The sequence below is a fragment of the Dreissena polymorpha genome, chromosome 3 (genome assembly GCF_020536995.1).
Source record: "Dreissena polymorpha isolate Duluth1 chromosome 3, UMN_Dpol_1.0, whole genome shotgun sequence".
Classification (NCBI taxonomy): domain Eukaryota; kingdom Metazoa; phylum Mollusca; class Bivalvia; order Myida; family Dreissenidae; genus Dreissena; species Dreissena polymorpha.
In genome coordinates this window covers 122,231,321-122,303,409 of record NC_068357.1, presented here as the reverse complement: position 1 = coordinate 122,303,409, position 72,089 = coordinate 122,231,321, and the positions used below count along the sequence as shown (strand labels likewise).

Below are 72,089 nucleotides of genomic sequence, written 5' to 3'. Positions count from 1 at the left end.
ATAAGATGCATGTTACTAGTAATTATTTATTTTAGCAGATTGTTTGTACCATAGATAGCAAACAAGATGTGTTTGTAAAACCATAGTTATGCCCCTCGCCGCTTTTTGACAATAAACATAGGACAATAAATTTAAAATTAACATAAGGCATTGTTACATGAAATAGTTTCAAAGATCTAAATGGTTAATAAATTATATCAGATCTTTTTTTAACAAATGGTAATGATTCTGATTTGCATTCAGTAGAGTGAGTTAACCATGACTTCATTTAAAAGGGCTCATCACAAAGAACATGTAATCAAACACATTCCGCCGCTTAATAAACACCATAACTTTCATATCAATTGGAAGAAATAGAATGTAAACTATTAGATCACCGTTATTGTATAGACTGCTATACCGAGGAGATCTGAATGAACCGATCATAACGTAATGACAACCCAACATAATGTCAACTGAACCCAACATAATTAACAAAAAGCAACAAAACAGAATTAAATCGACTTGACCATGTATTTAAGACGTACGCGAAAGTTATATGAAAAATAATTAATCTTGGTGCACATATCGTTCTATAAATTTTGGTAGTTTGTCTGAGCTGTCTTTTTCTGATATAAAAATGTAAAACAAAATCAAGAGTCACCTGTTTTATTAATTTGTTATTGTGCCTTAAACAATATTATCGTTTGGGTAACCTCACAAATATGTCATAAAGAATGCAATTGTGTGGGACAACTGTTGAATGAACCTCATTTTCATTTAATATTTATAAGTATTATTATCATTAAATTTCATATCCCAAAAGGCAAGTATATATCAACAAGTGGTTAGTATTTGGGTCGATGTGTTTTTGTTCTGCTGTTCCCAAAAATGTAAAACATTCCATATAAAAGATTATGTTATTATTTGTTACTCTCACACACATATACTTCATCCAAACAAACTCATATGATTCGACGATTTTTCTTTGTACTTTCTTCCCGAACAAACAAACCATACACAACTCCCGATCCTAAACTGAGCAGTTTTAAGCATATTCAACATATTTTGTTATATATTCAATTGATACACAAATGTCAGATCATATCGGAATTGAAATGATTTGAAAAGCATTGCTTTTTAATTGGCAAATCAACAGTTCTAATGGTGAAATGCAAATCTTTGTTCATTTGTCTATAAACAACGTCCCATCAAACATTATATATCAATGCTTGCTATACACAAAATATAGCAGTAGTGTAAAGAGACTCACTCAAAGGACCACAAACAAAATGGCAGGTATTTATGGATTCACGTCCTTGATCTTAACGTCCTTAAAGGGCTGAAATGAATGACAAAATGTTAAAAAAGAAATATGAAAAGGCCTTATAAATTATGCATAATGCTTTTATGTGATAACAATTGAATGATTGAGACGGTTCTTTTTATAGCAACGTTTTATTATCGACGGGGATACAACTTTTCTGCCACACAAGAAAGGACGTGGTGGGTTGTATGTCGTTTATGAGGCACAGTAGCAACGTGAAGTCTCACAACTTTTTTGTCAAGGAGAATGAATACACACAGCATGATAATCGCGTTTTGAACATCTTAAGAACTTTGAATGCTACGGATAAAAGACTACGGGTCAACAAGTAATAGACCCAAGTACTGAACCATGTTTGTCTTCCCAGTTGTAAACTTCACTCACATAATGTGGGGCATTGATCGCGTGGGAATTGAACATGCTATACGACAAATTTAACTAGTAATTTAAACCCTCATACAATAATAAAATACGTTGTTTGTTTCCATGTTATGTTATATGTTTTGGAGCGAACTTGTTACATTTAGAGCAATTAACATGAAACGTAAACTATGTAATTACCATGAAGTGTAGATGAGCTCCATATCACCACAGGGAGACATTTTGGCGAATATTGAGTCATAAATAAATCCTTTTATGAAATCGAAATACCAGATAACCATGCATTAAATCATCTATCGTATATCGTTCTTGCGTTCCGGTTCCGGATTTCTTTCTAAAGGATTGCAGATATTAATATGATTTTTTTGTATGTTAGTCTTCTGAACTGGTTTACAGATACAAATAGAGTTTCGCCCCGGTCCATGGCTTCCGATGTTGTTACGTACCTTGACATACGGGCAAGGGTGCATTTATATTTCCACTTACCACCGTTAATAGACTGAGATAACGGCGCAAAGCCCTATCTTTGTCACTATCATATATATTCATCAGGGATAAGTATGCACTCAAATTATTTTAGATGAAAAAGTGTCATTTGAAAAATCCTTCTATTATGTGTTAGTAATTCATATAGACTAACACAACACATATCTGGTCAATGTCTGCAAGCGTTCTGAAAAAGGTCAGAAAACCTTTATTTTAGAAAAATATTTTGTCTAAGGCCTGTTTCTTTTTCAAAGATCAATAGACCCTAAACTCGTCATGATATTTTGGGGGATAAAACTGATGTGCGGCTTTAAAGGTAAGAAAGGGGCATTGTGTTTCACAAACACAACTCTTTGTGTAATCTTGATATCAATATTAACCCATTTATGCCTAGCGTCTAGAAATTAGGCCGTGGCAAACAGCGTAGACCCAGATGAGACGCCCCATGATGCGGCGTCTCATCTGGGTTGGCGCTGTTTGCTTAAAGGAATTTCTGTAAGACATTTTCTAAATATAGAAATACATATACTAGACATCCCTAGTTTTGGAAATAAATTGATCCAGTTTTGAAGGATGGGAGAGTCCGCTAGCATAAATGGGTTAATATAGTTATAGTTAAACTCTTCGATGAACGCTTTTGTTTGATTTGTGCATGAAATGCTTGTGAATGACATGTACTAGCCAAGTCATCCATCTTACTCTTAAATATGCTACCAAATCAGCGGAATAAAACTATTGATGAACACCTTAAATGCGTTTTTAGACATTTGTCGAAAGTCAAAAGGTTTCAGTTGTGAAATATATTCAATGATCGGTCTTGAAGGGACTACACTGTTTAAATAACGGACCAATCTGAGCCACCCGATATTTATTTTTTACGTGCGCATATAAAAATAGTAACCATGCTTTATTTGATGTGAACACGGTACGTGGCATTATTCTTGTCATCAGGAAATTTAAATTGATTGTAAAAAAAGAGCGAACACTTATTTTAATAAAATGCAAACATATTCCAAAAACATCAAAGTTTGTTTTGTTTCTATATTTAACTCTCTTGAAATGATTGCTTTAAGAAAATACAAAACGATAACACAATTAATTTTCGACCGGATAAATCCCTACGAACGTCCGGTAAAAATGGCGCGTTAAGGCTTGACCGAAAATCGAAGCATGTTTACGTGCGTCATGAAGTGCTTCGTTACAAGGTGATGTTTTGTAAGCAGTGTACGTTTGTTCAATAACTTGCACGCATGCGCACTAAAGAATTTACGCATGCGCAACTAAGGAATCAGGCTTCATATACCGGTACGTTACCAGCCGGTTGTCATTTGATAGACTTGTATAAAAAAAAAACATGGTTGGAGCGAAAACCTTCGTGTCGGCATGCAACGTATTTAGCCTATATAGCCGTTAAAGTACATAGGTTTATGCATATATCATTTTTAGACAATTTAGCCTATTAGGCTGAAATATAAAGTTTAGTAAGCCTATTTAGCAGGTTTGGTACATACTTTCAGAATATATTACACACAATGAATATGATTGTGAATTATTCCAATGGCGAGTGGGTATGCACCTTTCAGGGCCCATTTCGGACAAACAAGAGTTTTCCCCCGGAAAAGACCTAGTGCACGCTGAACTCCCGTCGGCTGCCTGTCGGGCTGATCTAGCTTCGGCCAGGGGTTTTAATTTGGTTCGGCGTAACGTACAGCCTATTTAGCGTATTATGCTCTATTGTCATAAAGAGTGGGTATGCACCTTTAAGGGCACATTTCGGACAAACAAGAGTTATCCCCCGGTAGCGACCTAGTGCACGCTGAACTCCCGTCGGCTGCCTGTCGGGCTGATCTAGCTTCGGCCAGGGGTTTTAATTTGAGTAGGCGTCACGAACAGCCTATTTAGCGTATTATGCTCTATTGTCATATAGAGTGGGTATGCACCTTTAAGGGCACATTTCGGACTAACAAGAGTTATCCCACGGAAGCGACCTAGTGCACGCTAAACTCCCGTCGGCTGCCTGTCGGGCTGATCTAGTTTCGGCCAGGGTTTTTAATTTGGTTCGGCGTCACGTACAGCCTATTTAGCGTATTATGCTCAATTGTCATATAGAGTGGGTATGCACCTTTAAGGGCCCATTTCGGACAAACAAGAGTTATCCCCGGAAGCGACCTAGTGCACGCTGAACTCCCGTCGGCTGCCTGTCGGGCTGATCTAGCTTCGGCCCGGGGTTTTAATAAGGGGAGGCGTCACGCACAGCCTATTTATCGCATTATGCTATATTGTCATAGAGAGAGGGTATGCACTTTTAAGGGCACATCTCGGACTAACAAGAGTTATCCCCCGGAAGCGACCTAGTGCACGCTGAACTTCCGTCGGCTGCCTGTCAGGATGATCTAGTTACGGCCCGGAGTTTTTAATTTGGGTCGGCGTCACGTACAGCCTATTTAGCGCATTATGCTTTATTGTCATATAGAGTGGATATGCACCTTTAAGGGGACATTTCGGACAAAAAAGAGTTATCCCCCGGTAGCGACCTAGTGCACGCTGAACTCCCGTCGGCTGCCTGTCGGGCTAATCTAGTTTCGGCCCGGGGTTTAATTTGGGTCGGCGTCATGTACAGCCTATTTAGCGTTTTATGCTCTATTGTCATATAGAGTGGGTATGCACCTTTAAGGGCCCAATTCGGACAAACAAGAATTATCCCCCGGAGAGGACATAGTGCACGCTGAACTCCCGTCGGCGATCTGTCGGGCTGATCTAGTTTCGGCCCGGAGTTTTAATTAGGGTAGGCGTCACGTACAGTCTATTTAGCGTATTATGCTCTATTGTCATATAGAGTGGGTATGCGCCTTTCAGGGACCATTTCGGACAAACAAGAGTTATCCCCCGGAAACGACCTAGTGCACACTGAACTCCCATCGGCTGCCTGTCGGGCTGTTTTTGTTTCGGCCCGGGGTTTTAATTTGGGTCAGCGTCATTTACAGCCTATTTAGCGTATTATGCTCTATTGTAATATAGAGTGGGTATGCACCTTTAAGGGCCCATTTCGGACAAACAAGAGTTATCCCCCGGAAGCGACCAAGTGCACTCTAAACACCCGTCGGCTGCCTTTCGGGCTGATCTAGTTTTGGCCCGGGGTTTTAATTTGGGTCGGCGTCACTTAAAACCTATTAAACGTATTATGCTCTTTTGTCATATAGTGTGGGTATGCACCTTTCAGGGCCCATTTCGGACAAACAAGAGCTATCCCACGGAAACGACATAGTGCACGCTGATCTCTCGTCGGCTGCCTGTCGGGTTGATCTAGTTTCGGCCAGGGGTTTTAATTAGGGAAGGCGTCACGTACAGCCTATTTAGCGTATTATGTTTAATTGTCATAATGATAGGTATGCACTTTTAAGGGCCCATTTCGGACAAACAAGAGTTATCCCCCGGAAGCGACCTAGTGCACGCTGAACTCCCGTCAGCTGCCTGTCGGGCTGATTTAGTTTCAGCCATGGGTTTTAATTAGGGTAGGCGTCACGTACAGCCTATTTAGCGTATTATGCTCTATTGTCATATAGATAGGTATGCACTTTTAAGGGCCGAATTCGGACAAACAAGAGTTATCCCCCGAAGCGACCTAGTGCACGCTGAACTCCCGTCGGCTGCCTGTCGGGCTGATCTAGTTTCGGCCCGGGGTTTTAATTTGGTTCGGCGTCACGTACAGCCTATTTAGCGTATTATGCTCTATTGTCATATAGAGTGGGTATGCACCTTTAAGGGCCCATTTCGGACAAACAAGAGTTATACCCGGAAGCGACCTAGTGCACGCTAAACTCTCGTTGACTGCCTGTCGGGCTGATCTAGCTTCGGCCCAGGTTTTTAATAAGGGGAGGCGTCACGTACAGCCTATATAGCGTATTTTGCTAAATTGTCATATAGAGTGGGTATGCAATTTTAAGGGCACATCTCGGACTAACAAGAGTTATCCCCCGGAAACGACCTAGTGCACGCTGAACTCCCGTCGGCTGCCTGTTGGGCTGATCTAGTTTCGGCCCGGGGTTTTAATTTGGGTCAGCGTCATGTACAGCCTATTTAGCGTATTATGCTCTATTGTAATATAGAGTGGGTATGCACCTTTCAGGGCCCATTTCGCACAAACAAGAGTTATCCCCCGGAAGCGACCTAGTGCACTCTAAACACCTGTCGGCTGCCTGTCGGGCTGATCTAGTTTCTGCCCGGGATTTTAATTTGGGTCGGCGTCACGTAAAACCTATTAAGCGTAGTATGCTCTTTTGTCATATAGAGTGGGTATGCACCTTTCAGGGCCCATTTCGGACAAACAAGAGCTATCTCCCGGAAGCGACCTAGTGCACGCTGAACTCCCGTCGGCTGCCTGTCGGGCTGATCTAGTTTCGGCCCGGGGTTTTAATTTGGGTCGGCATCACGTGCAGCCTATTTAGCGTATTATGCGCTATTGGCATATAGAGTGGGTATGCACCTTTCAGGGCCCATCTCGGATAAACAAGAGTTATCCCCGGGAGCGACCTAGTGCACACTGAAATCCCGTCGTCTGCCTGTCGGGCTGATCTAGATTCGGCCCGGGTTTGTATTAGGGTCAGCGTCACCTACAGCCTATTAAGCGTATGTATTATGCTCTATTAAATGGCGAGTGGGAATGCATCTTTAAGGGCCCTTTTCGGACGAACAAGAGTTATCCCCCGGAAGCGACGTAGTGGAAACCAAACTGCCGTAGGCTGCCTGTCGGGCTCATCTAGATTTAGCACGGGGTTTTAATGAGGGTCTGCGTAACCTTCAGCCTATTTCGCGAATTAGGCTCTATGTACATGGCGAGTGTGTATTCACCTTAAAGGGTCCTTTTTGGACAAACAAGAGTTATCCCCCGGAAGCGACCTAGCGCAAGCTGAACTCCCGTTGGCTTTCTGTCGGGCTGATGTAGTTTCGGCCCGGTGTTTTATTTTGGGTCTGCGTCATCTACAGCCTATTAAGCGAAGGAGGCTTTATTTACATGGCAAGTTGGTATGCATCTTTAAGGGCCCTTTTCGGACAAACAAGAGATATCCCCAGAAGCGACCTAGTTCAAGCTTAACTCCCGTCTTCGGAGCCTTTCAATATACGAAGATTTACAATCCTTTCAATTTCAGTTAAAAATACCCAACATTTTATAATTATGTGACATGTTTGGCTTACTTTATCTGAATATTGCAGATTGTGTATTCATTTGTATTGGTAATTTACAGGACAGAACAAAGGGTTATCATCCTTATATGTTTATGTAAAACAAGTGACCTCCAGCGTTAGGCAAGTTTTGACATCAAGGGCATAATGTTAAATAGTTCGGTAGATTTTTTTATATTCTATATACTAAATGTGTAAGTCATGTGCATTGCGGTTTATCAGTTTAAGTTAAATTAATAAGCCCATGGGTCTAGGGGTTAAAAGTTTTACTTAAATCAGTTTAATTCAGTTAGGGAGAAACCCGGTTTTAATATGTCTTCTATGGCAAAAAAACAACATTGAACATATTTCCAAACATTGTAACAAGGCACAAAAGCAAGAGTATAAAGCGAGAGCTAAGAATAATTAATATATATGGCGTTCTCCCCAAATTACTGTCATACACGGCATGTGCTCGAGTTCTGTAATAACAGATATTGTTTTGCAATTTTGTGTTAAAGTTGTTTAAAAAGCGACGAGTGTTTCATTTCATTTAAATTTAATGATCAAATGTACCAAAGTATTTCTATTGGACCTATTATGTGCTTTTTATCAACCACTCAATATTGACAGTGAATGAAGAAGACTACACATGGAATTGCCCTCAGAATCATAACCAAATAAAGCTTTTAATCGTTCTTATTGACAAACGATCTGCATATAGTATTATTTTACGACTGCAATAGCCTTGCAAAATAACTTTTTTGAGATTCATCGCCTCTTCAAATAAAGACCAAAACGTTTGTCATGATTGCACGAAGTCTTTAGAATTACGAATATTTGAAACGGTATTGAATTCTATCTTTTGCATTCATAACCCTGAACAAACGTGTCATATTTATTCGCACTATGTATGCGATCTAATCTTTCATCTCCGTTGCTTTTCATTGCTTTTAATTGCTTGCAATACTCAAGATTCAATCCCTAAAGGTATTATACATACAGCACACAATCCAAACACGGTGCATGCCTCAACTAAAAAAAATCAAAAACTAATTAACGAGATATCACGCAACAAAACATTTAAACCTTAATATACTCCGGGTACAGAAAATATACTTACACGTACCCAGCCAATTTAGACTTTAACCGAGTTTTATTCCCGCCCAAAATCCGATGACGAAAAACGCGCTACGGAAAACAAAACAAAATTCTCTTTGAACAAAGCCTGCTTCATCATGCTTTTTTAAGTGAGAGTTGCGATAATATAGCGGCAATTTTACAGAATATTGACATAAATATAAACATAGTTAATTTGAAAATAATTCGCCGACAACGGCCAATTTCGCGTTAAAGTTTCCGGGTTACTTTCAGTATATTTTTCGTACCAGAGATACATTTAAGTTTATTTAAGAGTACCTGGGGTACATTTAAGTAGTACCCGAGCCGACAATAACAAATCGAGCATCAGTAAGTTACTCTTAACATAGGTAACCAAATACCACAAGTGGCACCAATTATAATGATAACAGTCAATTAAATTTTAAAAAGTCTTTCATGAATAAGGTGTTGTCATGATTAATAAGAATAATCATGACCACATTTATCTGTTACTTATTTTCGATAGTTTTTTATCCTCTTCATTATTTACACTGCTTTGTTTTCCATTCCATTCAAAAGTGTGACACGCGTTCGGACTATTGTCAAAATGTTAATATGCTAACTAGTCCCGCACTCTGGATCAGCAGACGATTTATTGCTTAAATCTCACGGTGGATTCTGGAGATAGTTGATGTATCATGATTGCTAGTCCCTTTAGATAAAATAAAATCTTGTTAGTCCTAAAGCGGCCCTTTAAGGTGCATACCAACTCGAAATGTAAATAGCGCATTATACGCTAAATAGGCTGTAGGTGACGCGGACCATAATTAAAACCCCGGGCCGAAACTAGATCAGCCCGGAAGGCAGCCGTAGGGATTTCAGTGTGCACTAGGTCGCTTCCTCGGGATAACTCTTGTTTGTCCGAAAGCGCCACTTAAAAGTGCATACCCATTCGAGATGTAAATAGAGCATACTATGCGAAGTAGGCTTATGTGAAGAAGAGACAACTTCAAACCCCGGGCCGAAACCAGATCACCCGACAGGCAGCCGACGGGAGTTCAGCGTGCACTATGTCGCTTCCGGATGAAACTCTTTTAAGTCCGAAAGCGGCCCTAAATATCGTAATGTAAATAGCGACTATTACGCTAAATAGGCTGTTTGTGACTCACACCATAATTAAAATCTCGGATCGAAACTAGGTCATCCCGACAGGCAGCCGACATAAGTTCAGCGTGCACTACATTAGGTCGCTTCAGGGGAATAAGTCTTTTTTGTCCGAAAGGGGCCCTTAAAGGTGCATACCCAATTGCTGACTATTACAGGAAGGCCTATTATAGTCAAATGTGGACATTGTCGAGTCCGTTTCCTGGGAAGAACCAGTACTCAGTTCTGTGGAGGAGATAATGAGATTGCTCCCCGAGTAGGGAGCGAACCCACGGACTCCCGATCGCTAGGCGGACACCTCATCCACTACACCACCGCGACCTTATACGCTAAAAGGCTGCAGATGAGGCCGTCCCTAATTAAAATCCCGGGCCGAAACTAGATCAGCCCGACAGGCAGCCGGCGGGAGTTTAGCGAGCACTAGGTCGCTTTCGGGAAATAACTCTTGTTTGTCCGAACGGGGCTATTATAGTTGCATACCCACTCACCATGTAAATAGCGCCTAATTCACTAAATAGGCTGAAAGTGACGCAGACCCTAACTGAAACCTCGGGCTGCAACTAGATCAGCCACATAGACAGCCGACGGGAGTTCAGCGTGCACAAGGTCGCTTCCGGGGGATAACTTTTGTTTGGCGAAAAGGAACCATTATATTTAGAGCGTAATACATACGCTTAACTGGCCACAGGTGACGCCTAATTTAAACCCCGGGCCGAAACTAGATCAGCCCGACAGAAAGCCAACAGGAGTTCAGCGTGCACTAGGTCGCTTCCGGTTAATAAATCTTATTTGAACGAAAGGGGCCCTTAAAGATGCATACACGCTCGCCATGTAAATAGAGCATTATACATACGCTTAATAGGCTGGAGATGGCGCCGACCCTAATTAAAACACCGGGCCGAAACTAGATCAGCCCGACAGAAAGCCGACAGGAGTTCAGCGTGCAATAGGTCGCGTCCGTGGAATAACTTTTTTTCCGAAAGGGGCCCTTAAAAATGCACACTCGCCATGTAACTAGTGCATAATGCGCTAAATAGGCTGTAGGTGACGCCGACCGTAATTAAAACCACGGGCCGAAGCTAGATCAGTACGAAAGGTAGCCGACGGGAGTTCAACGTGCACTATGTCGCTTCCGGGGGAAAACTCTTGTTTGTCCGAAAGTGGCCCTTAAAGGTGCATACCCACTCGCCATGTAAATAATGCATAATACGCGAAATAGGCTGTAGTTAACGCCAACCCTAATTAAAAGAGCCGAAACTAGATCAGCCCGACATGCAGCCGACGGGAGTTCAGCTTGCGGTCGCTTGCGGGTGATAACTCTTATTTGTCCGAATGCGACCCTAAAAGGTCCATACCCACTCGCCATGTAAATAGTTCATAATGCGCTATTTTGGCTTAAGGTGACTTCGACCCTAATTAAAACACAGTGCGAAAACTAGATCAGCCCGACAGGCAGCTAACGGGAGTTCAGTGTGCATAAGGTAGCTTCCGGGGGATAACTCCTGTTTGTCCGAAAGGCGCCCTAAAATGTGCATACCCGCTCGCCATGTGAATAGAGCATAATACGCTTAATAGGCTGTAGGTGACGCCGACCCTAATTAAAACCCCGGGCCAAAACTAGATCAGCCCGACAGGCAGCCATCGAGAGTGAAGCTTGCACTAGGTCGCTTTCGGGGAATAACACGAGAGTAAAGCTTGCACTAGGTCGCTTCCGGGGGATAACAGCCGAAACTAGATCAGACCGACTTACAGCCGTCGGGAGTTCAGCCATCACTAGGTCGGATCCGAGGTATAACTCTTGTTTGTCCGAAAGCTGCCGTTATAGGTGCATATACACTCATGTAAATGTAAATGTAAATAGCTCATTATACACATACTAGGCTGTATGTGACGCCGACCCTTATTAGAACCTCGGGCCGCAATTAGTTTATCCCGATAGGCTGCCGACGTGAGTTCAGCGTGCACTAGTTCGCTTCCGTGGGAAAACTCTTGTTTGTCCGCAAGGGGCCCTTAAATGAACATGCCCACTCTTAATATAAATAGCGCTTAATACGCTTAATAGTCTATATGTGACACCGACCCTTATTAAAACACCGGGCCGAAATTAGATCAGTCCGAAAGGAAGCCGACGGGAGGTCAGCTTTAACAAGGTCGCTTTCGGTGTATAACTCTTGGTTTTCTTAAAGGGGCTCTTAAAGTTGCATACAAACTCGTTTTGGAAATGACTTGTCAATAGCCTGCTAAACAGGCTGTATATTTTATCCTATTTAAATTTTGCTAAAAATGCAAAATAGTTTGAGCATTTAGTATGATGATATTTAGCCTGAAAAGGCTTACTCTTATATATGTTTCAACCTATTTAATAAACTTTCGAAAAAGGCGTATTAAGGCGAATAGGCTTCTTATAAGGCTAAATAATTATGTTTCAACGTATTTAATTATTTAAAGTCTCTATAACGCTCAAAATCAACGAAAATTTCGTTAAGTATTTCGTAAAATAAAGTTAACACCTTAACAATCAGTGTTCCTTATAGCAATAGCCAAAATTTCAACGCTGGATGTGGCATGATTACATAGATTTTTGTAGATACAAAATGCTCGTTTTTATTTATTTGTGGCCACAATTAATTCCCGCGAATATATCTATTCATACGACACACGAACAGTGTTCATGTGTCGTATGAATAGATATGCAAAACAATAATAAAAACGAGCATTTTGTATCTACAAACATCTATTTTACCAGACCACATCAGGCGTTGAAATTTCGGCAATTGCCATAAGAAATACTGATTTTTAATTGGTTAAGTTTATTTTACGAACAATTGTACGAAATGTTCATTGATTTTGAGTAGTAATAATACTTTAATTTAATCGCTAGGTAGACTGAATAGGCTGCTCAATAGGCTTAAAGTGAATAATAGGATGTTTGTCTCAACCTATTTTATAAGAGTTCTTTAAAGCTTAATAGACTGAATAGGTTTTCTAATAGCCTAAATATGAGGTATGTTTCGACCTATTTCATATAATTGTTAAATATACTAAATTAGCAGGAATGGCTGATTAATAGGTTTAAGAGGCTCAGAAGGATGTATGTTTAAATACATGTACTTAACTTGCAATATTGGCTTTATAGGCGGAACAAACTGCTAAATATGCTAATAAGAACGTATTTTTCAGCATATGTACAATACTTGCTAAATAGGCTAAATAGGCTGAAAAGGCTGCTTAATGTGCTAAATATGCTTAGTATGATGTATTTTCCAACCTATGTACTGAACTTGTTAAATAGGCTATATAGGCTGAAAACGCCTCTAAATTGGCTATATAGACTAAATAGGATGCATGTTTCAACCTATGTACTAGACTTGTTTAATAGGCAAAAAGGCTGAAAATGGTGTTAAATAGGCTAAAAAGGCTAAATAGGATTCATGTTTCAACCTATGTAATAAACTTGTTAAATAGGCTAAATAGGCTGAAGAGGGTGCCAAATAAGCTAAATAGGCTCATTATGATGCATGTGTCAACCTTTGTACTTAACTTGCTAAATAGACTAAATATGCTGAAAAGGGCACTAAATAGGCTAAATAGGATGCATGTTCCAACCTACCGGTATGTACTTAACTGGTTAAATAGGCTAAATAGGCTGAAAAGGATGCCAAATCAGCTAAATAGGCTCAATAGGGTGCATGTGTCAACCTTTTTTTGCACTTAACTTGCTAAATAGGCTATATAGGCCGAAAAGGGTACTAAATAGGTTAAATAGGATGCCTGTGTCAAGCTATGTACTAGTTTTGATAAAAATGCTAAATAGGCGGAAAATGGTGCTAAATAGGCTAAACAGGCTACATAGGATGCATGTTTTAAATGTGATAGACTTATAAAAGGGCTAAATAGGAAGAACAGGCTGCTAAATATGCTAAAAAAGCCTAAATAGGATGCATATGTAAATCTATGTACTAAACTTTTTAAATAGGCTAAATAGGCTGAAAAGGGTGCTTAATACGCTAGATAGGCTAAATAAGATGCATGTGTCAACCTATGTACTAAACTTGTTAAATATGTTAAATAGACAGAAAAGGGTGCAAAATAGGCTAAACAGGATGCATGTGTCATCCTATGTACTTAACTTGTTAAATAGGCTAAATAGGCTGAAAAGGGTGTTAAATAGGCTATGTAGGCTAAATAGGATGCATAGTTCAATCCATGTTTTAAACTTGCAAATAGGCTAAATAGGCTGGAGAGGGTGTTAAATAGGACAAATAGGCTAAATATGATGCATGTGTAAACCTATTTACTTAACTTGTTAATAGGCTATATATGCTGAAAAGGTGCTTAATAAACTAAATAGGCTAAATAGAATGTATGTTTTAACCTATGTACTAAACTTGCTAAATAGGCTTAATTGGCTAAATAGGGTGCTAAATAGGCTAAATATGCTAAATAGGATGCATGCGTCAACCTATGTACTTAACTTGTTAAATGGGCTAAATAGGCTGAAAAGGGTCCTAAATAAGCTAAATAGGATGCATGTTTCAACACATGTACTAAACTTGCTAAATATGCTGAAGAGGGTGCTAAATAGACTAAATAGGATTCATGTGTCAACCTATGTACTTAATTTGCTAAATAGGCTAAATAGGCTGAACAGGGTGCTAAATAGGCTTAATAGGCTTAATATGATGTATGTTATAACATATGTACTAACCTTGCTAAATAGGCTAAATAGGTTGCATGTGTCAACGTATGTACTTAACTTGTAATTAGTCCATAAAGGCTGAAAAGGGTGTTAAATAGGCTAAATAGGATGGAAGTTTTAACCTATGAACTGAAATTGATAAATAGGCTAAATAGGCTTAGCTCACACACGTTTCAGCCCGATAGGCAGTCGACGGCTGGTCAGCGTGCACTAGGTCGCTTCCGGGGGCATGTTCGTCCGAAAGGGGCCCTTAAAGAGGCATTCCCACTCACAGGCAAAATATCGCGTTATACGCTAAATAGGCTGCACCTGACTCCGATCCTAATTAAAAGGTCCGGCCGAAACTAGTTGAGCGCGATAGGCAGTCGACGGCTGGTCAGCGTGCACTAGGTCGCATCCGGGGGATAACTCTTGTTCGTCCGAAAGGGGCCCTTAAAGGGGCATGGCCACTCACAGGCAAAATGTCGTGTGATACGCTAAATAGGCTGCACCTGACTCCGATCCTAATTAAAAGTCCCGGCCGAAACTAGTTCAGCCCGATAGGCAGTCGACGGCTGGTCAGCGTGCACTAAGTCTCTTCCGGGGGATAACTCTTGTTCGTCCGAAAGGGGCCCTTAAAGGGGCATGCCCACTCACAGGCAAAATGTCGCGTAATACGCTAAATAGGCTGCACCTGACTCCGATCCTAATTAAAAGTCCCGGCCGAAACTAGTTCAGCTCGATATGCAGTCGACGGCTGGTCAGCGTGCACAAGGTCGCTTCCGGGGCATAACTCTTGTTCGTCCGAAAGGGGCCCTTAAAGGGGCATGCCCACTCAGAGCCAAAATGTCGCGTTATACGCTAAATAGGCTGCACCTGAATCCGATCCTAATTTAAAGTCCCGGCCGAAACTAGTTCAGCCCGATAGGCAGTCGACGGCTGGTCAGCGTGCACTAGGTCGCTTCCGGGGGATAACTCTTGTTCGTCCGAAAGGGGCCCTTAAAGGGGCATGCCCACTCACAGGCAAGATGTCGCGTAAAACGCTAAATAGGCTGCAGCTGACTCCGATCCTAATTAAATGTCCCGGCCGAAACTAGTTCAGCCCGATAGGCAGTCGACGGCTGGTAAGCGTGCACTAGGTCGCTTCCGGGGGATAACTCTTGTTCGTCCGAAAGGGGCCCTTGAAGGGGCATGCCCACTCACAGGCAAAATGTCGCGTAATACGCTTAATAGGCTGCACCTGACTCCGATCCTAATTAAAAGTCCCGGTCGAATCTATTTCAGCCCGATATGCAGTCGACGGCTGGTCAGCGTGCACTAGGTCGATTCCGGGTGATAACTCTTGTTTGTCCGAAAAGGGCACTTAAAGGGGCATGCCCGTTCACTGGGAAATGACGCATACGAGAAATAGCTAAATAGGCTGCACTACGTCGCTTCCAGGGGATAAATAGGCTAAATAGGATGTGTATGTCTACGTTTGTACTAAACATGCTAAATAGGCTAAAAAGGCTGTTAAATAGGCTAAATAGGCTAAATAGGATGTATGTTTTGACCTATGTACTAAAATTTCTAAATATGCTAAAAAGGCTGAAGAGGCTGTTGAATAGGCTAAATAGGCTAAATAGGATGTATATTTCAACCTATGTACTAAATAGGCTAAATAGGCTAAATGGGCTAAATAGGCTAACTTCACACACGTCCATTATTGGTGCTTCTTCCTGTATTAACGCGATGATGATCTGAAATATTAACTTCATGACGCTATATTCTTAAATCTTTTACTATAAAGAAAGCATGTAGTTGACACTTGTTCGTTGTATTTATTTCATCGTTCCTCAAAAAGTTGTAACTCTGTTGCTCTGGTATCTTTCCTACCATTGAGTAATCATATGGAAATTAAATTGAATGCGTTTTAATTCCCTTTTATTATTGTTTAATTTGAGTTACAATGCTATGAGGTTAAATTTGATTTACACTTAAATGTATCATGAATATTGCTGGGCCAAGTGTGAGATTGAGCGCCGGTTGAAACCGGTTTAAACTCCCAATGCTTTGAATTGACCGTTCCAAGGCGGTGACCCCAGCTTTATTCTTATATGTTTTTATGTTGTTTTGTATTGTGCTGTTATGTGCTTTTTTGTGCTGTTTTGTACTGTTTGGGCAATCGGTCACGTGCCTTAAATAAAGGACCAACTAATTGTTTATAATAGGAATTCAATACTGCTCCAGCAGCTGGAGTCTCACTTATTTACATTAAAGTTCTCATTTTTCAATAAAATTTTCCAAAACAGTTTTACATTAACTGTAGAGTAAAATATCTTGTTGTGATAAAAACAACAACAATAAATTTGTTAACGAACATCTTTTGCCAGATTGTCACTTTTAAAATTTTTGCAGGTGGATGTGGTCCATAAAGAGTAAACACGTTTTTTAATAGTTTAATAAGTTTTCTTAACCGTATCATTATATCGTGCATTTATTATGATTACAAATATAATTAGGGAAAGTGAAATACAATTATGTTTAATCTTTATACACGATATTAATAATAACATTAAAGAAATAATCGTCTTTTTGCTGACGACACATCCCTTTACATCAGTAAATACTATGATTCAAATGCAATATTATCAAACGTTATCAACGTCTTATTTAATCCATCTAAATCTAAAACAAAAACATTCTCCAGAAAGAAACAACCAAATAAAACAACTTTACAATGCTCGCTGCACAAATACGTGAATTAGTTCAATAAACATCTTGGAGTCATCCTGTCGAACGATTGAAAATGGCACATACATCTTCAATATATAACTGATAAAGCATAGGGTCAAATTAATAATATGCGCAAACTTTAATTTAAGCTAGATTGCAAATCGCAAGAAATCATGTAAACATAATGTTTTCGCCAGCCAAATGAGTATTCCGATGCTTTATGGGACAATTAATTGCAAACAAGCAGACACATACGTACGAATTTCAAAACGAAGCAGTGCGAATTGCTTATGGAGAATCCAGATAAGTATCGTTTAATGAATTATAAAATAAAATAAACTGGGAACCGCTGCAAGATCGACGCGATAATCAATACTACTATTTTATGAAATGCAAATATCACTTAGCCTTCAGTACTTGTCCGATCTGGTACCCCTACATGTAGGATCTATTTCTAAGTATAATCTTCCAAATGTTAAAGGCTTACGCACCACCGAATGTAGATCAACCATTGTTTTAAGTTCTTTTCTTTCAGCAGTTATCCGAAAATCAAACATTTTACCAGACGATGTTAAAAATAGTGATTCGCTGAACATCTTCAAATCTAAACTGAACAGAAGCTTAGTTACCACTCCAAATTATTATACATTTAAACGTGTTTTTAATTGACTCACACGCAGCTTAGAACCAAATCAAGTGCGCTTAATGAACACCTGTTTGCGAACAATATCATATGTCCTTTTTATAATGTGATTCGCTCTGAATTAATTAACAACATTGCTAGTTTAATTCATGCCATGGAGCTCGATACACTTCTTTTTGGAAGTAGGCATCTCGACGAAAATGAAAATCCTCAAATATTTTTACATGTCCAAGAATAAATTAACAACTCCAGGCGCTTCAGTTTAACACTCTGTTACTAACTCAGTCACTACTTGCTTCTGGCTTTTGCTCTAGTCCTTGCATGAACAGTCATTTTACATCATCAAATGTCTCTTTCTACATTTTTTCATATGTATTATGTATAGTTCTTATTTCTGGAGAGAAACTATATAAGAATAATTTATATCGTTCCAATCCTTTTCGTAAAATGATTATATTGTGCATGATTGATTTACACTGTATTTAACGAAATATATAAATATGTTTTAACTAATAGGGGAAATCACTCCAAGAAGACACCCTTATGAATTAGCAAAGCACGTCACTGGATAGTAATGAACATATTGAAAATCTAATAATATTAAACATATTGTCCTCTGACCCTGCCTTTTGCACTACAGAGGAGATTTGTCTTCCTAGAAACGAATTAATATGTAAAGTATATTGCAACTACACAACGAATACATTTAACAATATTGAACCAAATGGAAGTTTGCAACGGAACTCAGGCACATTACGTGTCAGTTCAGGGAAGACATCGTCATAAGGCAGGAACAAGATTCTTCTTTCTAAAAAAAGAAATTATGGTTAGAAAGGAATTAATATACTCAATTGTTATTTTCGTTTTATCATCATAAAAGCCTTTTTTATCTAAATTATACAGGTTACTATATAACTAGAACATATGTTTAATTATATTTTGTTTAAACAAGTATATTAGAATTGGTAAAAAAGCCAACATCAAAGAAACTTAAGAGTACCGAGAAAAAAAGATGAAATCTCAGTTATAAATCCAAAGAAGTACTATATTTTTGCAATTTTTATCGACAAATTATTGCTGGAAAAAACGTTGTAAATGTTAAATATGTTATCAAAAATGCATCTAATCTGCCTGTGGAGTAAGCTTTATATTCAGAAAGTGATCTTAATATCACTACTATAAATAAACATAAATAGGTATTCTTGGTATTTAAGTAACAAGCGAATTTGTTTTCGTTCGCGCGGTCTTTAAGTCACTGATATAAATTGTATGTACACATCAAGTCTTGTTATTAATTGACGAGTGAGTTTGTCTCCTTTCAGCGCGAGATTTACATCACTTAAAATGTTTTCTAACAATGATTGGTTGTTTTTAATTGACGATTGGGTTGGTATTATTCAAGCACTTCAACTTTACTGATACAAATTTACTCACTGTTTTGTATTCTTGATATTTAAGTCAGACAGACAGACATAGTTTATTCAGACTTATACAATAGTGCATCGTCTTCATACTGAAAATACACATCATATTCTGTCACGTGAATGCGAATAATAACATAACATTATATAACATAAAGTCAATACAAATAAACATAATATATGATAAGAAATCATAAGTTCTATCGAGGGATGGTGAAATCTATTCAACGGTATTATTTAGGATTGTATTTCGTACAACTAGAGCTTCTTGCAAAAGAGCTCTGAAGCTCTTTAAGCTTCAAGAGCTTAAGTAACGAGTGATTTTTTTCTTCCACCATAATCTAAACATCACTTCGGTATATGCATATCAATAGGTAGTCACGGTTTTTAAGTGAGTAGTGATTTGTAATCATTTTACTACGATCTTAACATTTTAGTAACATAAGACAGAATAGTCATTTCCATGATAATCTCAAATGCTTAATGCAATATCATTGACATTAACAATGAAGACCGACCTAACTGTGCAGTAAACATGAACATGTAAAATACAACTATTCAGTATAGGCATGGGACAGTTTACCTAGTTATGTAGCACACCATTTCTTGGGTTCAATTGCATCAGTCACGCCACCAACGATTCTAACTGTAAGAAATATCTTTCTTTCGTTACATTGATCTGTTAAGATTGATGAGCAACCCATTCGTGGTTTTCACATTATTTGGTACGGATGCAGATGTTGAAGTTTAAATCTTCACTTTCATCCGAGTAATAAAAGACCTGTCATAACATCGATTGATTTTTTTTGTAACAGTATATATAACATTTAATGATTTTTTTATCGTTATAGTCATAATGTGGCCAGAACATTCGTGTCTGGTCATGTTACAACCTAGGGAGAAACCACATCGAAAAGTTTGAGTAACGTTACGTGTTTGCTGGAATGCTCCAATCTATTATTATATAATATAATCATAATTGTGTTACATGTTGACAGCCATAAAATAATTACCATTTCTTGTGACATGATGTTACCGATATCTCATTACAAAATTATGTGTACAAAATATTTCATAATAAAACACTACGGTGTTAAGCTTTTTGATGGGTCAGTCTGAGTCGTGTTACTATTGATCATATCATCTATTTAAAAAACTTTAAAAGCATTGGATAGGGTTATTATCATTACATGCTCATAAATACAGTTTACTTTCTACTGTTTTTCATACTGTGACATTTTATTATATTTTTGTTAACTTGTTTTTACACACTTATATTGACTGTTAGACGTGTCGCCTTGAAGAGTCAATGTAAAGCCTTTCGATAGAGGTCGGTGGAGAAACACAGTAACAATACTGTACAAGTCCGTGTATTAATAATATAAATGTAAAGGAATATACTATATATTATAACATTATTTGCATCGTGTGTTTTTTGATGTAATATATCGTTGTTCCTTTAGGTAGACATTAACATGCACTATTATTATAAAATGGGTGATCTCAAATAAGGATAAGGAAAATATAGCATAAAGACAACGTTGACTTTAGTATCAAGCAATAGTATGATACATATAGATAACTTTACAAGCCACACATGTAATACATATGTGCCAATTAAACAAAAGTATATTTGAGGTATTGATACCTGTCGCGAAATATATGCTAGTTATTTTACTAAATGCAATCATTAATCACCAACAATTGCATCCGTGAATTTAATATTTTAAAATCAGTAACATATTCTGAAATGTGATGTTATAGAAACAATAACATTTCGTACTTGACAGTTCCCGGTCATAGCTATAGATGTGGGCATAATCGTAAGAAAACGTGTTTTTATTGTGATATCACTGAAAATCCGGTTGATATCGGTTGAAAACAAACAATAAAGCGATTTTTATTTTGGGGTCGAGTACGGTTAAGTACGAAAACGACCTAATTTATATTCATGATTCGACACGTTAATTAAAACCTAAAAAAACACAAGTGCGGATACGGGCCAATTAAGCAGAGAGAAGGTAAGAACAAATGCAAATACATCTATTATAGACGGATACTGAGTTGCAACGCTACGTTTTTGCTAAATCTATGTAGTTATCTTCCAAATGCTAATAATGTTTCGCGAAAACTTAATATAGATATAATTCGCATAACTCGCGACGCTGCAGTGATTTTCGCCTATGGCATGTATTTATGATCATTTATTATTGTATTGATTATTGTATCGATTTAAAACCGATTTCGACCAGGTTTTCGATGTCAACCTCGAAAAAAACATATTTCAATGAATTTATATTAAGTTTATTTCTCGCTATACGATATATATGCAAAACAACGATATATTCCGCGAACTGAGACTTTAACGGCTTAAATCTGGGCCAACCGATAAGTTGCTATCGAGGACACACAGGTTTACTTCAGTTCAAATGACAAACGTCCATTTAAAAAAATGGCACAGTTATGTCGTTCCCAACAATACATCTTAATGCTCTTGGCATGTTATATAAATATGTACGCTGTTGCCAAATTTGAACAGTTTCTTTTTGGTACTGCGTTTCTAGATTCAAAAGTGTAAACATGTTTCTTTAAGACAGATCCACCATTAATTTAAATAAACACTTGACTTACATTGAAATAGTCTTTTCATTACTGCAATGAAGCTCAATATTTTGTAACATCACGGAAAATGTCATTGTTGTTATTATTGTAAATCTATATTTAATACGCAAAAAGTGGAAATACTCGCATTTTTTATTGCAAGCTAAAACAGCGCTATGGGATACTTGAAATTCTTTCTTTTTCTTCGTAAGTGTCCGGAAAACGCAAATGAAATCGTGAATTCAATCTATTGTTTTACGCTGAAATTATTCTAAAAGCAAAACATACTACTATCAATTTAAGAAAGTGCTCTGAATGTGTATTGATTGAATACTGGGTAGGAATCAATCAGTTACCATATAAGTTTATTGCGCGGTGATGGTTAATCTATCTAGTTCGCTAAAGATGTGTCATGAGACAATAAACTTCAAAACATCGGACAGAACATACAATAACGTTTATTTGTTAACAGAAGCTATCCGCCAACATTGCAAAATACAGTATGTATAAAAAAAGAGTTTGAGCTCACAATCTAGCATTATTCACATGCAAGATATGCTCAGCAACGTGTGTCGGATATTATTGATGAACAAAATCCTTTATGTTTTGAGTAAGATCAATAAGAAAAAAATCATTAAAAATACATGCACTTTTGTCACTGTCACTCCTATTAAAATTATTTCAATAACATTATGATTAAGATTTTTATGGAATAAAATCAAGATAATTTGTGTATGACATTTTGAATCAGGAAAATGAGAATGGTTCACTGACTGTTAAACAATAATGGGAAAATTATTTCGATGGTATCATGCTTTTGTCAAGTATTTGCGTCATTTTAATGCAAACTTTATTTTACTGGGCCGTGATTTGGTTTGCAGCTTGTTTGAGATGTGTACACGTTTTTTTTGCATCGCTTATTGTTTGCTGTGTCTTTATAAAGATCAGCGATTATCATTTTTAAAGTAAGGTTCTAGGTGTCATATAACTTTGTTTACAGACAGAACAAAGCCTTATCTCGCAGATATGAATACATTTGTATTTGAAAGCAACTTCCTGTTGTATTATGATATAAAGCGTTACTATGAAAAACAATATATTTCGTTCCGATGAAAATAAAGATTAAGAAATATTTGTAAACGTTCTGCATATATTTAAATGTTTAAAAGTAAGATATTTACGTACCGTCAGCGATATGTTTCAGTACTATGACACTAAGACCCGAGGGACTAATTTCAAGAAAGTTTATGGCTGATACTGAATACGAAACATGCAAGTTATGGCCTCTGCTGTTTAACAATTTGATAATTTGTAAAGACAAATATTATTCTAAATATTATTCTGTTCTAATGTTTTATTTGTCTTTGTGAACTAGTATATTTAATGATAAAATAGATGTCAAAATAGATAGGTTTAATACACGCATATACTGGAGAGCACATTATAGTTAAGCTCGCGAAGAAATACTTATTCATTGTCAAAGGCGACAAGAACGCTATGGTTGAAAAAGACGCCTACCAAGAATGGTCGTGGGAGAGACGAACGAAAGAGTGTTGAGACTTCTTGAGATCGCCCGAGGCTACCATCTTATCCTGGCCAACACGCTGCATCCACACAAACCGTCAAGTAAAGCGACTAAGCGTGATCCAAACGGGTAAGTACACTACCAGACCGAGTTCATACTGGCACCGCATCGTTTTAAGTCCAGCATCAACCAGGCGAACACGATAACGTGTTCTGGAGCAGACATCGAACGTGACCTTGAACTATTGCTCACCGCCATCAGCTAACGGGCAGTCACCAACCACACTCGCATTATATTTGACTATATATGTCACAAGTGTGCAATCAAGGAAATCCTAGACAATGGTATCGACACCGTTACTTACACATCAAAGAGGACCTGCTGTTATCGGCCGAAAAAGTTATTGTGTGAGAGAGAAGAAATAACAAGACATTGTTGACGACCGATAGCATGTACATCTGTGACAAAAAATAGAGTTCAGGCAAGAGAAGTATACTAGCCTGGACTTTTCAACAGAATACAAGAAAGCGAGAAGGAATATAAGGAAGAAGATGAAAGAGGCGAATGAGGAGCGTATTGAAGAAAAACGAAGCAATGTATCAACATTTAGAAAATGAGTAAGAAAGTCTAGAGCGTCCTACCATTCCACACACAGACGCTGATGAAAAAACGTCTGACCAAGAGTTCTGCAATACTAAACAGTTGGACTGAATATTGCAGCGATCTATATATCTACCCGCATTAACCACACTACAATGTCTTTCAGAACGATCCCTGGATCAGAAACTGACATACTGAAGGCAGAGGTGGAAAAGGCAGCGCGCAGTCTGAAGATATGACAATCTTCGAGATTGGAAAACGTCCCTTCCGAGCTGATAAGCATGTATGAGAGGCAACGGCTTCAGCTATGACGACAGCATGTGAAAGGATCTGGAATGCGAAAACATGGACCAGTCCCTTGTAATCTCCGTACCGAAAAAGTGTGATATAAAGCTGTGCAAGAATTACCACACCATTAGCAGCATCAGCCAATCGTACAAAAGTCATGCAACGCAACCTACTCAACCGATTGAAACGTAAAGTCAATGAACAACGCGCGGAAGAGCAGGCTTGATTACAGAGCTTGGTGGAGAACAGTGGAACAGGTGTACGACTGCATAGTTATAATTGAGAAACACCTTCAACAAAATTATGAGATCTGTCGCAACTTCATCGCCTTTAAGAAAGCTTGTGAACGCATGTTGCATGACGGCCTATTCCAGGTTCTGAGCGGATTCATTATTGACGAGGGCTGCTGCAAGTCATCCAAGAACTCTACGGAAACTCCAGGGGCGCAGTTCTTCTCAATGGATAGAAGGATGACATATTCAGCATATCATTGGGTAGCCGTCAGGGATGTCTGTTCTCCCCCGACCTGTTTGGCAAGGCCTTTATTATTCTAATGCTAGAAATACATGAATTCCGAAGTATTTAACATCCCGTCCAACTTTTTTGAAATTAAACGAATTTCTTGATAGAGCAAACAAAATAGTGCAAAGAAAACTAATCATGTTTAGTTTAATAGTCTTTAAAAGAAACAACATGAAAATGTTATATATATATTGTGTAAAATTTTTGTTTTTTTCACAAAGACAATATGAACAGTATAATGTATTTATTGTTGCAATTATTAAACTACGCTTGACATCACAATGTATTAACTTCATCAATGTGCCATTCGTACGATAATTGTTCATTTGTTTTAATTATTAAATGGATCTTTCTTCGAAATTGTGTTGTGTTGCATTTACGTCGACCGCATGAATATATTTCCTATGTTTGTCAGTGACGATGAGCTTCATATGCTTATATGCTTAAGTCAAATAAACTGTTCGGTAATGTACACCCATTGTCGATTAAGGTGCAACTGCATTGTCGATTGTTAAATAGTTTTGCGCAAACTGTGTATTAAATTACCGTCTCCGATATTTTATCTGTGTTCACAATTGATCGTTATTATTTTGTGTGCATATGCCGAGCTGAAGAGTTTAAATTCGTTTGAAATTGTGTAAATCGGGGATCAAAGAATAATAACATGGATATGGTTAGATTAACTTTACTTCACGTAGGCATTTTCCTTTGCTTCAAAGGTATGTGCCTTCATTTTTATACATGCATTTATATTGGTTTCCAAAGACATTATGACAGACATATTAAATTAAGAAAACCATTAACAAATAAATCGACAACGTACCACACATTACCAAACGAGGTACGTAGAAACACACGTTCATGCTTAATTGAATCGTCTTTAATTCTCAATTAGTAAATGAATGTTTGATAGTCTTTTAAACACTGTATATAAAGATATAAATAAATATAACTATATAGATATATGTATCGCCCATTGGTGAAAAAATCAGTTTAATGCGAGTGTTATCCTCTTACTTTTTCTTCGAAATGATGTGTGTGTTGCATTTACTTCGACCGCATGTATATTATTACTGTTTATGTCAATAACGATGAGCTGTATATGCTTTAGTCAAATAAACTGTTCGGTAATATACACCCATTACCGATTAGGGCACAACTGCATTGCCCATTGTTAAATAGTTTTTTGCAAACGATGTAATTAATTACCGTCTCTGATATTGGATCTTCGTTCACAATTGATTGTTATTTATCTTGTGTGCATAGGCTGAGCTGAAGAGTTTCAATTTGTTCGTTATTTTGTTAGTCGGGAATCTCAGAATAATAACAGGGATATGTTTAGATTAAATTTACTTCACGTAGGCATTTTGCTTAGCTTCAAAGGTATGTAACTTCAAATTTACATATGAATTCATATTATTTTTCAAAGTCAACCAAAATGACAGAAATATTAAGTAAAGCAAACCGTTTACAAATAAATAGACGACATAACACTCATAACCAAACTACGTACGTAGAATAGCACGTACATAATTAATTAATTCTTTAAGTTATCAATATAGTGCTTTGTTATGGTTTACAGGATGCCAGTCGTGTTTAAATAGCATTGCATATGTATAAAGGTATTGTCCTTGCACACCACGCATGAAGAGGTTTAACGATTGTCGTCTATCATTTACTGTTTGTATGAAACCGTTGCGACATTACATTACAGCTATGCACGTGCCATATAACTTCCATTAGGTCGTTCATTTGCATATAAATAATTAACAAAGAGTACACAACCTTAAGGAACGTTCGTACGTACAGACGCGAATAACACTGTGTGGATATAGAATACAAGCAAGCGCATAATTCAAGTAACATCGAATACAAACCTGTCCCCCAGCAGAGGTGTTCAACTAAATAATTTCCTTCGCTGCATTTCTGCATCACCTTCGAATGTTTTACAAACATGTAATTATGTTGTTTAACCATACCATTGTGGTATTTCGTTTTTTTGCAAATATCCGACCTTGAAATGCGATTCATCCCGAAACATGCTTATTTTTGCAAACATCATTTGAGAACAGTTGAACGTTTTTTCTGTATATACTATTATTGGATCGTTTCAAGAAAAAGGAACTGTTATGATTTAACAAAGTTCTTATGTGAATTTGTCTTTTAGTCACCTTAAAATAGTTAACTCAAGATTATATCGTAATTACTTTGTATTTAGAATGTTTAATTCTTTACCAAATGATTAAATATAGCCGTCATTATATAATAAAAATGCACAATTCAATTAAACAAGCGATTTAAAGTTAAAGGGCCATCTATTGTTTTACTTATGTTTTTTATGTAGTCTCTACATGTATTTTGAAAAAAGAAGGCTCACAAATAAATGTGTACCCCTAAATGTCGTTGTGTCGCCGTAAATATTGTAAACAAATACTCACGTGCCATTTTCACGTTTTGTTCAGTAACGAGTTACATGCATACTCCTATCACTGAGATATAATGGTTGTTACTGTGACTGTACTGTTTATCATGCAGCGTATTCAAATGCACTGTATATGCTGTAGATGTACTGTATATGGCTGGGTACGCGAGTTTGATTCTTTAGGCGCTTACATCGTTTCCTTAAAACGTTAGGTTGTGATCTTTTCCGTGTCTTTTACATTTGCAATAAAACAATAGCTTTCTTTTGAAGTTAAACGTTAACCGATATTATTCAGGCCATGGAACTAAAGGTTTCTGCATTTTCCTTTTATTGTCATTGGTGTAAATTAATCTCATCGTATATAATTATCGGTATAGTAGGGCAAGGATCGACATTGTCAATTTTGTATAAACGTCAAGACAGGAGTTTTATTGTATGTGTTAAACAAAACAAGTAAATGTTTGTCTCTAGGGGTTATATTTTTTGTAATGTGTTTCATCAATCAAAATGCACGTATAAGCAATTTCGGTTGTCATAATGAAGAATACAGACGATATTTCTTTGTCTGTTTTACCTGGAAGTTATCAAAGTCTACAACTAGTGTTAAATTATTATTTGAAGTTAAGCTATTCTGTAATGACAGTATTCCCTGTATAAACATTTCGTTAATTGTTTAGAATGATATTGCAAAACTTGAATGTCGCTATTCTACCAACTAAACACGTATATTTTAATGCAGTTGAAAGTGCATATGTCGATTATTTGTTGGTTTTTGACAATTAGAAGGCATAATTGTAAAACAAAAACAACGTTAATACATATATTGGTATATATTTATATTTAGTGTCAATATCTTGTTCCTTCAATAGTTGACTCCCATGATGTCGGAGTACTTGTCCGATCAGATCCGCAATATAAAATGCAGATTGAGCAAAATTAAGAAGTGTGAACACCAAAAAATGTGCTCATAATCAGCAGTAATGACATTATTAACACCCACATTGGTTAGCTTATATGTGTTCAGTATTGATACTATTTGCTCCTGTAATTATTATAAATGATTATTTTGAGCAAAGGTATGGTCATGTTTTACAAAAGTGTACACATACTGTTGTGTTTTTATAAAAAAGTCTTAATGAAGCTCTCATGCCAAGAAAGATTTAACCGTGAAATCAGCATATATTATCCTTATTTTCAATCGGTCATGGATGCATGTATGCTCAAGTTATCAGTTATAAATATATTATATATTACCATTTTAATATATAATATAAAATAAATACTATGCTCCGTTCATTATGCACACATGGAGGTACACAGTTTAGATTCAAGTATCTATGCAAAAATAATATGTTTTTTATGTTTATACTATACTTTCATAAATAAAACGTTAAAATGGCCATATTGGCAAAGGTAACATTGTTAGAAAGATTTTAATTTCGATAAGTTGTTCACAAATCGGTATTTATTAATGTAGTGATGTATTGTTGATATGTTGGTAAAAGGCAACATTTAAGTGATCATACATTTTTATTTTGATCATTTCAGGTATTTTGCCGATCCCAATGCAGACTGGGATTACTAAGTTTATATCAGTTGTCAGTTTGGACTGTGTATAGATTATAAGTTTTAAGATATATTGTGTTAACATTACTTTGTTTAAACAGATCAAGTCGCATATTGAAGACTTAACACGTCATATGTCATTGAATAATTACAATAGTGCATTTTGATCGATAAATGTGAACTTGTAGAACATAAATGGCATAGAAGTATATCTGTTTTCTTAATCAGTCTGCCATATGTACATGAACAAAATAAGCATGATAAAGGATGTTAAGGGAATCTTATGTATACACTTTTGTCCTATTTACTATTTTATGTTATAACAAAGAAACTGAACATTTGAAATTATGCCATTTCAGTAAAAACTAGTCATATGTGGTAAATATTACAGTATATTATACCGATACATACATTTTTATAAGTTTTGTCTTTGTTTTACTTATTGCAATAACATAGCATGTGTAAAAATGCATGTGTAGAAAGCAAACATCCGTTTACATTTACTGGTATTTACGGTATGAGGTGGCCATGAAATCATAATAAATATATGGAATTTGCTGTTGTTCGTTTATAAAACAACAATGATATTTTGATGTTTTGGGAAATATATATTTTGCGCCTTAATGTATCGTTATGTGCTTTTCTATTTACAAAAGCATTTGTGGTCAGAATTGCAGTCACAACCTAGGTTATAACATGTACTGAAAAGCATCAAATCAAATTTATGTTGTTGTTGTTCTTTGTAAATTGTACAAAATAGGTATTAAGGCTTATAGCATATATGCAATTTAATAACTTCGCCAATATTAGGAATTAAGCGCTCAAATTTCAGATTTTGACTTGTATGATGGTGCACTTTCATAGTTTGAGCTTAGCATTAAAAGTCATCGTTTAACACTTGATTCAAAATCTCGTTCCCAGACGCGTGTACTGTTTGCAATATATAACCTTAGTTATTAATGGTTATAAATATGCAGGTGTCAAAGGGACTGGCGATTATTGCGTCGCAAACGAGACGTCAGTGATATTCTGTCAAACTGGATGCTGTTATTTGAAATATGACTTCAAAAAATGCTGCGAAGTGGAAACTGCGTCCGGGTTAGATTGTTTTTAAGTGTATTGTCTCCCTACACAAATGTCGATTCTAAAGTTTAATATACCGTAATAATTATTACTGTTCGGACACTACTTCATATTGTATATGTCTGCAAAAATATAGATACAACAATTATTCCGAATAGACAGTGCCCAAAAATATACAATCTGTTTTGACGTTGTGATATTTCTGTGCATAACGTCACTCGCTAAATGACATGGATTTATAATATATATATATATTTATATTTGTGTATATATATATGTTTTTTTAAGTATACATGTCTATTTAACCATTTTAAAACAATGCAACAGCTCACCGACTCGTGCATTCGTCTTCTAGGTTTTAAGACCGTCAATAACATGCAATGGTAAAAGCAGTAGCGCATGGTTACCGATCTTATAAAATGTTTTTATCCAAAAGCTAAGGGAATTTACGGTCAAACTTAAATGTCATTTTATTGAAACCGCTTAAAAAACGTAAATCGACTTAGCTAAGAAAGTTAAGTGTTTATTTCACTTACATGTTGTTAATTCAACGAGATGGTTGTAATTTAGATCACATGGGGCCCGTCTGTTTCTATAAAATCCTTGTTTAATCCTTATTGATGTATTCAGGAGTGACGATGCAACGACATATGGAATAATCGGTGGTATCTCTGCCGTCTTCAGTGTTGGGGCAATTATTTTCTTCTTCGTGTGCCGTTCACGACGTACGATGGGCAATCAAGGCGTCGTTGTCGACGCAGGTATGAGGTCGCTAAATACTACTTTGGTTATTGCAATAAACTGCCAGTATGATTTATGTGCATACATTGCATTGGTAATTCACATGATGGACTCATGCTTCAATTGGAAAGCATTACTGGTTAAATAAAACAACATGTTGCTAGATTATCGTTAATATTTAGCAAAATAATACTTAACTACACATATTTGATTATAATTGTATTCTTAATTTCATTTATAGCTTTCTACTTGTGACATATTTTTTGTTAAATGTCAGTTCCAGCCAACGGAGCGGCCATCAATATTCATGTGAACCAGAGCATGACCTTTGGTGGACAACAACACTTCCCGTTGGAGACACACAACGTCCAAGTCGGGGGCGACAATCCGCCGTCATACGAGCAAGCCTTTAAGTGATGTTTAATAAATGCGATGAAATGTTAGTTGTGTATTGTGTATTTGTTTCTTATAATGTATTTAGTTATTTTCAATATATAAACATTTTACTATACATATTAAACATTTCTTTAACACAATCTAAATAGTATGTTTTTGTTTTTCGGTTATATTATATTACTTGTTTACCTCGTCTTTTCTGTCCTAGAGTGAGTAGACTGTCTACATCCTCAAAATCTTATCGCCATTGGCAAGGCATGTATACCTCATTTGATCAATACACATAATGTCTGTGGTATTTGTTTGTTTTGCTGTTATGCTCGTAAGATAAGTAACTAAAGTAAAGAACCGTTCAATACATAGATATATATATATCAGTTTAATTCGATTGTTTTCCTAATTGTGACTTAAAGCGGGTATATACGATTTTTATATGTGCTGAATTGTAAAATATTGATACAAATATGTTATAATAACACACAATATGCAAGAAAAATGATACATTTAAGACGAATTTCATAAAATACAGCAAATACAAATTAGCGCCCCGAGCCGATTGTGACGAAGATAATTCGTAATTATTTTCCTACAATAACCGATGCATTCGTCTTTTTAGTAAGTGTTCGTGTGTCGTATGAATCGATATCGCTGCAGGAATTTCAAATGAACCGTTAAACTAAATTTAGATTCACATCGTACATGCATGATATACATGCTGGCGAATTCGGCTGTACAGCCTTTTTCGATTTCAGAATTAAATATCTGGCTTATTCAGCATTTTTCGACACATGTTCTTCTTAACTTTTATTTTAGTTTATATTGAAATATATGTATAATAAGTTTTTTACACATTTTATATTAATTAATAAATATTTGACAAGATCGTATATACCCGCTTTAAGACTATGGAAATTTACAAATAATAATGAAAACTCGAATCGTTATTTTTTGCAAACAGTGGAAGTACGTCAGCATCTTCTGGTTTTACATAAAATTACTTCTTCTTACGTGTTGTTTAAATGAAGTAAATAACAGGTGAACAATTAGTGGGATTAACAGTGATTAACAAAACAAAATGATTGATCTTCTCGATGCATACGAGTGATACCGAGCCATATTGGCCCCTTTTTAATAGGTACTTTACACTGCATATTCTTATATTTTACTTGATTGTGGTTTCATGGTTCCAGTTGATTTATAAATAACCTTCATGTATAACTTTAGAACTAAGTAAACGTGCAATTGCAATATTAAAAATTGCAAACCGGTCGTAAAGAAGCCGGTAAATAAGCCGGTGTTAATACATTGTACCAGGACGACCATCTCGACGTTATGACATTTTATGTTAATATCAAATACAGAGATATCCCAGATGAAGATATATATTAAAGCGACAAAAAGTATATGTTTTGAGGATCTGTTGTTCAATTTGTCTCGCTGAAACCTTTAGAGTCGAGGTTATACATCATATAGCATTCAATATTTAAATCATCATTTTGCGATTTTTAAATTGATTCTTTTCAGTGATGCCAAGTCACATGGCTTGTGATGGATATTGTTCTTCTTTCGGACTCATCGATTAAAAACATAAAATATAATAAAACAATAAAACATAAACAAGAGCTTATATCATTACCTTCATCTCGCATTTATGCTTTTGGCTAATTACTTCCAAAGAGTAAGACTGTCTTATTTAATCATTATAATAAAATTGATATGCGAAATTCCACGAATTACATCGACCTGGAATTACATGCTAAAGTTATGATCAGGTAGAACAAAACCATTTATACATATATTCGCAGTTGTGGCAAGCGTAGCAGAAATATGTTTTTGTGGGTTATGTAAGTTAAGTAGACATAACAAACAGTATTTATCTATCAAAGTGTGTTGTAGCCTAAAGCAATTACATTAGATGCGGAGGGTATTGACTGTAGCTATTTATGAACACAGACACAAACGTGACATCAACATTTGATTTCCCCTTCGTTGGCATCCATGCCTCAATGGTTTGCTTGGCCGTTGCTCTGACCGACGCTGCTATGGCACTATGCTGTTGTTTCTAAGAATCATCATATACGAATATACGGATCATGTCAGCCATAATTTTCCATCCTTGTCGGGTATGTAATGCTGCACTGTTTTTGATAGCAGTCCTATGTAATCGCGTTTCAGACTGTCATTGGTTTTATTATGTGATAATGAGAGTAATGGTTGGATATAAAAAGGACATAAACATAAGAGAGGGTTGCGGATCTTTTACCTGAACCAAGCCTTTCAGCGGTCAGTCGTGTGCTTTTACTCTAGCAATTCTTCTTAGTCTAACTGTAAACCTAACAAAGCAAGCCCAATAATTCCAAGAATTTTTATCTCATAACGCATTCACTTTGTTCAGTACATGGTACCCTGTGTTATCCATGTGTTATTGTGATTACGTCTGTGTAAATATAAACATATTGAGCTTCACAGTGGTTTTAAATGTCCTTATCGCATTTGTTCCGGTTTGATAGCTGTTTAATCTATAAACAATTAATTTGTATTTGCGCGTCTTACAAAGGACTTTGTATAGATAATCGGATTGTATAGATAATTTCAAAAATATTTTACTTGGATAGTCGTTTACGAACTTAAAAATATTTCCAAGGGATATAAAAATGAAGATTATAGTTCGAAGTCTTACCGCAAAGTTAGTTTGTCTCACGTTCTGTGATAAGTGTAAGTTATTTTATAATACGGAGGTAAGTAAGATTAAACCCTATGACATATGGCGTTTCACTATGATGACACAAGGTCAGGTCGCCGTGGTTTAATGGATATGGTGTCCGCCTAGCGACCGGGAGGTCATGGGTTCGATCCCCACCGTGGGAGCGTTCTTTAGATCTCCCCCATAGACACCAAGTACTGGTTCTAGGCCCAGGAAACGGACTCGAGAGCGTTTATATAAGCCTTAGACTTTCGATGCAATCGATCTAAAATAAATAGGTTTAAACTAAGGTTACATTTATAGTTTGCTGAAGATATAAATTAATGCAAAATCGTGGTTGTTTCAGAAATAGTACAGGAGAAGGAAAGCAACATAAAATGTACGCAAACATTATTTTTTAAATGTAACGTTTCTGAAACATTACACGTTCTTAAAGATAAGTAAATGCATACTCGCTCTAATTTTTACCCTGTGTTTTACTTAGTTTAAATAGCTTAATTACGTTACCTGCTATCAAATTGCTTTCTTATTCCGAAGGATCGGAGTAAGTAAGCAATTAGATAGCAGGTAAGTAATTAATAATTAAAATGAATTTTCTATAAAAATTTGTTTTTGTTAATGTTATATGTTAAACACGGAATTTATGAACACAATCATTTAAGCGCAGTTTACAAACATTTATCTTACCCAGAATCTTAAAGAAACAAAATGGCTAAGGAAGTCCGTGGTTAACGCAATCATATGTCGTTCATTTAAACATAGCAATGTGATATATATCAAACAAAACATAGATATAACGAAACGCCTGATACTCATACCACGTGTCATTCCCCATGTATCGGCGCTCGCGTTTAACTTTTGTTATTTCGCCTATCTTTCGGTTTATCTTAACATTATAACTTATGACTGTTTATCCGTAGACCTTCTTATAATGTGTATCTAAAGAATAAAACCCAAAACATACTATTTAATTGACGCTGTAGTTCAATAACGGTTTCAGAGCATTTCGTAACAACCCGGCAGTTATTATACATTGTATATTTGGACTATATTCAGTAATGGGAATTCCTTGATGTCCCGGTCAAGAAGGTAAAGGGATAACTCATATATGAATACATTAAAAATGATCGTGCTAGTTACGTCTCTTTGCCTTGTAGAAATGGTACACTTATAATCAGTGGTGACATTTTATTTATGACACGCAGGCAACTCCGTAAATTTGAGTACATAGCGTAAAGGACCTTATGAAGTTTTCCTTTAAAATCTTTTGCATCATGTAAAGAGCGAGCAAAGTACTGGACATAAAAATAGCATTTACGGTGAAATAATAAAACTCTAGATCTATAGCATTATGCGCCCTTCCCATTTTTAAGTAATAATACTTACCATTAATTGGTCGCGTGTGATATAACTATTTAGAACTAATCACATTTAGGTAATGCAGCTTCTTCAGAAGTTCCAATCAAGAGCATATTTTCTCGAAATGATTCAACCAATCACTTTGTTTGATTTGTTGCTGATAACTAGAATGTAAAGATTGTTTCAACAATTGCACTTGTAATTGTTTGCCAACATACATTTGGATTAGTACGTGCATGGCATAGCCTATTTTTCATAGTAAGCTGGTAATCATTGTTTTTGTTTTTACACATAACGTTATAATGAGTTTGTGAAACGCAATTTTCTCAAACACTATTTCAAAATATCACATTCATTATCCCACCATGGTTTATATTGCCATTCATAGACGTGAAGTCGTTTGGTTCTATTATGGACTTTCATGTTTTCATTTTCATAAATTGATACTATTGTTAAAAGACCCTGGTTTATATCTACAGTAGTGTGAAGTAGTTTGATGTTAAATGTAATCCTTGTACGTGTAATACATAATAATAAAAGTATCAACAAATGAGTCCCTAAGCGCATTATTCCATTTAAATTGATGAAGTTTAATATTATCATCAGTGATGCTATTATGAATGTAATGAGACGAAGGTAAATCAACATTCGTTTGCTATTTTTTCGAATAAAAATCGTATTAGCGCAAATAGGGCAACGGTCAAATTTATGAATGGATACAATATTGAACATTTTAACAAAATTGAACTAAATCAGTTGAAAAATGTGAAAATTAACTAAATTAGCTCCAATTTGTGTAATGCATGTAAACTCACCATCTTGGTCATAAGTAACTAGCCCATTGAGTTAATGAATTCCATGAGCGAAGCATAATTATAGTAAAGTATGCCCGAATGAATTATACATTGCGTCCCGTTTTATTTATGGGTAGCTAAAACAAGTCTGTATCGAAGCTTGCCTCTGAATTAAATATAATGTCAATGTTATCTGCAGGAATGTTGTCCAGCATTGTTTTAGTTCTAGCGTTTGGTTACCTGCAAGATACAACAGACAATCCGTGTAATTTGTCTTACAATAAAAGCTTTCGTCCATATAGGTAATTCCGATTGTATCATCTCTGTGTTCATATATCGGTGACCCGAACAGATTCGTGTAACCATACCATCTTTTGTCAATTGACTATTTACAAAAACTGAAATGCCTCCACTATTTCATTCATCATTACTTTGTTTTACTATAACATTCTCAAAGCAACAATATTCTTCTTATAAATTATAAAACTGTCCGCTGATATCTCCCCAAGTCTCTTGCAAACCTAGAATAGCGGCACGCCCCCAATCCATGCTTACCACTTTGCTGACGATCAGGGTTGCAAGCAGGCTCCGACTGTCAATATTGTCTTGCTTCATGACTACGACGAGACTAACCGTTTGTAAGCTTTGCTGGTTTCGATTCGCGCCCTTTACACGTGACTTGCCTTTACCCTCGACCGATTTTGTAACTTCATTAAACGTGTACACGTCACCGTCAATGACACCTGTATCGAATCGTGACAATGCGCATTTAGCTTCGTTTCTGGCCTTAACTTTTGTGCAAGACATTCGTCCTCTGTGTAATTGGAATCTTTTCATAAAGTCCTCTCATACAAAGAATTGCGATTGTGATTTAAGAGTTTGACGCGCCTTTTGTCGCATCTCTTGGTCCTTATATTTCGAACATTTTGTCCGACAACTGACGTCCAACCCTATGGGCCCTCTAAATCTCAAAAGCATGCATATATGACAGTTTACTTGAAATAAGGCCTCGCATCTTCTGTTCAGTGTCTTTCAAGCTTTTACTTACACGCCTTTTAAAACCAAGAAAAGGTTTCTTTTTTCTGCGTGAATGACTCTCGATACGATAACAAATTTGAAAGCTCTTGCTTCATACGTATAGTCCCTTGTCGTAACATTTTCGTTTTCAATCTGTTCACAGTGCTAGAAATATCATAAACTTTATATTTATAGATAAGAGATAAAAAAATTTATTTCCGCTTTTATTTCACGTAAAAATGTCATTACCTTAGCATCATTATTTCCTTTGTTTGATCTAGTTATTGCGGTTAGTTGTGATGACGGCCGCGGTCGCTTCTCTGATATCAACGCCTCAGCAAAGAAAAACATTCGCTGTTTGATTTTCTTCGTGGTCAGTCCGTGATTTTGTTATTCATCTCCGCCCAGTAGTGATTATAGCGAGAGGGCAGTTCCAATCCGCAAAACTAGGATTTGCTATGCCTATTCACAAACAACACACGCAGTTTAAAGCCAGTTTTAATCGGCATTGAACAAAGTCCTATTATGTATCTGTATAGTCAGATATCTAAGCAAACATTTGCTAAAATTAACAGATAACTAAAACACGTGTTGCCATTATTAAGGGACAAATACGCTGCATTTAATAATATGACAGACAGGGATATATATTTTTATCTACGGAAAAGCAACGATGGTTTAAAAAAATACGTGATATGTTGCAGCGGAAATTTATTAAAAGTCGTTTCACTAATATCATACTTAAGGACAATTTCAGAAAATGTGGTTTGTTTTATTAAAAACTTATTCCTAACAACAATATTGCAATGACATTTTAACCACAATGAACATTAAAATTGTATTCAAACTTTTCAAGTGATATTTATACGATGTCAAAATAAGGATTGATAATGAAAGCCACGGCCGGCTATTTTTTCTATATGCACATATATTCAATTATAACATCGATTTTTATCTTGGTTAATCACTCAAATCCCTATAAGAATAGTGAGAAATGCAAATTTGGCTTTAATACATGTATGTTGCACCGCATAAAGGCCTCTAATACGCCATGTACGTCGAGTGGCGCCCTTGTGTGAAAATTAGCACCCCCCCGTTTCTTTTGCTTTGTTTCATTTGTAACTGCTTGCTTACTGGTAACATTTTATGCATTAAAACTACATGCTGGTCAAACCAAGTAACTCTTCTTTCATATTTAATTCAAAAGGCAAAACAAAACAGTCTTGATTAATATATGCTGACAATATTGCCTTAATGACATTTCGGAACAGAACAGAACAGAATAGTTTATTTTTGACTTAAGCATGTGAAGCTCATCGTCGTTAACATACATATAAATAAATACTAGCATGCGTTGAAGTACACACAAAAACACACATCATTTTAAAGAACAGTTAATCTAAATAAACACGAAATAAACATATTTCGTGAACATATTGCGTGAGAATGGTACATGGAATGGTTTAATACACAGTGATCTCACAATGTTATGCATATAGTTTTACAAATATAGCAATAATTACATAATTCTGACCTTATTTTCATTGTAAAAAATGTATTACTATTTTACATTTAACCACCCTTACAAATCTGTCGATATGCAAGGGAAATCGACTAACTTCGGCATAAAGCGATTGTGAATTTGTTGACATTTTTACGTTTAATAGTCTTTTGCAAAATTTACGGTGAACGCGTTCAATATTTGCCGCTTTGATGGATCCCCAAACGTGCCAGTTATAGTTTAAAATTGATGATACATTTGCGTCAAATAAATTAAACATGGTATTTATGAGTACGTTCATATCTTTCGTAAGGTTTAACAAAGAATGCATTGCTTTTAATGCTTTGCCATATAGTGTATTTGTTTCGGACACGAACAATCCACCACTTGACATCACAATTCCAAGGTAATTAAAATTGTTCACAATTTCTAGTTCTTGACATTTATAAGTCCATTGAAATGCTTTACTGATTGAACCCCCTTTTCGGAATACCATGACCTTGGCTTTTTCAATGTTAACTGTTAAATTCCATTTATCGCAGTAGGTTTCTAAATTGTATACAGACTCTTGAAGACCCTCTTGTGTTTCAGATAATAAAACCGCATCGTCAGCGAATAATAAGAGATAGATATTTGATCTAATGTCATGCCGGCGTTTATTCCATTCTGTAAACTTAATTCATTGTCATTAATAAAGAGTGAAAACAATATGGGCGAGGTTATCTCCCCCTGAAATAGACCAACGTTACTATTGAACATGTCTGACAGTGAGTCCATGTGTTAAACCTGTAATTTTACTTCACTGTACATGGATCGAATAAGGGTCAAGAGTTTTCCGTCGATCGCCAGATTAATCATTTTACTCCATAATTGACCGCGATTGATGACTTCATATGCTTTCCGGTAGTCAATATAACAACAAAGTAGTTTTTCTTTATTCTGCAACTGTCTTTCTATGAGGGCAATAAGAAAAAAAAATGCATCTACTGTGCTACAGTTTGGTTTAAAGCCGAATTGCGTATCCGTGAAAATGTCATTTGCTTCCGCACATTGTTTAAGACGTTCATTTACTATACTTGTAAACAGTTTGGCAAAACAACTAATTAACGTAATTCCCCGATAGTTATTTGGGTCTTTAATGTCGCCACGTTTAATGACATTACGTGTTGTTGTGCTCTCTAACGAACGAATCATACAACATATTTTGTATTTAGGTTCGTAACAGGTATTTGTTATAAAGATATATACATTATCAAGTCTATATTTATTTATTCAAATCATCGTCTGAACACAGCACACGATAACATTTATTTGTTGACTTCTCAAATACAGAAATAAATTAAACAATGTTTTACTGACGAAAAAAATATTAAGAAATGCATGAAACAGATATCATTGGCAATTATTTAGTTTTATACCATAGAGAAATATCCACTGAGGCAATGCATGATGACTCACACATTTGCCCAAACAAGTATCAAGTCTGCAAATAGTGTGGCTTCATGTTTTCATCGTTTACAAATGTCCCCGTAAGGTGCCACTTGACACATAACTATTGCAGAATTTGGTTGACAGCTAGCATGTAAATGTACTATACAAATATAAGAACAAACATCAAACACGAGGCATGACTCTTAAAAAGGAGTACAATATTCATGTTTAGTGTGTTTTAAGCAGAGAGACAAGTGATGATCCGGACAATATTAAAAGAAAACCGAAAACACAGGGTAATATCTAAAAAAGGGAGCTAGATGTGCAGTTATTATGCATCGTACTTTCGTTGAATGAGGTCTACCTAAAATTCAGGTACATACCTGATATTTTTCACACAAGTCAACAAAGGGTAATACGTCAAAGGTAATAACTCTTATTCGCTTAGTGAAAATTTGCTGTCGATTGGTCTTGAATGCTAGTAAACATTTTCAAATTCCTTGGTGACGATTCGATAAAAGCCCTTTGGGTAAGACAGCGTGACATAATTAATAAGCAATGATACAGTAACGGATTGATTTTATGGGAATAAACATATTGTTATAGCATTTTAAGCTCGGTTATTATGCGAGTAGGGATTAATGAAGTATTGAACATTTGAAGAACAGAAGTTATGTAGACAAATCTGTTTGATCGGTGGGATGTAGAAATAGAAGAAGATTAATGGCGTTTAGGTAGATGTGTATGTTTTTGTGTCCCTTATTTATGTGGAATTTAAAGAATGAATGATTACAAGTGTAAAACAGCTAGGTATGTGACTTGTTTTCCTTGGTCTTAAGTTCACACTATGTGTGTTTTAACCACGTGGAAGATAAACAGTTTATTCCAAATATCATATTCACTTGGAATAACGTGTGTACATGTTTATCCAATTTTCCTTACAAATTTATGCGTAAGTAGAACGCCGGTACCTTAATCTGTACTCGTTCATCTAACATAACTATTAATAAACTGTTGTATTTTGTGATATGAACCAATTGGAAGATGAAAGTGGTGATTTTTCATTGGCGATGATTTTATCAGCTCACCTGAACACGATATGCTCATACTTAAAATCCAAAGGGGCCGAGAACAATGTCTCGGACAGATGGGCAAGAGGTTATTGTGTAATAATGGTATCGCAAGTTGTAGTAAAGTGCGAGAGGTATATGTTTCATTGGTGTCGTTGCAAGCGGTATAAGAAGGACGGTCGGAAAACCGGTATGTGTAATATATGAAGAGGCAGTTGCGCTGTTGAGGTAATGCTTTGTTTTGACTGCTTCTGTCTTAATGCGTATCGGAATCTTACAGTCGAATTTGACTATCGTTCATACAAACATATACATTTATTTATAAATGTATTAATATGGGTGGTGCGATGGTCCAGTGGTATCACTCTGGTCAACCATTCCAGAGGTCCCCGGTTGAATTCCCGGCCGGGGCACTGGAAATTTAAGAAATGCTTGAAGTGTTTCCCACCCAACTAGAGATGTACTGGTATGAAACCCAGGTAATTCTCGCGTGTATCGGTGCTATACACTGAGCACATTAAAGAACCAAGGGATCTATTTACAAACAGCTAGGGTATCGCGCCCGGATTTCTTGTATCCCAATACTGTCTCTTCTTCTTGCTGTCTCTTTAGCAAAAACCAAAGGACCTGATTGCACTTTCATGGGTTATCCTTGACTGCAAGGTCAAAAGAAATACATACATACATAAATACATACAACCATTTCTAGCAGCAAAGTCTGGTATGTGGTCTGGTCTCGAAACTAGTATTAGCTCTAATTCCGATTAACTTGACAGTCAACTGCATATTTGTATTTGGTCTATCTGATTAACGGCCAAGAGGTCCAGTTCTCTTGAATTTCTGGTTTGCACCTGGTGAAAGTTAGGTGAATTTATTCGAGTGCTGGTGAACTTGAAGATGACTAATATTGTATCGTCACGACTATCGGAGAACAGATAGAGCGATATGTGCATATACATGTATTTGCGAAAAATGTGTAACTCGTTACTTAAATAGAATTGCCATTGAAAAATAGTATTGCCCATGATACTGCGCCGACACACTGAGCAAAGGATGTTGAACCAGAAAGTACATCCCTTCGCCAGTCTAGTCGCGAGTCTTTACCGAATTTAAATTGTGTGGTTTCAACTAAGATGACACTAGCTAGTGCAACCTGCATTATAGACCGCTTCTGATCTGTCGCGAATAGCAGGATACTTTCAGGATCTATGAAGATACTTTTCAACAGACATGAATGCTTTTATAAAACAAAAGGAAAAGTGACTAGGTGAAATAATCAAAGTGTTTATTATATGTCTTTAAAGAGAGGGAGGATCGGAGATATCTCCGTACATGTCCGTCTGTCAATCCGTCCGTCTGGAAAAATGGTCCTGCAGCACATCAAAGACTTAGAAAACACTGGAATCAAACGTAGTATACTAACAAAGGGCATGTTCAGGTACACGATCCATTTGTATACCAAAAGTAAACCATGTTAACCATACTAAAGTAAACAGTACATTAGATCTGTCAATAAACTTCATGTTTACGTTATAAGTTTTCCGTATGTCTCTCCGGTCGATTCTGCTGTTCTACAGTCAATAACAACTGAAGTATTGAAGTAAAAATTTCGATGACACATGTGATCTAATACTCACACTTTGTATACGTATTTAGCTATTCAGCTATTTGTCTGTGTATGTATGCCGGCCATTTTCTTTATCCATATATCCATTCGTCTTTGTCCATCCTAGATAATTGAAAGAACTCAAAAACTGAATACAAACGCAAATATCATAAACCAGGATCTTTCTATTTCTCAAATAGCGATAACGATTACTGGACACAATCTGGTTTACTTAAAAAAACTACGTTGGAATAATTCAACACTTTTCATTTTTCACAATAGGTCATATCACAATTAAAAATAACAGAGTGGCATATTACATTTTCTGAACAACTTTGTCAGATTGTATCATTAAACTAGGTATTATTGAATAGCTGTATGTTGCATTCTATCTGCCGTGTATTCATTGTCTCTATTCACCCATTAATCGACCGGTCTTTTCGCAAACTATTTTGAACAATACATCAAAAATTGTATTTTAATATGTTTATACATGTAAAACGCGATGGAACGATTATTTTAATACTTTATTACCATGCATATTACTTTGCATGTGACGGGTACCTAAAATAGGAAACCGGCAACATTCGATCTTGATCTTCACTGGCTCTTAGCGTGGTCAATCACAAATATTAACTTCGGTTTAATTCTGTAAAATGCTTATACATATTTGTTTGAATCTTCAAGGCACAGTTTTGTCATATATACATAAAAATGTGTACATGTGTGTTGAGTGAACCAATCCATTCACGAATTCCCTCATGTTCATTTCGCGTAAGAGCGCACAATCAAGCGGTTGTGTTTTGTCTAAAATAACCAGCAAATATAGCCTTCTTTTGAACTTAAATGCTTCTAATAACGCTGATTACCGTAAACAACTTCGATTTGCGGAAGAGCATTACCTGTTGGATATTGACAAAACTAATTGGACAGTTTGGGATTAAAGTACAGTTAAAAGTTCATTGGCAAATTTGGCACATCTGCAAATTTGCATTCGGCCATATTCAATTTTTAAATATTTACTTCTTCACATATGTAGACATTTATGTGTTGACCAGTGCAGAGGGATAGTAACGTGGACTTAAAAAGCACCAATGTTCTGCCTCCTCCCTGATATTTTGCTTCATATTTATAAAACAACCCCAAATTGACATACACATTATTTTATTTTAGAAACCATTATTCATAAAATAATAAAGTGTAATTGGAAAGCATGTCATCGCAAGTTATACATCACATTTGTGTTGAAAGTGTCAACTTAGTATTCCGTTTCAACACTTAAACTGTTACTGCAAGCTGATGTTCTTTATCAATATAGTATGCTATTCACCTAACGGTTTAATGCATATGTAAGTGCCTTAATCAATGTCATTGTATTTGCCTTATTCCATATACGGTTTACTTGCTAGTAGAAAAAATGCATTTCTAATGCCAATAGTTCAACATATAGCCACCCATACAGTTAATTATAATGTTATCATTCTTGTTAGAATTCTGTGAAATAACATAACATTTTCTTTTAAATTACTTCATGTTATTCTAAAATAAATACGCCAGTAACCGGTGTTATTGACAATTTATAATTTCACCGTGACAATCTTAAATATAAGTATAAAACATAACAGCTGCTTTACATCATTTACTTAGACAAGAGTATATCTCAGTTGAATACACATATTTGATTTTTAATATAAACTTTCACAAATCTGACTTTTTGAATACAACCTTGATAGTGGTTTTAACAATCCTGCTAGAATAGTTTATGCAAAGCATGTATATATTAATTCAAGTAACATTGATTAATTATTGATAAAATTGTGTATAACCTATATACGTGTTTGTCCTATAGCAAGTCAATAAAGTAGGCAAACTACGTGTAAATCTATCGCGCAATTAACTTAAAACTTATATCATTACAAAACAGTGTAGATGTGCGCAGTGAAGCGCTTATATCTAACTTGTGCATGTAAACGTACTGTAATCGTTTAAAATGTTTTACGTAGGTTTGTTATTATAAGTTGTGGTTCGAAACAGAACGATGCGCTTTGCTATTCACTTCAACAGACTAAGCGATTTATATGCGGACGACTGCACATGTATTTTGTGATAACCGCTTTGAATACACTACTTGAAGTTTTTGTTATTTTGAATGCATTTAATGATACAAAATCAGTTAAGATATACACGAAAATGGATATGTTAACGTTACAGACGTTATTAGTTTTTACTGTCGGAATATACGGTAAGTTGAGTTTTGTAATTAGTTGATATGCTTTAAAAATTTATCACAAATAGTTTAAACGTTAAGATGGTTGTTTTGTTAGATGGTTCTCAATTTTAATTCGAAAAAACAACAACAAAACATGTATTACGATTGCTGCAGTTACACGTTCAAATGTGTATATTATATTCTCTGATCAGAAGTTGTGAAAAAAAACATATACGGACAACAACATATTTTCTCTGCGTACTGTATTATTGGATTATCGTTTCTTTATTTTCAAAAAGTTTATACCAATTATATAGAGAAATGAAATCAACACCAATAGTAAAATTTAGGGTCGTGACACGGGAAACATTGAACATATTCGATTATATTTAAATTTCAATATTTGATACCTTTAATTACCCATTATACATATATACAATGTATGTCACATATAAGCTTTGTATAAATCGTTTGAATATAATTTGCAGAATGCGGAGATGCGATGCTAGATGCAAATACCATGCCGTTGAAATATATATTGATATAAATGTATTTTTAATCATATATGCGTAACCTTCAGGGTCAAAACGTTTTGTTCACTAAACAAATCCCAAACATTCTGTGAACAGACCATTTTTTATGTCGCCTATTCAACCGAAACGTCATAGACAATGACCTCGACACCATCACAAACAACATCAAAACAGTCTAGTTATCATCAGCCAAATAAGTTCTTGTTCATAAGAAAAGGAATAACAGGTCACTAGTGGCGATAAAGATGATGGAACGGGATAAAAGAAGACACTTGAGGAATAAGAAGAACACCATCCGCTATTCTAGATAAGTATACCGGAAAGCTATACAAGTATGTAAGAAAAAAGACAAAAGAAGCAAAGCATGAATGTAAGGTGCAATTTATCAACATTAAACAAACAGGTTACCTCAGGCAGCAGATGAAGGCATACATAACTGACAATACCCACACGAAGAACAGCCAGTCGATAACCAATGTTATAGCCAACGCTGACGGGAACCTCCGGGCCGACCGTAATGCAGTCCTGAACAGATGGACCAAATACTGCAGCGACCGCTATACATACCCGCATAAACCATACTTCAGAACGATTCCCGACCAGAAGCGCACAAACAACTAAATTCTGACCATACCAAAGGCAACGGTGAGGAGGCAGCGCGTTGTCTGAATGCAGGAAAAATCTCCGGAAAGGAAAAAGTACCATCTGGGCGGCTTAAGCATGTATGAAATGCAACGACTGCAGCAACGACGCCGCTATACAAAACATATTTGAAGAGAATATTGGTAAAAGGTATCGACCTCATCTCTGGTATACCCATCTTACGAAATTTGGCAGCTTCGAGCTAAGTGAGTAATACCGCAAAATCAGCCTCATCATCTCTGAAGCAAAGAAATGCTACGCATCGCCATCAACCGACTGAAAAGTAAGGCTGAGGAACTGATGGCGGAAGAGCTGGCTCGATTCAGAGCACAGTGGAACAAATCTTAAACTGAAGATCTACTCCCAGCAGCCCAAAACATACCTGTTTGGCGGAGGATCTCTGTGCAGTCGTCCCTCATTTTACCTAAACGGCCAGACCTTTCAAGGAAATGATGATGCATGATGTTCTATGTCGCTGGAAAACACATGTTTATGTTAGTTATCGTACGAGTACAATTATGATTATATATAAATACAGAATTAACATATATGGCTTTTTAACATTTGACATTGTAACTCTAAACTGAAAAATAAACGAGGTATATACTTTCATCATTATATAAAAGTTAACAACAAGAAAACAAACGCGATAAAAAACGCAGATTCCTTGAGGTAGCATTTTCTAAGTTTTTATCCTCAATTTAACATGTTTTATCGTTAAACATTGCTAATCTACGTGTTAAATTATCATGATATAACAATTTACTGTGAATGTCTTCTAACAAATCCAACTTAGGTTTACAATATACATATCGTTCTATGAGTTTACATTTTGAATTGTTGACGCGTATGGACTGCAACGCAATCTAAATGAATATGGCTTGAGATAAAGTTAACGAAGTATAAGGTATACCAAACGTAACAAGTTTCCTTTTAATACATGGTAACTTAGCGTGTTTCTATATCAGGACATTCCATTTTCAAATAAATTGACAATGCACCATCGTCGTATTAATTAACATGTTAATGTTAACGTGTTATTATGACTGTCACACGAACGAATCGATGGGGTCATTTAAAAGAGGATATTTAAAAGCAAAAACTATAAAGAAGATAAACAACGAAAAACATAACACTATTAATGTTAATGCATTCATAACATAATACTTTCTGTGTCGCTTAGTGCAAAAGCTGTGCTTATTGAGGTATGCATGAACAGTACATGTTAACAGTGTTTAAGAAGGCTAGTTAACAAACCCTACTCATGCATGGATGCAGTTCTTACGAAATATCTCAAATACTTCGATTCGTAACAATTCGTATGTACTAAAAAGTAACCTGCTGTAAAAATGAAATTATTATTTAAAATGTTAAAACAACAACCCGTTTTTAAATAATACAATTATCTATTACAATTATAACTTTTAATATCTCAATACTCATAAAAACGATTATAAAGCATTACGCTATTTATCTTAAAAAGAAATGTAAGTATTTATTTATTAAATATATTGTCTGACTTCTAAAACCACATAAGCATCACACATTATAATAGGGTGTATAACAACATTCCATTGAGAACAGTTACTGGATATTTGAGTATCTTCTTTATTCCATGTCAATGCAATGACGGAAATTAGTACAAACAGATAAAGTTCTTTAATTTAACCCCAATGAATCACACACACCCAAAGTTTGATCATAAACACTTAATATTTGGTAACAGATTCACGTACTCTCAAAATTATGGAGCATTTGTCAAAGTATTTTTTTCAGTTTGATGTGTATTCTTGTCCTGTCCAAAAGTAAAATTCCGACATTTCTAGGAAAAAGTCAAACTTCTATAAGATTGAACAATTGTATAACCTGTCATATCGTCTTGTAATTTATGGACGGAAAATACATGCATTTTAATTTCAAATTTGTTAAAGCAATTTTGGGTTCATAAAATCAACATATGTTATTTACAGAGGTTACAGCTGGTGAGTGGTGTTTCGTACAAAAAACATTTGGTTCTGGATCTGAGTATCAATACTGCAGTTGGGGATGTTGCACCTTCAGCTATCGGACTCAATGCTGCACCGTCAACTATACAACTAACTTGCAAACGTTTGTATCCAATCATAACTGTTATAAGCAATTTATTCAGATCTGTTCCTGTATCATATGAGTTGAATTCTCGTAAAGGTTAATATAAGTGTCATGTACTCACCTTTTACAGAATGTCATTTTACAGTGAAGTAAGTTCCATGCAAAGTAGAACTTTTAAGTAAACTTGTAAAGGCGATACCAAAGTAGTGTCTGTATCACAGGCGTTTTCATTGGTTTTATGTATGTACATTTAACTGTTTTTGCTTTTGTTTGAGCATATGTTAAATCTACCAACTTACAGTACTTGCGTGTTTTTACCGGATTCATGTGTTTTTTTTATTTCAGAAATGTCGGATTTTTTATCGGCAAAATTGTTGGGGGCGTGATCGGTCTGATAGTGCTGGTGTCGATAATTGTTGTCTGCTGTTGTATCATAAAACGAAAACGAGCTCGACAGGGGCAGATCCTGCAATCAACAAGTAAGCATGGTCTCCTTTTTAAGACTTAACACCGAAAACGTTGAAAACATGGAAAACATGGACCGCATTTGAAAACTAAATGAATGCAACAAATAGTGAGAATAGGTATTTTTCAGCTATATTAATGATAACATGGCACATTATAATAACAACACAATCATATATTAAATCAATTTTCATAGAACATATGAACGCAACATGTTATCATAAATAGCAACACTCTTGTTAATATAGTTTAACTCAATTTTAATTGAGTTGTCGTGAAAACGGTATACTATGTTTATGTGTTTATTATTGTGAAGTTTTACATAATTAAATACGGTGAAACACATAGAAAAGTTCGTCGGTTACAGATGGCCAAGAACCCGTATTCGGTACCCCCGGTACAGAAATGGTATACGCACAACAACCATACCAGCCTTACCCCATTCAGACAACCAATATGGTGCCTGGTTACATGTCAGCACCCACTCAGCCAACGCAGCCTTGGCGACCGCCCCCATATGAGGAAGTGAACAAAGGTTTCACGCATTGATTAGACTTATTCTTCACTAACAGTGATGTTACACTTGTCAACATCATGTATGTGAACAAGTGAATATATTAATCAACATATTATAGACTGTTTTTTTTTTCCTTACTGTGTACTGTCGACTCAATACTTTCTATACCAAATACATTTAAAAGAGGAAGTTTAATCCAGTGTAAACACATAAATTTATTGGCATCTTCAAACGACTGGAATTGTAATTCATTTAAAACGTTTTGAAATATATAGTGAATTTATTTGCTTATTGTATTTTTTCTTAGGAACGAATAAATATTAAGGTTTGACAGTATTTGCCGATGTATTACGTATAACATGTCCGTTCTTCAATGTCGTTGTACCTGTTTCTGCCTTGATTTTTTTCTTTGAAGATTGTTGAGTTTTTACATGAACATAATACCATTTAAAGGAGATAAATGACAATTTATTTATAAAACGACATGATAAAGTGTTTCCAATGGTGTATGCTTTTGACGTATAGCTGTCTTTACACTTGTGACAAAGAATTCGAGCATTTATGACCGTCTGTAAAACTAATTAAAGATTGAGATGTTAAATGCTAAAACATGAGAGAAATTTTTATAAGCACATGTTTGTCGTTTATGTAAGAAAAGTGTCATAATATAAATCACAATTTAAATATGATCCAAACTTGAATTAACGCCTTACAAATGTTAAAAAAATCACACAGAGAAACAGGTTCACCAGTTTATTTATGGCAAAACCGCACAGTAACGAATTTTTTTTTTCATTTTTCCTATGCGTAAATTGCAAAAACGTTGCACTGTTTACCATAACGTTGCATTATGGTATTCGTATTGTGTACGAATATTCTTATAATAAGAAAGTAGCAGGCGGGCGGTAGTCCCCCAGGGGAACAATGTCCTCTCAGCAACTCAAGCTGCTTAAATTGGATTATCAGGAAACTTGGTAATGGTGTTTATTTGCAGAATATATCGGCCAGTTTCGATAACATACCAAATTACCCTGACAACTTTGAACCGCAATAGTTTACATCAAATCATCAATTTGGAGACATTTTTGTGTGGCATATACATATCAACAACACTAAGAAGCAACCTAAGTGCTTAGAGTCCTAAAGGATTATGTCCCCTGAATTATAAATCAATTATGACGATAAGTTTGATATAGCAAGCTTGAATCAAGACTTTTGAAGTGAATGTCACAGTTACTTAAAAATGACAAAAATACATTTTCAGCTCCGATACGTAAATTTGTATTGATGTATTGTATTGGAATTTAGAAATCTTGATTATTTATGAATGTATATAACATTTGTAAAAAACGTATTATACATATATGTCAATACAAATTCAAATAAAAGTTAAGAAGAACATGTGTCGCACAATGCGAAATAAGCCAGATATTTAATTCTAAAATCGAAAATGTCTGTACAGTCGAATTCGCCAGCATGTATATCATTCATGTACGATGTGAATCTAAATTTAGTTTTAGTGGAGATTCGTTCATACGACACAAAGCCACAATTTTGTGTTACGGATCATTTTAATTTCCTGCAACGACATCTATTCATAAGACACACGAGTACAGGCAAAAATATTATTTGAATTAACAACCATGTTTGAAAGACTTGACGGAGTTAGTATTGTTTACACCCCAACTTTTATAACGGACAAATTGAATCTTATAATGTTTGATGACATATTTGATATCCATAAAGCTGTCTTTACTTACACATTCAGCGACCGTGCTGAATATATTTAAGGTTTATGTCATAAACATTTGAATTGTACTTTTTTTTAAACTTTTAAAATACTTTCTACAAAGAAGATTTACATAAGTTCAGACGAGGCTTGATATTAATGTATGTACTATGGTTGCCGAAAATATTGAATCAGATAATATGTATTTCCCAGCCCCTAAATGAAAGTGTCTTGTTTAACAATCATCAACATTATAATAAGTCAATACGTGTGGACCATAACTTGCCGTACATATGTATTTGTCGACAAATTTATATTTCAACCAAATTAAACCGCAGAAGACACATATATATTGATGACAGTTTTGAATGAATTGTGTGATCAATCTAGTTGCGATAGCCTTATAAAGCATCTGATAGTATGAACATAAGCAGCTAGCTTTCAAAAAAAAATGAACTGCAAATTACGTTTAACCAACACATTATATCCGGCACAAATCAACGCTTGGTTCGAATTGGATATTGTTACTAACTGCACATTTGGTTGCACTGTCGACTAATACAAATACTTAGGTAATGATACCGACTTTGGATAAAGTCTCTTTCGTTCGAAAGTGGACTCGGGTCAATTTTTGTTCTTGGTATTTTTGTTTCAAGTTACATGTAATACAGTTAACATTTCTCTCATCTGATAACATCATACTCGTGCACAACGAGTGATGAAAAACAAAACGAACAATGAAACAATTCAATTATAAACAAAAGACCTGATGCAATATTGAACTACTCTATTTCAATAATTATTACCCAAATATGAGCTTGATAATTTGAAATTATCTTTATTTAGCATTTGAGTTTCCTATATAAATCAAGATATCAAAGTGTCAGTTTATTATCTTCTTAACAATTATCTGTTTGATTAGCCATTACATACTACCAGTTATCGAACATATGATGAAATTAAACATGTGCTTGTACATTTCCGATCTGATGAAGTTCAGAAGATAAATAAACAATCGTCGATAGAATTGAACAATTATTTACCAAAGTAGCGCGTTTATCATCGGATGCTTTGCAAACTGTATCTCAAGCAACATTCTAAAGAAATCAAACAGTGCATATAGTTTTTTTTCCGAAAGACAATTATCTGAAAGAAAGCAAGAATCTGAAAGTACTGACATAGTCAATCTTGAATCTCATCCTATGATTAATTATACTGACATAAAGCTCGATACAATCAACAGATAGGATGATGCCTGTCCAAATTGTACCACACCTCACACTATATCATACGTGTATTCTGATTCGATTTTATTTGGTGCCTTGCACATCCTCTAGTTAGCCTTCATGTTTCGGAATCTCCCGGTTGCAATGCGTAATTGCAAGGTCTCAGTTCTGATCTGCGCATTAAACGACGTTTGGTGTTTCGTAAGGCAAATTGTAACGTAATTTTTGCACACATACGGAAGAATCCCTTATAGTGAAAAAAAGTCCCACTTAAATACCTTATTTGTAACATATTGTCAGGCATCTTAACAACGCTGTCCCACAGCGTAGCATTCCCGAAATTGTGTCTTGCGGTGTAGTCTGCTACTCCACGTTGTCAATAATTACAAAATATGACGCATATTTATAAACACCAAGGAAGGCTCAACTCGCGCTGTTGTAAAGTGTCAAATTTCTATGTTTTGTATACCATAACCCCTCAATTAAAATCCATCACAGGGATAACACTGATGGTATAAAATATGGTGTATACTACGCTGGCATAGAGGTGCACATAAGCCTTAATTCTATCACGTTCCTTCGACTTTTTTACTCGAGGGATCGACTAACTAACTTGTGGTAACGACTAAAATATGCCGTGGGAACGAATTACTAAACCGAGGGAACGAGACAGAAAAAAAAGGAACTAAATACAAATAAAAATGAATAAAAGAAGAGTGTAATAATCAAAGAGCGAAGCAATAAATGCATGTAGGGTGCTTTAAACAAACGAGGAGATAATTTAAGCTATTACACTTTAGTCCGTTTGTTGTTATAGCTTTATGTTAAGCGGTGACGGAGAGGTCATGCGTATCTGAAATAATTGTGTATTATCAATTATTAATAACTGTCCGTTAAGTCTTAAGTGTGCTCTCATATGTTTAAGTTACACGTTGTATTTTGCTGACATTGGTTTCGAAAATGCATGAGAGTCGTTTATTTGCGTGCGCCATCTTTTAAACCAGGCATCGACTTTATCCAACATGGAGTAATATTTCTGTATAATAATTGCTTTGTCGCGTAAATTTTTTTGAAATATCGGGTTATCAATGCCGTACTGTTTCGTTGTCATTATTTCACAGGGCCGTGCCATCGCGATAGTATTTTCGTTGTTAGGCGTTATAACCCTATGCAGTTAAGCAATAAACTAGTTGTGTCTCGTTTTCATTATTAAACTGTTAAATTTATATGTAAACATACCAGATGTAAATAAAGCGGATGATCATTAAAATGCACGATTACAAAGACAAACGAAGAAGTATTGTTGAAAACCCATTCAGGGGTAAGTATTAACGATATGAACATTGCAAATGGTTAAGGATAGGTATAAATTATAAGCAGGTTCTGACAAAGAAAATGTATCTTGAAAAACATATTCTTGCGAAGGTTAATTAGTTGTTTTAACTCGTATGTTCTCAGATTTGATATAAAATCAGGTGTTATTTCACAATATGGAGTGATTCATATACTTTCCGGATATAAACCATTTGTGTATTAATTCCAGATTGTTCATCACGCTATATGATAACATGGTTATTTATTAATTATTGCAGTTACGTGTATGGTTTATAAAACTTGTTATCAGTTAATGTTGTTCAAAATAGAAACGATGCGCTCAGCTGGCTTCGCTAATGGGTAAGCTGTTGGTCTACGCTTTATTGCAAATGCAATTTTAAATAATACGCATTTCATAAACTACATGATTAGTTCTCAAATGTGAATTTATTTTAATTTACCATATTTGATCAATATTTCAAACACGTTACAAACGTTCTTAGTTAAAGCCTTTGGAAAACAAGGTAGGTTTTGTCAAATAGTATAAATATCTAAAGTCACGAATTAAAAGTTTAATAATTAATATTCATTTAACTTCATTTGTTCTGTAAAACTTACAAAAAGTTGTTTGAAAATGAAATATATTAGTTGTTTGTTCCCTTTGGTAAGGTCACAATTTTAATTCGAGAGTGATTCAATTAAATCTTTTGAAAATTATAGTTCATGCATTTTTTTGTATAATTACAATTTGATGACAGCTGAACAATCTACTGACATCCACGTATTGTCATCACACGCTTTCCACCTTCAAGTAGCCTTTACTAAACGGTTTGTGCAGCTGAACTTCAACACGTCACACAACAAGCTCGTTGTGTTTACTATTTTGTTTTCAACAACAGAGAAATTCTCCATTTAAACCATTGAATATCTGCCGTGTATTCATTGTCTCTATTCACCCATTAATCGACCGGTCTTTTCGCAAACTATTTTGAACAATACATCAAAAATTGTATTTTAATATGTTTATACATGTAAAACGCGATGGAATGATTATTTTAATACTGTATTACCATGCATATTACTTTGCATGTGACGGGTACCTAAAATAGGAAACCGGCAACATTCGATCTTGATCTTCACTGGCTCTTAGCGTTGTCAATCACAAATATAAACTTCGGTTTAATTCTGTAAAATGCTTATACATATTTGTTTGAATCTTCAAGGCACAGTTTTGTCATATATACATAAAAATGTGTACATGTGTGTTGAGTGAACCAATCCATTCACGAATTCCCTCATGTTCATTTCGCGTAAGAGCGCACAATCAAGCGGTTGTGTTTTGTCTAAAATAACCAGCAAATATAGCCTTATTTTGAACTTAAATGCTTCTAATAACGCTGATTACCGTAAACAACTTCGATTTGCGGAAGAGCATTACCTGTTGGATATTGACAAAACTAATTGGACAGTTTGGGATTAAAGTACAGTTAAAAGTTCATTGGCAAATTTGGCACATCTGCAAATTTGCATTCGGCCATATTCAATTTTTAAATATTTACTTCTTCACATATGTAGACATTTATGTGTTGACCAGTGCAGAGGGATAGTAACGTGGACTTAAAAAGCACCAATGTTCTGCCTCCTCCCTGATATTTTGCTTCATATTTATAAAACAAACCCAAATTGACATACACATTATTTTATTTTAGAAACCATTATTCATAAAATAATAAAGTGTAATTGGAAAGCATGTCATCGCAAGTTATACATCACATTTGTGTTGAAAGTGTCAACTTAGTATTCCGTTTCAACACTTAAACTGTTACTGCAAGCTGATGTTCTTTATCAATATAGTATGCTATTCACCTAACGGTTTAATGCATATGTAAGTGCCTTAATCAATGTCATTGTATTTGCCTTATTCCATATACGGTTTACTTGCTAGTAGAAAAAATGCAGTTCTAATGCCAATAGTTCAACATATAGCCACCCATACAGTTAATTATAATGTTATCATTCTTGTTAGAATTCTGTGAAATAACATAACATTTTCTTTTAAATTACTTCATGCTATTCTAAAATAAATACGCCAGTAACCGGTGTTATTGACAATTTATAAATTCACCGTGACAATCTTAAATATAAGTATAAAACATAACAGCTGCTTTACATCATTTACTTAGACAAGAGTATATCTCAGTTGAATAAACATATTTGATTTTTAATATAAACTTTCACAAATCTGACTTTTTGAATACAACCTTGATAGTGGTTTTAACAATCCTGCTAGAATAGTCTATGCAAAGCATGCATATAATAATTCAAGTAACATTGATTAATTATTGATAAAATTGTGTATAACCTATATACGTGTTTGTCCTATAGCAAGTCAATAAAGTAGGCAAACTACGTGTAAATCTATCGCGCAATTAACTTAAAACTTATATCATTACAAAACAGTGTAGATGTGCGCAGTGAAGCGCTTATATCTAACTTGTGCATGTAAACGTACTGTAATCGTTTAAAATGTTTTACGTAGGTTTGTTATTATAAGTTGTGGTTCGAAACAGAACGATGCGCTTTGCTACTCACTTCAACAGACTAAGCGATTTATATGCGGACGACTGCACATGTATTTTGTGATAACCGCTTTGAATACACTACTTGAAGTTTTTGTTATTTTGAATGCATTTAATGATACAAAATCAGTTAAGATATACACGAAAATGGATATGTTAACGTTACAGACGTTATTAGTTTTTACTGTCGGAATATACGGTAAGTTGAGTTTTGTAATTAGTTGATATGCTTTAAAAATTTATCACAAATAGTTTAAACGTTAAGATGGTTGTTTTGTTAGATGGTTCTCAATTTTAATTCGAAAAAACAACAACAAAACATGTATTACGATTGCTGCAGTTACACGTTCAAATGTGTATATTATATTCTCTGATCAGAAGTTGTGAAAAAAAACATATACGGACAACAACATATTTTCTCTGCGTACTGTATTATTGGATTATCGTTTCTTTATTTTCAAAAAGTTTATACCAATTATATAGAGAAATGAAATCAACACCAATAGTAAAATTTAGGGTCGTGACACGGGAAACATTGAACATATTCGATAATATTTAAATTTCAATATTTGATACCTTTAATTACCCATTATACATATATACAATGTATGTCACATATAAGCTTTGTATAAATCGTTTGAATATAATTTGCAGAATGCGGAGATGCGATGCTAGATGCAAATACCATGCCGTTGAAATATATATTGATATAAATGTATTTGTAATCATATATGCGTAACCTTCAGGGTCAAAACGTTTTGTTCACTAAACAAATCCCAAACATTCTGTGAACAGACCATTTTTTATGTCGCCTATTCAACCGAAACGTCATAGACAATGACCTCGACACCATCACAAACAACATCAAAACAGTCTAGTTATCATCAGCCAAATAAGTTCTTGTTCATAAGAAAAGGAATAACAGGTCACTAGTGGCGATAAAGATGATGGAACGGGATAAAAGAAGACACTTGAGGAATAAGAAGAACACCATCCGCTATTCTAGATAAGTATACCGGAAAGCTATACAAGTATGTAAGAAAAAAGACAAAAGAAGCAAAGCATGAATGTAAGGTGCAATTTATCAACATTAAACAAACCGGTTACCTCAGGCAGCAAATGAAGGCATACATAACTGACAATACCCACACGAAGAACAGCCAGTCGATAACCAATGTTATAGCCAACGCTGACGGGAACCTCCGGGCCGACCGTAATGCAGTCCTGAACAGATGGACCAAATACTGCAGCGACCGCTATACATACCCGCATAAACCATACTTCAGAACGATTCCCGACCAGAAGCGCACAAACAACTAAATTCTGACCATACCAAAGGCAACGGTGAGGAGGCAGCGCGTTGTCTGAATGCAGGAAAAATCTCCCGAAAGGAAAAAGTACCATCTGGGCGGCTTAAGCATGTATGAAATGCAACGACTGCAGCAACGACGCCGCTATACAAAACATATTTGAAGAGAATATTGGTAAAAGGTATCGACCTCATCTCTGGTATACCCATCTTACGAAATTTGGCAGCTTCGAGCTAAGTGAGTAATACCGCAAAATCAGCCTCATCATCTCTGAAGCAAAGAAATGCTACGCATCGCCATCAACCGACTGAAAAGTAAGGCTGAGGAACTGATGGCGGAAGAGCTGGCTCGATTCAGATCACAGTGGAACAAATCTTAAACTGAAGATCTACTCCCAGCAGCCCAAAACATACCTGTTTGGCGGAGGATCTCTGTGCAGTCGTCCCTCATTTTACCTAAACGGCCAGACCTTTCAAGGAAATGATGATGCATGATGTTCTATGTCGCTGGAAAACACATGTTTATGTTAGTTATCGTACGAGTACAATTATGATTATATATAAATACAGAATTAACATATATGGCTTTTTAACATTTGACATTGTAACTCTAAACTGAAAAATAAACGAGGTATATACTTTCATCATTATATAAAAGTTAACAACAAGAAAACAAACGCGATAAAAAACGCAGATTCCTTGAGGTAGCATTTTCTAAGTTTTTATCCTCAATTAAACATGTTTTATCGTTAAACATTGCTAATCTACGTGTTAAATTATCATGATATAACAATTTACTGTGAATGTCTTCTAACAAATCCAACTTAGGTTTACAATATACATATCGTTCTATGAGTTAACATTTTGAATTGTTGACGCGTATGGACTGCAACGCAATCTAAATGAATATGGCTTGAGATAAAGTTAACGAAGTATAAGGTATACCAAACGTAACAAGTTTCCTTTTAATACATGGTAACTTAGCGTGTTTCTATATCAGGACATTCCATTTTCAAATAAATTGACAATGCACCATCGTCGTATTAATTAACATGTTAATGTTAACGTGTTATTATGACTGTCACACGAACGAATCGATGGGGTCATTTAAAAGAGGATATTTAAAAGCAAAAACTATAAAGAAGATAAACAACGAAAAACATAACACTATTAATGTTAATGCATTCATAACATAATACTTTCTGTGTCGCTTAGTGCAAAAGCTGTGCTTATTGAGGTATGCATGAACAGTACATGTTAACAGTGTTTAAGAAGGCTAGTTAACAAACCCTACTCATGCATGGATGCAGTTCTTACGAAATATCTCAAATACTTCGATTCGTAACAATTCGTATGTACTAAAAAGTAACCTGCTGTAAAAATGAAATTATTATTTAAAATGTTAAAACAACAACCCGTTTTTAAATAATACAATTATCTATTACAATTATAACTTTTAATATCTCAATACTCATAAAAACGATTATAAAGCATTACGCTATTTATCTTAAAAAGAAATGTAAGTATTTATTTATTAAATATATTGTCTGACTTCTAAAACCACATAAGCATCACACATTATAATAGGGTGTATAACAACATTCCATTGAGAACAGTTACTGGATATTTGAGTATCTTCTTTATTCCATGTCAATGCAATGACGGAAATTAGTACAAACAGATAAAGTTCTTTAATTTAACCCCAATGAATCACACACACCCAAAGTTTGATCATAAACACTTAATATTTGGTAACAGATTCACGTACTCTCAAAATTATGGAGCATTTGTCAAAGTATTTTTTTCAGTTTGATGTGTATTCTTGTCCTGTCCAAAAGTAAAATTCCGACATTTCTAGGAAAAAGTCAAACTTCTATAAAATTGAACAATTGTATAACCTGTCATATCGTCTTGTAATTTATGGACGGAAAATACATGCATTTTAATTTCAAATTTGTTAAAGCAATTTTGGGATCATAAAATCAACATATGTTATTTACAGAGGTTACAGCTGGTGAGTGGTGTTTCGTACAAAAAACATTTGGTTCTGGATCTGAGTATCAATACTGCAGTTGGGGATGTTGCACCTTCAGCTATCGGACTCAATGCTGCACCGTCAACTATACAACTAACTTGCAAACGTTTGTATCCAATCATAACTGTTATAAGCAATTTATTCAGATCTGTTCCTGTATCATATGAGTTGAATTCTCGTAAAGGTTAATATAAGTGTCATGTACTCACCTTTTACAGAATGTCATTTTACAGTGAAGTAAGTTCCATGCAAAGTAGAACTTTTAAGTAAACTTGTAAAGGCGATACCAAAGTAGTGTCTGTATCACAGGCGTTTTCATTGGTTTTATGTATGTACATTTAACTGTTTTTGCTTTTGTTTGAGCATATGTTAAATCTACCAACTTACAGTACTTGCGTGTTTTTACCGGATTCATGTGTTTTTTTTATTTCAGAAATGTCGGATTTTTTATCGGCAAAATTGTTGGGGGCGTGATCGGTCTGATAGTGCTGGTGTCGATAACTGTTGTCTGCTGTTGTATCATAAAACGAAAACGAGCTCGACAGGGGCAGATCCTGCAATCAACAAGTAAGCATGGTCTCCTTTTTAAGACTTAACACCGAAAACGTAAACTATTCTACAGAAAACATGGACCGCATTTGAAAACTAAATGAATGCAACAAATAGTGAGAATAGGTATTTTTCAGCTATATTAATGATAACATGGCACATTATAATAACAACACAATCATATATTAAATCAATTTTCATAGAACATATGAACGCAACATGTTATCATAAATAGCAACACTCTTGTTAATATAGTTTAACTCAATTTTAATTGAGTTGTCGTGAAAAAGGTATACTATGTTTATGTGTTTATTATTGTGAAGTTTTACATAATTAAATACGGTGAAACACATAGAAAAGTTCGTCGGTTACAGATGGCCAAGAACCCGTATTCGGTACCCCCGGTACAGAAATGGTATACGCACAACAACCATACCAGCCTTACCCCATTCAGACAACCAATATGGTGCCTGGTTACATGTCAGCACCCACTCAGCCAACGCAGCCTTGGCGACCGCCCCCATATGAGGAAGTGAACAAAGGTTTCACGCATTGATTAGACTTATTCTTCACTAACAGTGATGTTACACTTGTCAACATCATGTATGTGAACAAGTGAATATATTAATAAACATATTATAGACTGTTTTTATTTTTGTCCTTACTGTGTACTGTCGACTCAATACTTTCTATACCAAATACATTTAAAAGAGGAAGTTTAATCCAGTGTAAACACATAAATTTATTGGCATCTTCAAACGACTGGAATTGTAATTCATTTAAAACGTTTTGAAATATATAGTGAATTTATTTGCTTATTGTATTTTTTCTTAGGAACGAATAAATATTAAGGTTTGACAGTATATTTTAAAATTCATGATTTGCCGATGTATTACGTATAACATGTCCGTTCTTCAATGTCGTTGTACCTGTTTCTGCCTTGATTTTTTTCTTTGAAGATTGTTGAGTTTTTACATGAACATAATACCATTTAAAGGAGATAAATGACAATTTATTTATAAAACGACATGATAAAGTGTTTCCAATGGTGTATGCTTTTGACGTATAGCTGTCTTTACACTTGTGACAAAGAATTCGAGCATTTATGACCGTCTGTAAAACTAATTAAAGATTGAGATGTTAAATGCTAAAACATGAGAGAAATTTTTATAAGCACATGTTTGTCGTTTATGTAAGAAAAGTGTCATAATATAAATCACAATTTAAATATGATCCAAACTTGAATTAACGCCTTACAAATGTTAAAAAAATCACACAGAGAAACAGGTTCACCAGTTTATTTATGGCAAAACCGCACAGTAACGAATTTTTTTTTTCATTTTTCCTATGCGTAAATTGCAAAAACGTTGCACTGTTTACCATAACGTTGCATTATGGTATTCGTATTGTGTACGAATATTCTTATAATAAGAAAGTAGCAGGCGGGCGGTAGTCCCCCAGGGGAACAATGTCCTCTCAGCAACTCAAGCTGCTTAAATTGGATTATCAGGAAACTTGGTAATGGTGTTTATTTGCAGAATATATCGGCCAGTTTCGATAACATACCAAATTACCCTGACAACTTTGAACCGCAATAGTTTACATCAAATCATCAATTTGGAGACATTTTTGTGTGGCATATACATACCAACAACACTAAGAAGCAACCTAAGTGCTTAGAGTCCTAAAGGATTATGTCCCCTGAATTATAAATCAATTATGACGATAAGTTTGATATAGCAAGCTTGAATCAAGACTTTTGAAGTGAATGTCACAGTTACTTAAAAATGACAAAAATACATTTTCAGCTCCGATACGTAAATGTGTATTGATGTATTGTATTGGAATTTAGAAATCTTGATTATTTATGAATGTATATAACATTTGTAAAAAACGTATTATACATATATGTCAATACAAATTCAAATAAAAGTTAAGAAGAACATGTGTCGCACAATGCGAAATAAGCCAGATATTTAATTCTAAAATCGAAAATGTCTGTACAGTCGAATTCGCCAGCATGTATATCATTCATGTACGATGTGAATCTAAATTTAGTTTTAGTGGAGATTCGTTCATACGACACAAAGCCACAATTTTGTGTTACGGATCATTTTAATTTCCTGCAACGACATCTATTCATAAGACACACGAGTACAGGCAAAAATATTATTTGAATTAACAACCATGTTTGAAAGACTTGACGGAGTTAGTATTGTTTACACCCCAACTTTTATAACGGACAAATTGAATCTTATAATGTTTGATGACATATTTGATATCCATAAAGCTGTCTTTACTTACACATTCAGCGACCGTGCTGAATATATTTAAGGTTTATGTCATAAACATTTGAATTGTACTTTTTTTAAACTTTTAAAATACTTTCTACAAAGAAGATTTACATAAGTTCAGACGAGGCTTGATATTAATGTATGTACTATGGTTGCCGAAAATATTGAATCAGATAATATGTATTTCCCAGCCCCTAAATGAAAGTGTCTTGTTTAACAATCATCAACATTATAATAAGTCAATACGTGTGGACCATAACTTGCCGTACATATGTATTTGTCGACAAATTTATATTTCAACCAAATTAAACCGCAGAAGACACATATATATTGATGACAGTTTTGAATGAATTGTGTGATCAATCTAGTTGCGATAGCCTTATAAAGCATCTGATAGTATGAACATAAGCAGCTAGCTTTCAAAAAAAAATGAACTGCAAATTACGTTTAACCAACACATTATATCCGGCACAAATCAACGCTTGGTTCGAATTGGATATTGTTACTAACTGCACATTTGGTTGCACTGTCGACTAATACAAATACTTAGGTAATGATACCGACTTTGGATAAAGTCTCTTTCGTTCGAAAGTGGACTCGGGTCAATTTTTGTTCTTGGTATTTTTGTTTCAAGTTACATGTAATACAGTTAACATTTCTCTCATCTGATAACATCATACTCGTGCACAACGAGTGATGAAAAACAAAACGAACAATGAAACAATTCAATTATAAACAAAAGACCTGATGCAATATTGAACTACTCTATTTCAATAATTATTACCCAAATATGAGCTTGATAATTTGAAATTATCTTTATTTAGCATTTGAGTTTCCTATATAAATCAAGATATCAAAGTGTCAGTTTATTATCTTCTTAACAATTATCTGTTTGATTAGCCATTACATACTACCAGTTATCGAACATATGATGAAATTAAACATTTGCTTGTACATTTCCGATCTGATGAAGTTCAGAAGATAAATAAACAATCGTCGATAGAATTGAACAATTATTTACCAAAGTAGCGCGTTTATCATCGGATGCTTTGCAAACTGTATCTCAAGCAACATTCTAAAGAAATCAAACAGTGCATATTGTTTTTTTTCCGAAAGACAATTATCTGAAAGAAAGCAAGAATCTGCAAGTACTGACATAGTCAATCTTGAATCTCATCCTATGATTAATTATACTGACATAAAGCTCGATACAATCAACAGATAGGATGATGCCTGTCCAAATTGTACCACACCTCACACTATATCATACGTGTATTCCGATTCGATTTTATTTGGTGCCTTGCACATCCTCTAGTTAGCCTTCATGTTTCGGAATCTCCCGGTTGCAATGCGTAATTGCAAGGTTTCAGTTCTGATCTGCGCATTAAACGACGTTAGGTGTTTCGTAAGGCAAATTGTAACGTAATTTTTGCACACATACGGAAGAATCCCTTATAGTGAAAAAAGTCCCACTTAAATACCTTATTTGTAACATATTGTCAGGCATCTTAACAACGCTGTCCCACAGCGTAGCATTCCCGAAATTGTGTCTTGCGGTGTAGTCTGCTACTCCACGTTGTCAATAATTACAAAATATGACGCATATTTATAAACACCAAGGAAGGCTCAACTCGCGCTGTTGTAAAGTGTCAAATTTCTATGTTTTGTATACCATAACCCCTCAATTAAAATCCATCACAGGGATAACACTGATGGTATAAAATATGGTGTATACTACGCTGGCATAGAGGTGCACATAAGCCTTAATTCTATCACGTTCCTTCGACTTTTTTACTCGAGGGATCGACTAACTAACTTGTGGTAACGACTAAAATATGCCGTGGGAACGAATTACTAAACCGAGGGAACGAGACAGAAAAAAAAGGAACTAAATACAAATAAAAATGAATAAAAGAAGAGTGTAATAATCAAAGAGTGAAGCAATAAATGCATGTAGGGTGCTTTAAACAAACGAGGAGATAATTTAAGCTATTACACTTTAGTCCGTTTGTTGTTATAGCTTTATGTTAAGCGGTGACGGAGAGGTCATGCGTATCTGAAATAATTGTGTATTATCAATTATTAATAACTGTCCGTTAAGTCTTAAGTGTGCTCTCATATGTTTAAGTTACACGTTGTATTTTGCTGACATTGGTTTCGAAAATGCATGAGAGTCGTTTATTTGCGTGCGCCATCTTTTAAACCAGGCATCGACTTTATCCAACATGGAGTAATATTTCTGTATAATAATTGCTTTGTCGCGTAAATTTTTTTGAAATATCGGGTTATCAATGCCGTACTGTTTCGTTGTCATTATTTCACAGGGCCGTGCCATCGCGATAGTATTTTCGTTGTTAGGCGTTATAACACTATGCAGTTAAGCAATAAACTAGTTGTGTCTCGTTTTCATTATTAAACTGTTAAATTTATATGTAAACATACCAGATGTAAATAAAGCGGATGATCATTAAAATGCACGATTACAAAGACAAACGAAGAAGTATTGTTGAAAACCCATTCAGGGGTAAGTATTAACGATATGAACATTGCAAATGGTTAAGGATAGGTATAAATTATAAGCAGGTTCTGACAAAGAAAATGTATCTTCAAAAACATATTCTTGCGAAGGTTAATTAGTTGTTTTAACTCGTATGTTCTCAGATTTGATTTAAAATCAGGTGTTATTTCACAATATGGAGTGATTCATATACTTTCCGGATATAAACCATTTGTGTATTAATTCCAGATTGTTCATCACGCTATATGATAACATGGTTATTTATTAATTATTGCAGTTACGAGTATGGTTTATAAAACTTGTTATCAGTTAATGTTGTTCAAAATAGAAACGATGCGCTCAGCTGGCTTCGCTAATGGGTAAGCTGTTGGTCTACGCTTTATTGCAAATGCAATTTTAAATAATACGCATTTCATAAACTACATGATTAGTTCTCAAATGTGAATTTATTTTAATTTACCATATTTGATCAATATTTCAAAACACAAACGTTACAAACGTTCTTAGTTAAAGCCTTTGGAATACAAGGTAGGTTTTGTCAAATAGTATAAATATCTAAAGTCACGAATTAAAAGTTTAATAATTAATATTCATTTAACTTCATTTGTTCTGTAAAACTTACAAAAAGTTGTTTGAAAATGAAATATATTAGTTGTTTGTTCCCTTTGGTAAGGTCACAATTTTAATTCGAGAGTGATTCAATTAAATCTTTTGAAAATTATAGTTCATGCATTTTTTTGTATAATTACAATTTGATGACAGCTGAACAATCTACTGACATCCACGTATTGTCATCACACGCTTTCCACCTTCAAGTAGCCTTTACTAAACGGTTTGTGCAGCTGAACTTCAACACGTCACACAACAAGCTCGTTGTGTTTACTATTTTGTTTTCAACAACAGAGAAATTCTCCATTTAAACCATTGAATATCTCATTTATTTCAATTGAGAACATTTTAACCACATGAAAGAAATTTATAAACCACATTAAAGAAAACTATAAATCGTTCTTATCGAATTTGATTACACGTTCGATGGTATGTTGGTCTCAATTTATTTAAAATAATTACGTATTTGTTCGTTCTTGAAACGAAAGCTAAATCATGTGTGCCCGAATGTAAATTATATTGTAAATAAAATTTATGAGTTAGGAAGTTATACGTATTTTATTCTGCAAACTATGCTCAGCAGTGTATTGAATGTTCTCTTCACGGGCTGACTTATTCTCATCAGTTATTCTAACACACGACGTTTATATATCAGTCAACACGTATTCCTCGGTTTCTATCGCCTATTCAAAACAAGCAATTAGAGTGATCGTAATTTAATCCCACTATGTCATTTTTGTTTGATGCATGCTTATTTAGAGGGGAATATCGAGGTGAATAGGGTTTATAACTTTGCAAATATGATTAGTTTTCAAAAAGCGTGTAATAAATGTAACTATTCACCCAATCGGTATAGATATATATCTGGTTGGAATAAGTAAATAGTGTTTAAATAGATTTATATATATTGGGCAAGTACCGTTGACATGCCTATTTAACTATATTTGTTTTTTATTCTAAGGACTGTAAGGACGGAGGAAAAAAACGACCATGCTGTCGGTCGAGGTTCTTGGCTTTGTTATATTTTTTGGTGTAATGAGCCTCATTCCACTGCTGATTTCCTTGGTTCGCTGCTGGTGTGAACTGAAAAAGAAAGAACCGTGCCCGGCACGGCGTTCCATCAAGTACGTTAGATCTCTTTTGAAGATGCTATACAGTGAAATTATCTCGCAAACTTACATATATCATAGAAAGCCCAGAATTTTGTTTATTAAACTTAACGAATACAAGCATTATGCGACAAGCATAAACATAAGTAAATACAGTATTTAAATTATATTCCAATATAGCAGACTTTACAAAATTTAATAGATTCATGTGTTAAGTTATAGTGAACGATGCATGTTTTTACATTTTCTTAAACTTCTCTTTATGGTACCACAGGATCCTACATCGGATATGTTCAACAACCTTTCCAGCCTGACCCGATTCAAAAAATGCATAAGGCATCCGGATACATTGTTACATGCGCCAAGCCGACGCAACTCTCATATAAGGAGACCGTCAAGATATTCAATTCTTAAATGGTTAAATTCACGACGTGTATTGATGCTCACAATTTCAGAACTTTTAATTTGTATGTAAATATATAAACATCTATGGTTCTTATGTTCAGAAAAACCATAATGTCGTATTCATATGCAACAATACAAACTACAATAGTTGTTCTGATAGAAGACGACGAGTTATCCCGAGGCCTAAATAGGTTTTATTGGCATTGTTAACTCTGCATGTCTCTTCAACTGACTGAGACTGGATATGTAAAATTAATTAATATGAAAATTCGGAAAAACAATAATACATTTATAATATATATTTGTGTCATGAAGCAACATAATGACATTATTTTGAAGACATGTACATGTTATCCGTTATGGATTTTAAAATAAGAACGTATTTAGTAACCTTTCAAAAATGTATTTCTCTGTCATGTTTATTTAATGAGTTGATTCATATTGAGAAACGTTCAATTTAACACGTAAAAGCAAAAGTCAACCAATATATTGATAAAACAAATGCGTTCGAGCCCATGCGGTTAATTGTTTGTCTGTTCGTTATTATTCGCGTTTTTTAATCTGTGTATTTACATCTGTATGATCAATTAGATTAGTCCTTCAACTCCATGAACTGATATTGAGGATTCTCTTTTCGGGACCGCATATTTCTGGGTTTAAGTGTGTTGTGAACTTTCTAGCAGTGCGAGTTTCTGTTCGCGTTGTAAAGACAACGGTTACCGTTATATATGTTAAATTCACGATGATAAAATTACTGCCGACTCGTACTATACAACACTATTTATTGTTCAGAAGCAGCCTGCACATATGCAGTTCTGCTGTTAGTTGTAAGCTGCAATATATTTCAAAATGTTTTGCGAATATAGAATGATTTCATAAAATCGAATCATAATATATGTTGAATAAAAACCACCAACAAGCCTTATCCGATTATTCTCTTAACGCCTAACAGAAGTCACAAATTGTGTTTTTTACCAATACAGATATATACATATATATACATATTTGTGTCGTCATACAATGTCCCATTGTATGTTTGACTTTTAAGCAATATGCGACGAATCAAGGATTATCAAGAAAATATCACGCGCTGTATTTGAATACTGGTTTTGTTAAAACAATACTAACATGTTGATGTATCATACGGACCAATACAACGGTTAACTATTTTCTTTTATTCATTATGTTACCATAAAAAGATAAAATATGGTTGCGTAGCAACGACGGAACGAACGAAAAAATGTATAGGATATAAAGTTCATGTTTAATTATTATATTTCGGGGCTAATATTTGTTTGAATTAAACAATTATACAACTTTTTAATAAGAAAATTGAGTGGCCCTTAAAAGGGCCGTTTGCACCAGACGACACGTTAATTTGCTGCAGGTGTACTTGGTGACAGCCTTTGTGTCAACGCATTACATACAGTGTATAACTTGTTACAAACAAGAAGCTAATAGGACTTAAAATTGAACCAAGACATCGTTATTAAATTTATGGTATAAGTATGCAAGCTGCTATCTTATTCCATTAATTGCCTAAAAATGTTCTCCAATAAACTGCTTCCAATTCTAATGCCGGGCATCGTACGGCGATGTTGGGTTCAGACGATTTATTTACCACGGCGTCCAATTGGTCTATACTTTCACAATCGGTCCGTCTGTAGAGCGTCTTCATATTACCGAACCCTCCATCCACGTGGCATTTTGCTTTTCATGTAATTGCATTAATGTAATACACTTAATATTTTCAGTGCGTTTTTGGTCTTAAAAATTGTATTTATTATATTTATTGTATTATTTCTGTCAATTTACACGATTCTCCTCCTCTGTCGACCGAACTTTACCCTGGACAAGACAAGCGGCAGCCGTCGTAATGAAAAAAGAGGGCATTGGTTGAAATGGGAAGGGGTCCAACCAAAGAGTGTGTCTTGGAGTGACATGTGGGAAAGGGACCATCGTAGAATCGGATTTCTTCTACGCTCTGTTGACAATGTGCTGCTTATACCAAAGAACCTTCGGACCTCGGAACTCACGGATGATCCCACCTGCAAGTTATGTGGCAGGCCAACAAACCTGGAGCACATCCTGGCGTCTTGCAGAACATCACTTGAGAGAGGGAGATACCGATGGCGGCATGACAAGATCCTCAGTGAGAATGCAGCAAGGCTTCATATGGCAAGACAGAAGAAGCCATCAATGCAGACAAGGTCGTGTGTATGTACAGAAGAGGTAATCATATATGGCCCTTGTTTTGTTAACCTACATTATTACAATAAAGATATGTGTGAGGTTTCAAGGAAATACTTTCAGTATTGTTGCGGTTGTCACAATTAAAATCATTATAGTTAAACAAATAACAGCTCGCAAGAAACACTTTAGTTAGTTTTGCGCCAACTCGTTAACTATTATGTTGACTGCTGTGGGTCTTTTGATAATTGGGATGTTATGCGAATCAAATGTGACAGCCAACACATATATTTTGTAAATCAATTGCATGATAATAATAAAACTGAAATTTCTGCGCAATAAGTAATAGACGTCGCAATAATAGTGTAGAGTAGAGTCTAATTATGAAGTTAAAAGCCATATACCTATTCTGTTTTTACTGCAAACATAAAATTTCTCATGACACATTATGGTTTCCACTTTCATGTTTTTTAGAATGCAATAAAGTTTTACGGACTTTATAGAACCACAGCAATAGCCAATGGACTGTTATAATTCGCCCGTTAAACGCACGAAAGTGTGCGGTTAAAGCTAAAAAGGTCATATTTGATCAGGAATTACACAATTGTTATGTATTGGAGTAAAACATGTATTGGAATAAAACAAATAGATAAAATTAATTTGTAATGAAGATTGATACTTGTATATACTCGTGTAACGCTAAGCATATTTGCTAAAGCTGTTTTCTTCGGATTAAAAACTTCATGTTTGAATATTTTAAATATCCGATGGTATATTACATTTTAATGTTGATAATTCAAGATGTTTTGTCAAAATGCGTTGTCTAGAAAACCCATAAGATAAGAAACTTTAAACCGTTGTTTTAAATAATGAATACAATTGCCCTGCCACAAAGCGAACACGAGTAAAAAAGTTTCATAATGTATCTGGGTCTTTTTTGATTTAGTGCTAAGTAAAACCGTTGGACACAATCACACTTGCTGTAAATGGACCTTAAATTGACGATACGATTATCTCCTGTTGATCATAAGTGTATTTTACTGTGTTTACATCTGCAGATTTAATTTAAAATGTAATCAATTTGAACATGTCGAGACGATGCCTATTTAAGCCGAGTCTTACGAACATGTGTATCGTGCCATATGCAGCCAGCGTAGCTCCACCAGCCTAGGCGTTCGCGCATTCTTGTTAGGCGCTACCTTGTCCATGAAGTTTCAATTGTCTCATTAGCAGACATTATGACACCCGAGCAAAGTATATATCGTTGCAGAGGCATTTTTTTGTGTGTTCGGATATGTCATAAGGCATCCTTGTGCATGACTCGGCATGTATATGCATAATCAACATGTCAGGTGTACATTATATTATAAACAACTTTAAAACATGACAGTACATTCAACAACAAGCTGCATCATTATTACGTGTAACTTCCAATTTACACAAACGAGCTGGTAGAACATAAACTACTTCTTTATTCACGTCAAAAAGCTAAACAGAGCAGTCCTGACAGTGATAAATTTACCCACATGCTGCTTTCGTACATAAATATAACCTTCATAATCAATGCTGCATTTTGACTGTTGATCTCCAAACATGACCTTCAAGGTACTTATATGATTATTGTGCACAATTCTACAGCAACCTATGTTTTAACATCTGTTCTATGATTTTCAAAACCTTCAAATCATGTCAACATTATAGAGCGGAAAGCGCTGATGTGGAAAGTTTTGAAACAGACGTTAAGGCCAACAGAGGACTGGACAAAGTAATTTCGAATCCTTCACATTAGCTAAGATAGTTTGGGTATAAATACAAACACTGGTAAATAAGTCTTCAACTGTTAATTTAAAACGTTGTCTTAAACTCTTAAACTGTTAATTCAAAACGTTAAACGTGTGCTCGCTTTATTTAATAGCTGGAATTTAAAAAAAACATTGTGATTTACAAAAGATATTTAATTAAAAGGCCATACATTAATAGGGACAAAGTATGTTACTAGTAATAACATAATACTCAGTAATACAAAACTATAAAAATTAAGTGTTTCTATAAATGACATAATTTGAAGACAAACATTTTATTTTATGTCGATTATAATGTTTCTATAAACAATACATGTATAATGGTCGGAAAATGCGAATTCATGTCTCCCATCACTTCAGTTGAACATGAATTGCTAAGGTAAGGTATCCAGTACAAAGTATTACGTTAATACATTTATTATTGTAGGTGCTTCAATGTTACAAAACACATGAAATAGATAAGGTTTAACAATGTGTATCATAATCACATATTTATTATGTGACATAATCTTTGTTAATTATGAAGTTACTTGGTGACATAAACATTTCACATTGTAATAAATGTATTAAATAAAAATATCTTTGTCATTGAATGCACATGTTTGCATGTATGATAGCTCATAAAGATGGTTGTACATATTTTATAATGCATATTAATCGTTAGATACAATTAACTTCATAAAAACAAGAAAATAAAAACGTTGTGTATACTTACATATATTAAGTTATTACGGTGATTTATTTAATATGTGTTATTTAAAGATTATTTTTTATCAATTTTAACAGTATAAATTTCAAAAATCTAATGGGCATTCATTTGTTTAGTAAATACAAAATGAAGTAATTGTTTGTTTGCATAGAATTGTAGGAATAAAGTAATAAGGAGACATTAGCTTAACGAATATATAGAATTAGGTATGCTAATTAAAGAGCCTTATTTATTCTTATTAAAACATTAAAAGTATATTAGCCAAACAGCTCATGTAAGGCCCAGTCAGAAGAGCTAGTGAAGAAAAAAGATGTTACTTCAATGAAAATTCAAGATTAACTTATTAAGTCGTACAATCATGAACTTGTAATAATGTATCATAAATATCTTAACATTAATTAATCATTTCGTTCAAACGAATTTTAAATATGGAACAATTTGTTTCAAGAGAACCTCGTCTGATGTGGAGTATGCACAGTGCATGTTCTTTTAAAAAATCATAAACAAAATCCCTTTATATAACAATATCATCTTGTTATTTCATCACATGCCTAACAAAAAATTAAAAACATAAATATTTGTTTTCAGATAGTGTTCCACTTCATTGTTTCTGTAGAGTTGTTGGAGAAAAAATGCTGTGTTATGTTACAAATACAAACATTAAAGGAGAAGAATTTGTTTACAATTTGCATATAAAGAAAACATTTTTCATTGTAAGCATGGCATACACAACATATTGTAAAAATTGTGTCCTTAATGGAAACAATTCACTAAAAAGAACAGCATAGAAATTGTCAATATCAACACTTTTACAAAGATTTTAACCACACTTGACCGAAATGCATCAGCTCATAGACAACAAAGCAGCTCATAGACAGCACATCATTAACTTCTACTGTGTTATGAACATTATGACGAATTTGACGCAACATAGAGTAAAATATTGATAACACATGTAGCCGGTCATTGGCAGA

General features: G+C 35.0%; 1 protein-coding gene and 1 long non-coding RNA gene across 5 annotated transcripts; both read left to right on the top strand.

Annotated features, from left to right (window-relative positions):
- Positions 1-25,187: 25,187 nt before the first annotated feature.
- LOC127873603 (uncharacterized) lies at positions 25,188-60,319 on the top strand. 4 transcript variants are annotated; one of them, XM_052417477.1, is made up of 4 exons: positions 25,188-25,310; positions 29,557-29,677; positions 30,293-30,423; positions 30,681-30,945. In XM_052417477.1, exons 1-4 carry the CDS (start codon positions 25,256-25,258, stop codon positions 30,818-30,820), a joined length of 447 nt encoding a protein of 148 aa, XP_052273437.1. In that variant the 5' UTR covers positions 25,188-25,255; the 3' UTR covers positions 30,821-30,945. The 4 variants fall into 4 exon arrangements, with proteins under 4 accessions (XP_052273437.1, XP_052273438.1, XP_052273435.1 ...); XM_052417478.1 differs by lacking the exon at positions 25,188-25,310 and adding an exon at positions 25,840-25,974; XM_052417475.1 differs by lacking the exons at positions 25,188-25,310; positions 29,557-29,677; positions 30,293-30,423; positions 30,681-30,945 and adding exons at positions 44,241-44,523; positions 47,636-47,774; positions 48,102-48,235; positions 48,589-49,048.
- On the top strand, positions 55,653-59,430 carry LOC127873604 (uncharacterized). The gene is made up of 3 exons (XR_008046285.1): positions 55,653-55,785; positions 58,898-59,036; positions 59,364-59,430. It is a non-coding gene; the product is annotated as an uncharacterized LOC127873604 (long non-coding RNA).
- Positions 60,320-72,089: the final 11,770 nt, after the last annotated feature.

Coding starts and splice junctions, on each gene's coding strand:
- LOC127873603 (XM_052417476.1), top strand. CDS start 44,376: ATGTATTTTGTGATAACCGCTTTGAATACACTACTTGAAGTTTTTGTT. Junction 47,775..48,101: donor TATACAACTAACTTGCAAAC/GTTTGTATCCAA, acceptor TTTTTATTTCAG/AAATGTCGGATTTTTTATCG. Junction 48,236..59,853: donor GCAGATCCTGCAATCAACAA/GTAAGCATGGTC, acceptor CGTCGGTTACAG/ATGGCCAAGAACCCGTATTC.